Source organism: Styela clava, chromosome 3, assembly GCF_964204865.1.
Source record: "Styela clava chromosome 3, kaStyClav1.hap1.2, whole genome shotgun sequence".
In the NCBI taxonomy this organism is placed as follows: domain Eukaryota; kingdom Metazoa; phylum Chordata; class Ascidiacea; order Stolidobranchia; family Styelidae; genus Styela; species Styela clava.
Genome location: NC_135252.1, coordinates 13,028,008 through 13,078,598, shown reverse-complemented (window position 1 = coordinate 13,078,598; position 50,591 = coordinate 13,028,008). Strand labels below are relative to the sequence as shown.

Below are 50,591 nucleotides of genomic sequence, written 5' to 3'. Positions count from 1 at the left end.
TATTGGCGGAAATCTAGTGTGCCACCGAACGTCGGTTGAAAATCATTGGTCTATATCAGGGGTGGGCACACCGCGGCTCGCGAGCCGCATGCGGCTCGCCAGACTTTTTGTGCGGCTCTTCTCGCTAACATAAATTAATATCCAAATTTTAACTAAGAGAAAAACTTTAATGGAAACTCTTTTAATTTATTAAAAGCCGTAAAGAAGTTTTCGTCAATAATTAGGACAAATTATGTTTTAGTATGAAAATCGCTGTAGCGTTGAATTTAAGTCAGTCGAGTCAGCAAATCGTTCGTCACAATGGTCAATGTTTATTGATGCGTCGGCGGTATTGCAGCTTGATTGCGGTTAGTTAGTCTAATAAGTTACTGTGCGATGTGTCCAAAATTAAAAAAAACGAAAGTACGAAGATGAAAACCGAGTTGTCAGAGTTGCCTTTTTTATCTATTTATTGTTATTAACTTATTAGACTCTTGTGTGAATTTCTTTTCTGTTCATAGTATTTCGATAATATTAATAAATTCACAAATTCTGCGGCTCTTTCAAAGTTCTGACTTGCAGCATGCGGCTCTTATACTAAAAAATTGCGCCCACCCCTGGTCTATATATTATACAAATGTCGTATTTACTTTAAGTCAATCAATTTCCTTCACATGTAGACACACAAAGTTACCTCAGATATACCTATATCATCGTATATGAATAGTCATAAATATGCATCAATGATTAAATTTTTTTTTTGTCCAAATATATTTTAACACAATCAAAATTTAAACACTAATCACCACAACTAATACAAAAATCAAGAACGCCAGGCATTTCGTTAACTAAACTTCTTCATCTACGTCTTCGTCAGCAAAATCGTCTGATACTGGCAACACAACATCAATTTCACTCCCATCGTTACAAAAATCTCCTCGGCAGCAAAAATGACAAACCTTTTCCTGTAACGTTGTTGTTTGAAAGATTGAAACAGCGTTTTTACATGTTATTATTTGATAACGAAATAGTGTTTAAAGCGCATCATATAAAAGTAATTTAAAATAGACAGAAAATGTAAAAAACTATCGGAATTTGACGAGCACGTTTAAAAACATGGGAAGTTCTTATGTCTACTATTTTTCGGAGGAAGGGAAATAAATTGAGTAAAAAACTCCGGTCATGTGAGATTCCAATTATTCCAAAATATTAGATCTCAACTGTCTAAATTGATGATATGAAAAAGCCTCATATAGAAACAAAGATAGAGATTTGGCTCTTTTAATTACTAAGTTTGAATTTCTCACCTGTTTTTCTTCTGCTTCTTCCGAATAGCATTGTTGTGGGTTGCTTTTCTGATTATTTTCGCAAGCTTCTGCACTCTGGCATTGCCTATAGATTCTGTAAGAATCTGGACCTACTTCCAATTTGGTTTGACAAGTTGACTAAAAATGAGAATTTATAATTAATAATGTTTAATCAGAAATGGTTGATTTTAGAATAATCCAATTACTCCAAAAAGAATGTTATATTTTAAAAAGACTGTTTTTTTTTTAAAGATTACTCCCCTCTGAAGATATAGCGTTCTATTTAAATTACAACAACAGTCTATACCAGTAAGCATTTCAGTGGTGTCTTTTTACTTACGTGTGCGGCCGAGCAGTTTGTAGGTTTTTCGTTGGTTGTCAATGTTCCATTGAAGAAGGTGTCACCACTGTTACATCTGGGTGTTTGTTGAACTTCATCAACTTCTTCTGCATCCTCTGTTACAAAGTAAACGTTATAATGATTACATCGCGAATGACATGCTTTTTCAATATACATTAAATAGTTTGAACTAATTTTTTAGTCAAAAATGAATCTCTTCAGAATACTTTTTTTGCATTCATGAAGGGCAAACAAGATTTAATCTATACTCAAACACCTCTCATTAAATATTTTGTCCAACTAGTTCTAGTCACGAATAGAAGTTAGGAAAAAAGTAGACTCACCTTGTGCATATGCAAAAACAAATAATGCCACGAAAAAGATAACAACCTTCATTGCTCAGAGTACGTCAATTCTACTGATTAAAACTATGGAATTCTATTTGGTAATTTTAAACAAATGTATTAAGTTATACTTATTCAGGTATTATTTGAGCATGTACATCAACATAAAAATACGAAAACAATATTTTTCTTGTATAACTTGAAAGTATCGCAGTTTTTAGGACGCAAAAAAATGGCAAATAAACCAAGTCAATCAAATATTTAATGTATACGAAGCATCATGTATTCCACCTGGAAGTTATGAAGTTTATCTTCATTGTAATTTGTGAAAATAAAAGTTGCCAGTTACAACTTGAAAGTAAATCAAAAGTGAAATTGTTAGATAGAGATCCTAATGGAATTAAAAAAGGTCAAACATAACGTTTAATATAACGCGCTCCCTACTATAAGTTCTATTATTTCTCTATTTTTTTCAATCTCTTATAATACCTATATTTGTTTCCAGCCAATACATCGAGCCCCGGTGACAGGAAATTAAAATACTGCATTGGCGACCGAATTGACTTGTTTGCTGCCGTATCCTGTTCTCTTATATAACTGATCGGTAATTATTGTAACCTCGTAAAACACAACACTTGCGACCAATAAACGTGGCCCAATAATTGTTTTCCATTTCGCTTACTCATAAAACTTGTTTATTGAGATCTTAATCACTTGTATCTACACTTAATAATACCTCCCTACTTTCACTTAAAAGTAGTATTACCGGAAGTTTGGCATCGGAAAACAGGTAACGTAAGTAATTACGTAGATATTGCACACTTCTTCTTACTTGTTTGACAAGATCAAACAGAATTGCGACAATATCCGATGTTGTTTACAATCTATTACGACACACATATCCCGAGGACAAAAGGGAAATCGTTCAAAAACATAATAAGCGTTATTGCATTTTGAAGGATAATGAATTCGATTGTTTAAAATGTTATTTTAAATGCCCGAACCTGCGTTTTTGTGATCACTTGTGCCTATAGGCAGATGACCCTTCTTTATTCGTGAATTCGCGCACGATCACTCATACATGAATGCAGAATAAAATGACGATTGCCTTGGTCTCTTGGGATCACGAGCAATACCCTGCAATCTCTAAACTCGTTGATTTAGCTTATTCAAATTTTGGGTTGCCAATTCAGTTTACTGTTACCAAAGCTATATTTTGATTATTTATGTTAATTTGCATCGTGTCTCATTACATTGGTGATATACCTTTAAAAAGTTCTCGTTAAGTTATCAATGCTGTTGCCTGATGCCCTAAGCAACAACGCTATTTATAAGTTTACCCGAGATTATTTCAATAGATCTCCAAGAATTACATGAGATGTTTTTATCAATATCAGACGAGTGTGATTCGGTTGGGAAGTTGGCACGTTTTCTAATAATAGGAAGCAGTAAGTCACCGTTGTTGTGCAAAATATTCTGCAAAAATACAATTATTTTCAAAACATTGTGTTTGTGCCGATGTGTGCCAATCATAATTACGACAGTCGATAACTATGGAGTGCAAGTAGCAATTATTAAAACCATAGTCTCCAAAGTCTGATATTATTAAAAAAAATTGCATTTTTTGGTCTTACTTAGCTCGTAACTCAAGTGTTTGATTATATTACATGTTTTGATCACTATTTAATGAAAATGGCAACCAATAGTAGCTATGTGGGCGATTCTAATGATCAAAAGGTAACATTCTTCGACAACTTGTTTGGAGGCATGTGACTTGTTCGCTCGCCGGGCACCGCGAGACTGAAACGACAAGTCTTAATTAGGGGGATTCGACTATGAAACGAGATTTGATATCCTAAATTTCATAATTTCAATTTATTTTATTGGACACGTAGTGGATCTATGGATTGTTTTGTTGTTATTATTATTATTATGTTGTTGTTCTTTGACACAGAATTAGAATTTTCAGTGGTTTAAGATGAAATTTATCTCTAAAAGGCTATTACTTCTATTTAAATTTTGTATGAATTCTATGAAATCTGATATTTCATCCAAGATTCCGCTGTATACCTTTTTAATTTTAGTAACACGGTTTTTAATCCGCCAAGCGTGACGGCTGATTTTGCAGTGAATTCTTTTTACTGAAAACTTTTTGAAGATAAGGTAAACTACAGCAGTACTGCTTCGCTTGGTGTCAGTATATTTGTAGACTGTGGTATTGGTTTTTATATTACCGTAGTAAATTGGATCAGTTGGTATTTCAATTCACGTTTAAACGGAATCGTCACATACTCTGGAAAATCCGTGTACCGGTCTATTTGTCTCACAAACGAGGATTGTCTGGCTCAACAGGCACCGGTACTGTTAAGTTATCGTACCGCATATGATTATTGGGGAATCGATATATTTTTTCATTTCCCCCTGATAATGGAGAAGAATAGGTCATTGCCACAGGACATGGAAAAGCTATGACAGTTCCTATACAGTTATTTGTCCCGGTACCCCGATTCAGTTGCTGTTAAGTTAATTTAACGCATATAATTTTGGAATGTTTTTTACGGGAAATGTTTGACTGCGGTACCTGATCCGGTAATACATAAATGACTCAGATCACATAATATTTCAATTGATGTTTAAACATAATCAGAAAGAATAGATCATTGTCACAGGACCTAAAACGCTCGGTCCTTGTACCATCACGGTACCCCGATACAGGTACTGGTAAGTTACGGTACCGCATATGATTTTTGGGGAATTGTTCTACGTGTCCATATATTTGAGCATTGCTCTCTTGTTGGATACATCAGTGGACATAACGATCATTTTACATTTTATGCTGGCACTCTTGTTCTTGTTCTTTGATACGTTTTTAGAAAAGTCGCTTTTCTCTTTGATTAATGCACCAATTGCTCTGAAATTCAGTGGTTGAAGATAACATTTTTTCTTTAGAAGGCTATCACTTTTATTTATTTCAAAAGTGTTCATATATTTAAGCAAAGCTCTCTTGTTGGACACGTAGTGAACATAGCGATCGTTTTGTTGTTCTTGTTCTTAGTGTTCTTGTTCTTTGTATCGTTTTGAAGAAATCGCTATTCTCTTTGATCACTGGACCAATTGCTTTGAAATTTTCAGTGGTTAAAGATGGAATTTTTTTCCAGAAGGCTATTACTTCTATTTTTTGCTATGTTGTCATCAAAATTAGGGGACGCCACGTGTCCCTATATTTGAGCATAGCTCTCTTGTTAATATTATGTTGTTGTTCTTGTTCTTTGACATAGAATTTTATTGTTATGAAAAAGTCGCTTTTTTCTTTGATTACTAGACCCATTGCTTTGAAATTTTCAATGGTTAGAGATTGAATTTTTTTCTAGGAGGCTATTACTTTTATTCATTTCAAATATTTCTGTGAGCTTCATGGGATTCGTTTTTTTTTTTGTTCTATGACGTCACCAAAATTTGCCACATTGTAGCGGTTTCGCAAAGGCATATCAGCCGACCTGGCACACAGCGAACGTCGGTGGATTTGGTGGTTATAAATTGGGAAGTTTTTTCACGGGGAACGTTGGACTGATCTGGTAATACGGAAGTGACTTGGACCAGTTAATATTAGAATTCATGTTGAAACTGAATCACAAAGACTGGATCATCGTCACAGGATTTGAAAAGCAACGACAGTACCTGTAGTACCGTCACCGGTACCCTGTGTAGATTTGTACCCTCTGAGATTTGTCCGTGTGGTGTAGCCGAGTTGTTAGGCTTCCGATACGGCTACTGATAAGTTACCGCATATGAATTTTGAGGAATTGATGATAAAATATTTAGTTTTGCCCTACGTGTCCACATATTTGAACATAGCTCTCTTGTTCAATGTATAGACCAACTCGTAGTTCACTAACTTATATCTGTGGAAAAACTTCATACACCAATATGTACCAAAAAAAAAGAAATTTCATTTGAGAGTCCAATGACCTTTCACTCTATCCGAATTCATGAAGTTGTTCCCTCGATTTTCACAAAGTGATAAATGTCTTGTTTGATAGGATGTGAAAACTTTATTTCCCTTTCAACCACTGGACCAAAAAAGGAATGCATTTGCCATAATGCTGTCACATTCTATTTCTTTTTTGTTTAAAATTTTTCATAGATTTTCCGGGACCGTTTTTTCTTCTATGTTTTGGTGTTTTCTAACAATTGCTCAATCACGTGGGTTTTGGCAGATTGATATCGGCAAACTTCAGGTAAAAAAAGTTTGGTATTTTAAAGTAACGGTTACAAAGTTAAAATACAGAAAGTTGTGAAATTAGCTCTTGCTTAATTTGAATAGTGACTGTAATTTGAACCTTTACATTGATCAAACATGTGCAAAAATACCCAGCGCCAGGCTTCTCCGTGGGATGGGATAAACAGAAAAATATGACCCATGGACAAGCCTTCTAATTGCTCAAATTGAGTTGGATGTCAGTTTTGGACGAAGCAGTGCCCGCGGGCTAACATTGGAATAAGTTAATGTGTTAGAATAAGTGAAATACGTGCATTTCTGATAATCTGTTTGACAAATAAATAATATAAAAAATTGTTTCGGTATCTTTGAAAATCACACAATCGAACAGCCAAAACTATACTCAAATTTCAACCAAGTTTGTATTTGTATAAGCTGTTCTAAAGATGACGTGTTTTTTACCTTTTTTAAATATCTGAAAAAACTGAAAATAATATTTGTAAGACCGTTAATCGAATTACTATATATTTCGTTTTTTAATATAATCTTTAATTATTCTCGTGAAGCCTATTTGAAACAGACATTGTTAACAATGGGAATATTGAGAATTGTTGAGATACTAAATGGCAAGTACTTAAATGGCGAAACTAGCAAAATTGTAAAGCACCAGTCTATAAAAAAACTAGGCTAATGTACAAACTGAAAGGCTACAAAAAGAAGGGAATATTTACAGTCAGAATCTGAGGGTTCATTTGCAAGCAATTGATATATATAGTTGAGATGATGATAACTCACATTTTTTGAATAGCAAAGTAGCTGAATAAAAGTATTTTGTGGCTTAATAAAAAATAAAAGACACGGTTGCTCGCCTGAGTCATCTAACGTTAAGGCTGACACCATGTGGGACAAATTGTTACGATGGATACGAACACCCATAACAAGTGATTCACTTACTTGTGTCCTCCATTCAATAGTGTCTCTAAGTATGTCACTTTTTTTAGGTTTCGCCTGGAAGAGACTAAGAGAAAGAGAGACCTTTGTAGTATTTATAGTTCCGATCATAATATTTTTATTTAATGATCTTGGTATATATCTCATTTAATAAAAAGCATATTAATGTCCAAATGATAACTGTTTTAAACCTATTATAAAGTGTGAATTTCGGACTCGGATCTAAAATCTACGCATGCACGTATGTTCACTCGTCTTGTTAATCGTAAGAATTATAGATAAGCTGACAATTAATGACGTTGAAGACGATATGCATACACAAGACCATACTGGCATAAAAAAAAATCATTGAAATATCATAAACATGAACATAATTTTCTATGATCTCTATGCAGAAAAGTTCCCGACTTATTTGTGACTGCGGACCGGTTTTAAATTCTTTAATGTAATAGGAAGTACGTTTTGATAACATCGCCAAATTGATGCTTTACAAAACCACAACAAACCACTTCCCCTGTACTTATTTTCTTCTACTTTCGTATAATAGTTTTGTCTCGTGCATCTGATATATTACGTATTTTTACAATCTTTTCTTTGGTATTATAAATTGAATTTTCAATATACAATAGTAGTCTTGCTGCGCTCTAGCAGAAAATGTATTATTGTAACGTTTTGTGTGATCGAAGTCAATTTTTTTTTATCAAAGGATATTTCAACTATGACAGGTCAACCAAGTCACCTATTGCATGTCTGAAGAAATCCGACATCGGTCACACCGAACCAAAATACATTTCTGGCAGTTTTCTGCAAGAAGCTTGAATCATTTGAATATATATTTTCATTCTTGCTTCAGCATCATTCGAATACTTATTCACTATTTCAAAGGCACAAATGAAAATGTTCGCATAAACTCAACCAATACCATACGTTTACATAATTAGCGTTTCGGCACCTGTCAGGAATATAAATGGAAGTATATGATTTAATAGATGCCATGCTTGTTATACTCAAAACATCAAGTTGTAGAGCATCAAAAGCATAATTCTGATTTCGTCTTGCTATCGATTAGAAGATAAAAAAAACCACGGTCGAATCTGAAGCAACATCTCGGTTTTAGCCATCTAGCGTTTGGGCTGACACCACCTGGAGCTGAGTATTACAGGAGGTAAAAAAACATTCCGTGTAACACGTTAAAATTGAAACTGTTTTCATTTTAAATGCGTTTGATCAGTGACAAAATGGAAAAAGAATGTTATCTTTCTTGTTAGCATAATGCAGTCTGCTACACTCTACAATGCGACTATGCCAATCTCCGGTATCGCAATAAATAATTATATTTTTTAAATTGTGGCTACATAGATTAAGAATTTGTAAATGACAGTATTCTATTTTTGTGATTCTCCCGTGAGATAAAAAGCTGTATAGTTTGTAGATGTTGTTAATTTTTTTTTTCATCAACAAATGTATATATCTTACGAGGTATTAATAGGTTTCAATGGATTATAAAATGCAAATCTCTTAGTTGAATATAAAACTCATAAATAATAGTTTACTTTTTATGTTGTAGCAATGTCTGGCGCATAAAAGTTCCTGACTGACTTTTAATTCAATTTTTCGAATGTAATATTAGCGTCACAGATAATAAATACGTCCTGATAACATCTCCAAATTACTGCTTTGCAAAGCCACAACAAGTAATGTTTGCTGTATTTTCATAAAAAATTGTGCTATCGTGCTGGAAAATTTTTGAATTGTTCAGAATAGATATATATCTTCACTTTTGCGACAACGTCATTGCATTATGAAAGTATGAATCTACCGTCGCAGGATGATAGAAGCACAAGAAGTTCATCAGAAATCCCATATGTTTATATCAGTAGCGTTCCCATACCAATTGCGCATATAATTTGTCCCCGTGTAGGCTTTTGCGTACGGAGTAATATTTTAAATTATAACATAACAGCTGACTTATTTTTAGCTTTACTTACGTTCAGTTTTGCCGTATTGTTGATTTACCGGTTGCAGAGGACGACCTAGTTTTTGATATTATCTCCGTTGTGAAAACATACACACCCGCGGCAAAGATTTTAGCACGTTAGATTTTAATAAATTGTAATTGTTTTCACGGTAAAGATACGGTAATTTCATGTCAAATGGTATTGATTGATAACTCTTGATAACAAAGAGCCCTGTTGAACTTGGTGGTTAGCATTTAATTGTAGGATACTTTAAAGTTTAAACGAACTCAGTATTTCATTGATTTTGAATTCGACGGTTAGTTAAAACTACTCGTTCTGATTTGCTAGCCACTTCAAAAGTTATTTAATTCGCCTAACAATAGATAATAGCTACTGAATCATTATGCCCCAAGTAAACTCAACCAGGCAATTTAATGATACTTTCGGTATGACATAATATGCTCAGATAATTTCACTTAAATATGAGTTGAATTGCTTTGAAATATCGCTATTTGGAAAAAAAATATATAACAATAATAATTTCGTTATTTTACTAAATATCTGTAATGTGAAATCCTGCGACACCGCCAGCATAAATTCCCATAAATTACAAATATCACTCAAATTTCATTCTTGTTCAAGTTAATTCTTTAATGATTATTGAAAACGGTGCATACGCATCTTTAATCAAAAGATCAATCAAATGTATGAAGATGACGTTTTGATAAGTTGAATCATAAATACATATCAAAACATATCAAAACAGTAACATAAACGAATTTGGACTTCATGAAGCTTTTTCGAATAAAGGGCTTCTACGTCGTTCTTATGCCAAACGAAGATATGGGCACGAGAATCTTTTAATTTTCATTGCGAAATTTGATGGAAAGACTAAATATATCTAGACAACTGAAAAATTTGAACATTTTTTCAATTATTTCTGTATTTGCAGAATAAATTTGCGTCAGTCAATTTCTCTTTTTAGGCATTGAAAAATGATTTATAGAAATTCAAAAGCTATTAAATAACACCAAATACTCATTTGTGTTTTACCATGATCTAATATACTGCTTTAGCTTTTTATAAATGATATGAAAATGTCTTATACCATCCTATTATTTTGTAACATATAATTGGTTCAAAAATATTTATGTCAGCAAACACAGCAACAAGTCTTAAATATAGAGGACCATTCTTTCAAACGAGTCATCACTGAATCAACTCACGAGAAACCGGCCGTTTGAAACGTTCAATCATCTATGTACAATTACTGCATAAGTCGATTAATTATATTAATGACAATACGTGCACAAAACGGCGTCATTTGAAGGCATTAATAACCTCAGGTCATACTTATAAGCAGACTCAGTATTTTGCCACGAAATGAACGGTTACTTCACATTTATCTGTAGTGCTTGCACGGGTCCTAACTTGGTTTCAAATTACCTTGATTACCAAAATGTCAGGCAGAAAAACTTGATCATCGATTCAAGTTTCAATTTCAAATTCGAATCAATAAACCAAGGGTAGGACATAAACGTCTTAAACCTTCCGAGTATTGGCAGATAATATTGTTTCATTCTATATTATTCAATAATATTTTGGTTGGATGATTTTAATACCATGAATCTGTTCTTGACAAACTGGTTTTTGAGCAAGAATCTAATGGGCGTACGTGTATTTTTTATACAATACGTCCCGTTCTGCCCTTGGGGTAGAATCCAATTTTTATAAGACACGTTCGCGTTTTGTGATTGGCTACATTTTTTTTGAGGTTGGCAAATTTATATATATATTATTTAAGAAAAAATATATACTAACATTCTACTGATTTGAAACATTTGAGTCCATTTGTAAATGGTAAGCTTGAAGTTTAGTTGTACAAAATTATGTTTATACTTTATCCAGTTTAGAATAGATTAGGTTTTAGGTTACATTAAACATTGAAACGACTATGCTTTCATTCAAATTCTTTCTTGTTTCGTTAATTCTGGGCTTGGCGCTAGCTCAAGGTAAGATCATGTTTCAACGTTACAAAATTTTTTATCTTTATATAAGTCATTCGATAACACTGGTCATTTTAAAGCTGAAGCCTAAGATCTTATAGGCCTGCCTACTCGTTACTATACATCACTATGATGATATCTGTTCAAGGTTTCAAAGGGTATTTTTCCCGTTATCCTACAAAATCTTTACGATTACTCGATGTGATTTTGAACTCACGAAGAAAAATACAATATAATCAATATATTCAAGTTGTATGTGTAATATTTTTAGTTTTGTCGATCGTTTTATATAGTGAATCCCAATCAGCATGTTTCATTAAACATAGTTTTTTTTTCTAACGTGACTACATCTATCTTTGATACTATATCAAATGAGTTTGCATTGTTCATTTTCGATGAATAAAATCCTCAAACAATTGTTTTTATTTTCGTATGTCATTAGAACAATTCGTACTTGATTATTTTGAAATTTGGGCGGGGTTGAGGAAATACCTTTTTTGGCGTTGGGCTGAATATACCTTATATCAATTTTAATGCATATTCTATTTTAGAAACTGATGATTTTGAAGGAACTGCTGGCGGAGATGAAGTGAATGTTGACGCGGTAGAGGTAGTTGACGTAGGTGGAGAAGATACGATCACTGTAATCGACGATGGAACTGGGGAAGACGCCGCTGAAAGTGAAGAAGTTGCAGAAACGATTGAGCCGACTCCTGCTTATAGAAGATCATGTCACGTTGGATTCGGAAGTAACTTTACTGACATACAATCAAAAAACAAAACGTGCAACTTTCTAGAGGTTAGTGGTGAAATAAAAAAACATTTCTGTCTTATCTTTTGTTTTGTTATCAAGAATTTATCTTTCATTGCTTCTGTATATTTGTAGTGTTATGGTGGTACGCTTCATTTTGGTTAAAGTCGTCTTATCATCTATAGACTTAGTAAATATTTTTCTCGAGTTTTGTTTAGTACTTAATTATGTGGTTTGTTGCGAGTCAAGAATATTAGTCTGATTAATGTTTACCTTATCAACAGATTGCAGACTGCAATGTTTTCTATTTTAAAGCCTAATGCTAATTTTCAGAATTCATGCCAAGTCAAAGTAGAAATCAATTCAAATGGAATGCGGGTTTATGGAGAATGCAAAGAATTTCGGGCTTGCCAAAATAATGCCAAGTTCCACGATTGTTACAGTGCTACCATGACATCAGAGGAGGCTGAAAAAGCGGTAATTTCCATCAAATTTTTTTTTTCAGCATTTTTTTTTTTCTAAACGAAGTTAATAATGCACTTTTTTTCTACAGGAGCATGTCTGCCATTTTTGTTGCCGTCCAAGTTATTGCAATACCGCCAAATATGCTGAAAGATTGTTACGACGACAACAAAATAAACTCTTAAAATAGAATTCTCGATATAAATAGAAGCTTTAGATTTTATTTAACTAATACTCCTTTTGTGGTGATTTGTTGTAGAGAAAAAAACATTAAAAAAAAAGAATAAAAATAGATTTTGATACGCAATAATATGTTCAAAAATCTGAGCTGAAGTTTTTTTTGAAACTAGTGAAAAAATGAATTCGATCAGTTTGTTTTAGATTGTCGTAGGAATCCTCTTACAAAACTGGATTTGAGTAGTGAAGAGCATGACACAAATGGTTTCCTTATATAAATTTGCTCCAGGTTTACCACAATAGAACTAAAGTAAAACTGTTATTGAGCTAATCATATCATATATATTTGTATACACTGTTTGTTCACGTAAATTAGGTGGAATCCTATTTGAGATCTCTGTCAATGTGCTATCTGAAATCAGATGTTTTATCAAAAATACTGACTGTTTATCATTATTCCCTCACTTTACATTGGTCGTTTTCGATTAGTTTTGTATTGGTATCCAAACCAAACTTGGTAAATTAATAAAATGCGGTCATTAAAAAATATGTCAAGTTTTCCAATTTTGTTTTAATGTTTCGTATTGAATTTGGTCACCATAGGAGTAGTAACAATTTGGGGTATTGCAAAGCAAGTATACAACCTTTTTAAGGTGCATATGTTCGCAATAACAATTTTGCATTTACTTACTGACTTTATTTAAGATACGTTACTATGAAAACTGTATGGTGCATACCAGATTGATTAAAACTCACAGGTCTCATTGCCATAAACGTTTCTAAACTGTATCCAATATTTTGATATACTTCTTGCTTGCCATACCATTTTCATGTCACTCGGATTATTGTTTTTGTGGCTGAAGAATTAAAATTTTTATTATGTTTAGTTAGATATATTTAGTTAACGCACTAGGTTAAATAGATTTTTGAAAACAACCATGATGGCTCTCAAATATGTTCTTCTCATTTCTCTGGTTATTGGACTGACATTCGGTCAAGGTAAGAATGACATAAATATTTATCTTTCATAGTAATTAATAGAGTAGACCAAAACTACCGCAAACTATATGCAAAAGAATTTATATTCTAAAGTTTTAAGTAATCCCTAATACCATAGCACGTTATTTATTCATTAGCAATATTATTTACAATCATTTTAATATCACAATTCATTGTATGTTGAGAATAATAAGTCATAAAAAAAACTTTGCTCTTTGCATATTTCCGAAATACAAATATCCTTGATATTGAAATGATTGATTAATATTGGAGTAAAACAATGAAATAGTTTCAATTTGAACTGTTACAATATATTTTCAGACAGATATTCTGAGATAAAACATTGAATTAAGCAGTTTCTGAGACGCAACAAGAGATACTACTTATTTTTCAATAAAGTTTAATGAACAGACAATTGTTATATAATCAATTTTAGAAGACATTGTTGATCCCGTTGATCCCGTTGAACCTGTTGAACCTGTTGACCCCTTTGAAACCGTGGACTCCGGTGTCCCTGATGAGTCTTTTGAAGGTGTAGACGGAGTTGATCCATTTGATACCGTCGACCCCATTGACTTTGCTGAACCTGATGACACTGTTGAACCTGTTGACCCCGTCGACACAAGTGAAGCCGTAGAACCAACTCCAGTGCCGAGGAGGACTTGCTATGTTGGTTCTGGAGATACATTGGACGATCTTACAAGCGAGGTGAAAGAATGCAAGTACTTGCAGGTAAATTGTTTATAGTTTGGTAACCTAGCATGACAAGGAATATAAACAAATCAGAAAAATAGATTGCTGAGCTTTGTTGGGAGTTATATACACACGGCGACTCACAGTTAATGATTGATAGTAAATATAGAATCATTCCAATAACTTCACCGATTTAAAACAGGATGCGTTTCAAATTTTGAGTTGAAATAATATAAACATATTTTCATAATTTTTGTTTTAATTGTTTTTAAGAATTCGTGTCAGGTCAAGCTTGAAATAAAGCCAGATTCGTACAAAGTTTATGGAGAATGCAAAACTGCTAAAGCGTGTGAGGACAACACAAAGGGTTGCTATTCCCAAACTCTCACCAGAGCGCAGTCACAAGAAGTGGTAAGGAAAACTTTTCATCTTATTTGGTAATATTACTCCTTGGAGCTCCTCTATCTGACATTTAAAAGCGCGTCAGTAAAATGCATATAAATACAGGTAAAAAGATAAATCAAAATAGCAACATTTTCAATACTGTACTATTATTTCTTAATTTAATCTGTTAAATTTTATTTGTATTTATTTTTAGGACCATGTTTGCCACTTTTGCTGTTCAAACTCGAATTGCAACGACGCAGTATTTGCTCGAAGCGAATGGGATCGAAAGATCGATGAACTTTTATTTAGATAAACATCATGGGCAGTGAAGAATGCATTGACTTTGGTCACCAATAAACCAATAAAATTACCATCAAAAATAAGTGAAAAAATATATCACGTCAGCACCAGTGGATTCGATAACTCCAAATATAAATTGTTATTTCAAATTTTACTCTTTTGTGTGTCTTTGAAGCATTTTCTACCAATATTGCACAATTTTACAAGCGATTTGTTAACTAACGTTCGTCATCCAATAAAAGCTACCTGTCAAGACTTATGTTGGCTCTAAACCCGACTTCAATAAATATGAATTTCAAAGAACTAAACTTTATTTAACAACTGTATTTTGTAAGACAATAACAAAACGTTACATACAGATATCTGGAGAAATGCTAATTCTTTAGAAACAATGAAAATTAATAAATTCATTCAAATACTAATATTTTTGTTCGCAACATTCCTATCTAGAAATGGGGTGAGGTAAAATGAGATGTAGTATAAAGTCAGCGGTTAATTGAATAATAGAGGCACAAACAGATTTGAAAGCAAAAACAGGACACACTTCACATTCCCGGGGATCTGTCGTTCGTTCATATAGGACAACATGCGCTACATCAAATAAAACCTTGTTACACAAGATCGCACCTAGTGGATTGCATATTTTTTGTGTCCTATGCTTTGGTTGTCGATTTCGATCTAGTTTTGTACAAGAAGTAAATCCATGGATTGCTTGTTGTTGTTGTTTCTGTTGGGGTAGTTATTGTTGTTAGAAAATAATCAATTTTTTTTTTACCCAGTTTTGGGTTTCTTCAAATTTTTAGTACTTCAGTACAAGTCAATAGAATTCTATTACTTTCATTCGTTCAAGTCAATTTTTTTCATTTAATTTTTCCACCGGTCAATCCTGCGGGGCCAAATATTTTATCAAACATTTTGCTGTTTTATTTTACGTAAAGGAAACATTTTCCATTACCTATTCATCCCTCCGTATTGCTCGTTCACAGAACTTTTTCACAAACTTGTTGCTCTCGGGCCGAACGATTTTCCTGCCCCTATATTTGAGCATTGCTCTCTTGCTTTATTCTTACCAGAATGGCTATAAGAAATAAATTATAGGGCGTTTATCGTCGTACATGCGACCATGATCTTATAACCACTTGACTACTCGTTTCATTTGTGCTCTTCAATAAATACTTGAGAATGTCGATAGCACTTCAACATTCCCTTAAATTTTGGAAATTGCTATGTTTTATCTTTGATAATGAATGAGGCAGGGAAACCAGTGACTAAACTCGACTTGTTCTATGAACGTTTATATTTGCGTAGGACACAACATGTAATATGTTTTAGATGTTTGCCTCTATGCAGTTCAAACATTATTATCAAGCTGTTACAGGCAGTAACATGGCATATAGTCAATGCGATCGTTGTGTCTGAATCATCACAAAGTGCTCGATTACTAGTGATTTGAAATGATTTCTCAATCAAAAAGCAGAAATAATCCAGGAATTGAAGCTACCGGATTAATGTAGAATACCTGAAAGAATTTAGATGCGTGTTAAATACAAAAATAGACAAGGGTTACATAGATTGCTATTACTATACTACTAAATGAAAGGAGTACGCACATTGCATGCCGTTACAGTTTCGTCATGAGCATTGTGAAATAATTAGGCTCACCATACGTCCCGCTTTAGGCGGGACAGTCCCGCTTTTCAACGTCTTGTCCCGGTTCCCCGACAGGTCAGCCAATTGTCCCGCTTTGGCGTTCAACCAGTCAGCTTAAAACACGAACAATACCAATTAGAATGTCTTTGATACTGTTGTTGCTGCGTAGCGTACCGTTAGCCTTTTTACTGGGAGTGGGTGCGTGGTTTTGTTTGTTTCGTAGTTTTGTTAGCGGATAATTGCTACATTTTGTTACGTGTAAGCCCCGTACGCCAAAAGGGTGCTTAACAATAACGTAAATTTATTTCTATTTTTCAAACTGAAACCGATATTTAGACAGACAGCGTATGAACTTTCGATTACAATAGGGTCAATGAAGACGGTCGGGAGGATTTTGAATGTAGGCCCTCGATGTAAATTTTAAAGGTGCAAAAATCACAACTATGGTCTTTGGAGGCGTCCAGCTTTAAGATCACAAAAATATGGTAATCCTAGAAATAATGACAAAGTATACTGTAAATTTTTGATATTCTGTGCTTCGTAGTTTAATTTGCATTTATTTTTTATATTTTAAACGCTTTGTCAAATGTACCATAAAATGCTAGTGAATATCAGGATTTTTTATACGTGGTATGGAACATTATACAGACGTGTAATCCGATATCACAAAACAGTCATTACAAATGTTTCCGATAAAGCAGCGCGATGGGATATATTATTCATAACCACAGCTAAGCGGCTACTGGTAGTAGTGGGCATGGAAGTTTTATAAGCTAGTGAGAATATGCTACAATTATTTCTAGTAAACGACTCAGAAATAACAAAAATTTGTTTATTAGATCTTTATATGTTCAATCCAAATTAGGAATTTTCAATTAAATGTTTAACAGGCTTTTGCTGACAAAGTTTTCTTTTAATGGAAGCTGTAGGGAGTTTTTGTACATCTGCAGATAATAGTATGAGCATGATTGCGGCAGCACTGCTCTATGAAAGATTTTTCAATTTAGTATTGTAAAGAGTTATGTTCTGGGAGTTGTGATCCAAGAGTACGGGTGAAATAATTCAATTTTTCTCGCAACAGACGCGGTATACATATAGACAATGTTAGACATATTACTTCTATATTTTTCTTATGTAGCGATGATACCTGTTATCGACATAATATCATATATTATCACCTGCAAACTCATCTTAGGGAAAGTAAATCTAGATAACAAAAAAAGGTATGGTTGAGACAACTGTATTGGTCTCAGAACTCCTTCAGAAAAATTATTTTCAATGTTTTGAACACTATTACAACATACTGTCCGGAACACCGTCATACACAAGCAGTATGCGTTATTCTCTGTATTTATAGCTGGTATATATTTGGGAAGAGTGAGTCATGAGAAAATGAAATTTAGAGTGGTAACTAATCAGCGTTTTTTAACAAAGGAACTCGCTTCGTGGCATGGATTTTGTAAATATTAATAAAAGTTCTATTGTTGTGCCGTTCTCAATGCCTTTCTTGTAAAATTCGACTATGATTATGATGAAAATGGATTGAATGTATTGAATGAACAATTGAAATGTTCTGAAAATTTCATTTGAGTCATAAATGCTCAAAATCATAAAGCTGATGTTTTGCGCTACATAAAAATAGTACCTGGTGCAATTTTTAATTATTATGATGAGGATATTTTAACAAACTCACTTTTTACAAACCATATATATACAATCGGGAAAATTTGTTGATAAAAAAACATTTTCAGTGTCTACTAGACTATATTTAACATTAACTCAGAAATATCAGTAAATTAAATTATTTTTAGTGCATCATATCATCACCCGAGTTATGACTAGCTAGATTATATTACGTCACAGGACAATGCCTCTGCATGCTTCCTGTTTCAGTAATTTAAGCAAAATACTCATGGCAGTATAATATAATGAGGCATTATTTTTGAAACGTCATATAAAACTGTTCGTTGAAACCAGGGATCTCAGAGATATCTAAATAATGAATCTAAGCATCACAATTACATTTCTGCTTGCAGGTAAGCCAAAGTTAACTTGTTGGGATATATTTTTATTTCTTATATCATCATTTACCTAATTCCAGATACGGGTATGCACTGTTATATATACCGCTTGGTAATAAACAAGTTTATATGGAATCTTTGAAATGGTATATTTGAACGACTTTAATCTAACAGCTTCCCTAAGCAAGGTCTATTATGTTCTTTTGGTAGGTAATTAACTATAAAATAATACCTCGCATATCTTTCAATAGTGGGTGTTTGTTGATTTGCTTAGCAAAAGTGACGAAGGAATAGGAATTCTGTTTAGATTATTTGTTTATTGAACATACTGGTTGACCCAAATACTGACAGATTTTCGAATAATTGCTCCCATCTGTGATATGCGCAGGCCAGAACTGCGTTTAAATAGGTACGGCCTGGAGTATTCAAGGGACCATTTTCTTCTTTTACAAAGGGTTTTCATTTGTGAATTCTGCCAATGACTGCAAAGCGCCCAACCTGGTCCGAACAGACCTACAGGTGCGTAAATAGCAAATCATTAAGTATTTATGTAATTATCAATGTTTCAGAAAGCAGCATCGTGGATAATATGCAGTTTTACATTGCAAACTTTGGTATTCATGCATTTCTTAGGGCTATGTGTGACTTTCACTGTTTATGACGACTATCGTACCTTCAGCATTTCAGTGTCGTCAAGAGTATGATTTCATTGACAACTGTTCGCAAATTGACGATATTTTTAGGAATGGCTATTGCGACCGCCTTTGAAACGTCATTGAGTGGCGCTCACGCATATTACTGTGTTGATGTGTAATAATGAATCCTAATATCAAAAAGCTAAATGATTGTACATTTTTAAGAAATAGGTTTCGATACGGTAACAGATATGTAATAGTGGTAAGCGCAATGAACATCGAAGAGCACCCAAGTGTTTATATCAATTGCTTCCCTGCTATTGTATAAGCTCTGAACGGACTAGCTTAAATGTGGATAACATAGTTATAAGTTCATTGCGTGTATTATTCCGTATACAACACTTTATCAAAAAATGATTGCGAAACAATTATTCTCAAATATATAACATCACAATATGCTTGAGTTTGATCGTATTTTATGGTGAATAACTTATAAACTAGAGCGAAGTATAAATCTAGGCTAATAATTATATGATTCAAAATTGTTTATCAATTTGATCTGGCAATTTTTTTCCCTACTTCCTCTCGAATAGATTAATGTCTGCACGTTGTCAAAATTACCATGTCACGATTGGTAATGAGTATCATTTGAAACCGAAGAAAAAATTGTTTTGCTTGTTACAAGTTTTATAAGAGATTGGAGAATACGTATATATGTTCAAATTTACAAATAGGGTAAATGGTGAGGTTTTACATTTTCTCAAAGTCACAAACTCTGAAGACGCGGGATTTTGACGCGTCTTGTTCCCATTTATTTACATTAGGTCAACTTAGACTTCTTAGAGCAGCCATTCAGTCAGAATTATATAAATATGCATTCAAATTTCAAAATTAATGATTGCTAATGACTGAGCCATTTCAAGCGCATACTGAAATTCAGAAAGGAGGCGACATGAATAATCTTTCCATGCACTATCATTTTGTAACCAAAAACGCGATAACAACTCAATAATAAGAATTACTGAACGGTCTGAATCTTGAAGTAACCAACCATTAGGTTCTATTTTAGCAGTGGATTGTTGTATTGATATATACGCAGTTGCTGATTACAAATTCATTTTAATTGGATGATATTTTATATAATACAACATAATATCGTGATAAACCGGTGTGAAACCAAGTGAATAAATTCGTGTGATAGTTCAATATCCCGAATGTTTCGTTGAAGTCTTTAGTTATATAGTTTGGTGAGCATAAAGAATGGTAACTGGATAAGCGGGAGCTTTGTTAACAACGTCGAAACCATTTGCGGATCATAATTATCTGCTCATATGTCGAAATAAAAGGATAACAATTCAAAATTACAGCGTTTTTACTGAGGAATCATATTTTTCAAACGTTGTGTAATTTACCAAACTTACAACCAATTTTGGCGAGTTAAAATATAACGAAATGGTTACATTTATTTTAAATTTGGTAAATTTTCGTTGAAAGATAAAAAATAAAACCTCCAAGTTCACAAGTTAAATATTTTTTTATTATTCAGATACGAATTTTCTTTGGGTAATTTTTGGATATATTCTGTATTTTCAGGGAAATATATCATATTCATCGAATCTCAGATATGAAGAATGTACTTGGAAGTTGCCGACGGTTGATCAAAAAAATAATATTTTATTTATTTTCCTACAAGAAATATTTTTAACGTTTACCGAATCAGGAAGAACGGAATGTGCAGGGAATTTGATTCTGCCGGGTATGTAAGTGCATATAAGTCTGGCCAACAAATAAACTGCAATTTAATACTTTTTAAAATAAATAGATTTGCTTCTGTGCATCAGATATACCACAAAAACAGCTTCTGTTATATGACTCTCCATGGGTGATATATAATGCCTGAGACAAATTTTAAGATATTGAATATCGAAAAATTAGGATGCAAACGCAGTTTTAAACTTTATAAAATTTTCGAAATTCGCATATAAAATGTTATTTTTCGTGTGGTTTTAACATGTAGGTTTATGAATTATGATGTTTAAATAATATACAATAAGCATACAATTGTTTGTACTGTTGTTTTTGGTAACCGAGAAATCTCATTCCACAGTCCCTGTCTTGCATATTTGTAAAGTGTGACTATAGGGGAGTTTGTGACCCAACAGTGTTCTTGGTTCTTTACCTGCTGGCTTCCGGACATTGTACATGTCATCTCAATTATAACGGCATAGTAATTGTTGTGAGATTGGACATCATCAGTATTCACATTAATACTTTTTTCTTTATAGAACTTGGGCCGATTTGCAGAATGCCTCTTAGTCGTTGTATTTTGTATATTCCGGAAAATATCGATTGTGACGTAATCAAGGTTGACACATACATTAAGAAAAATCTGAATATTTCTCAATGTTCTAATAAATTGTGGTATGATGTGAACACCATCCCGGAAAAAATTCAAACGAAGGCAAATTACCCGGATTTTAAAAATTTCTCTCTCAGCTACAATATAATCGAATGCCCAAAGAAAGTTCAGGGTACGTAAGTAATATCATATTATTCAATAAACAGGATAGAAAGTAATTGAAACAATAAAATGAATTTAAAATATCCAAATTTATTTTCTTACTCAGACTTGAGTAGGCGATCATTTCATACTTCCTTATTTATTGAATGTTATAATTAACATAAAATTCGTTGAGATTAAACATTGTAAAATTGATGTATAAAGGCTTTATTCTTATGCTCTTAAAATTTTTAACTGGATAATGGACTATATTCTCCAACTTCATTGCTCTCTAGAGTTGTCCCAACTTAGAGTTTGCTTGTATGACGTTGACGAGCCGTACAAAATATGAAAAATAGTTGAGGCAGAAAGCTAAATACCTAGATAGATGTAAATGCTTTTTCCAAGAGAAAAATTCCGATTTTGATAACCTCCTAATTAATTATGTACGCAGCAATTTTGAATAAATTTGTGCAGTTGAATATTTATTTCTTATATTTTACTTATGATTATGCTCATATATCTCTTTTATACACTAGCGTTTAACGTTGCACCTGACAAAACAAGTTCATCGCAAACTGGAAATGAAAATTCTACGAAATCCAATGACAACAATTCAAAGTCATCATCTTCAACAACATTTATAATCGTCATAGTGATTCTTATAGTTCTGTTGATTTCCATCATTATTGTCACCATTAGCCGATCCAGGTTAGAAAATTTAGAATTGAAAGCAATTCACTATACATATATACATATTTAAATTGAATAGTTTAGGCTGCGATAAATTTGAAAATAAAATTTCGGTACGCGCACCAAGATGTCGCATAACCTGAACCCTACGCTGGTACACAACCTGAGTTCAGGTTGTGCGCCTATCTTGGTGCGCATACTTCAGGAGGTTCAAAATTTCAAATAAACACACTGACTTTACTGTGCGACAGGCGACAGGCTAGTGCTCAACAAGCGGGTACGTGTTTTTGTCAGCACCAGTGTACATACATTATAGCTTTGCTCTCTTATAGAAATTAGTAAAGATGTCACCTTCTAGTCTAGCCAGTGTAGTCAATAGTCTGTTGCCTTGATAAATATTTGACGAGTCATGACATGGCATGAATTATTGTTAAAATGGCATGAAATTTCAACCATATTAAATTTCCTATTCATATATCAGACTTTTTCAATATAAGATAAACTTGAGCGCACAATCTTAGACAGTTTTAAAAAAAGAAATTTTCAGTATTAGAAACAAAACAGTTTGGCTAACCAAATTTTGTAAACTGCGTTCTTTGTATTTATTTTCCTATCTAGGCTGAAACGATTGCGAAGGGACAAACCAAAAAGTCCACAGAAGCCTCCACCTACCACCGGTTACGTATTTCCATCCGAGATTCAACAAATCGGCTTGAACGATCAGACACCATCGCCGACTGATGACGAAATCCTATCAACGAATCACTATGAAGAAATAGCACAAACGCGGGTCGAGAGATCCGAATCAAGAGAATATATATCAAACGTAATATATTGATAAATTATGGAGAGCATTGCCCAAATATACAGACATAAAAGTCAAAACGAAATAGGCCAGTACGGGTATCTAATCTTTCACAGTACCCGTACCGAGTTCACCCCAACTTCTAGAGACCACGAGATCGCGAACGAATGCCACGGGGTGCGCAATTTTTTATTGAGATGACGCCATCACATGGAAACAACGAAACTGAAAGGGCCCACAAAATTTTCGAAATAAATAAAAGTAATAGCTTTCTAACGATCAAAGTCGTCTGTAGCTACCGAACATTTCAAAGAAAATGATCGGGTAGTTAAGGAGAATAGCGATTGTTTCATTACAACGAGAACGAGGAAAAGAATTCTAACAACAACAACAACAACAACAACATAATAACAAAACGATCCAAAGGCCCACTTTGTGCCCACTAACAACAAACCGAAAAAATGTTGTAAATTACGAAAGAGAGATACGAATGAAAGAAAGAGAGACACTGTAAAAAAGGGAAATTATCGACGTCGCATCAAGTGCTTACCTGATTTATTTGTCGAACACTATTACGTTGGCATAAAAATAACCTGCTTTGCGTCGAGGAACTTTTCTACGTGTATTTTTCTGAATATAAATCATCAACACTGTGGCAAACCATGTTTTGCAAGAATGAAAAATAATAATTTTTTTTTATACTCTTCGCTACTTATTCATACATCTTGTTTTGGTAAGAAAATCACAGACGAAAAATCGAAGTTATACAGTCATTCAAAATCAAGTACGTAAATGAATAAATTACCTAGGAAAATTTCATGAGTTGTGTGTTTGTTTTTCTCTCGATAATATGAAACTTGGTGCCTAGGGCATTCAACGTCATTGTTTAATAAAACGATACTTATATAACTGTTGAAATGAATACAGATGTTCGTACACGTGAGATAAATAAATTTTTGTACTGTAGATTTTCCAATAAAATTTGTGGTTGGGATATAAAGCTAGGGATTAGATTGTTTATAAAGCAGTCTAGAAATCCACACTTTAATAATTTCAAGATGATAACTATTCAACAGCTAGCTTGAAGTCTGTAAAAACAAATATATATATATATATATATCATTCATATTGATAGCTTATTGGCAATGACTTAACAGCGTAGATTCACACTGTAAACAGTAGAGTCGCCTCATATAATTAAATTAGCATTAAAAAACGAAAACGCAGGCCGAAAGCAATTTGTGTGACACATATATCCAAATTCTTTCGCCTTGGCAGGAAGTTTTGAGTTGTCTATTTAAAATAGTAAATAATTGAATTTTTTAGATGGTTTTTCCACCTAATTTGGTAATATAGTTCAATTTACACTTTTATACTCTATTCCGCTGTATATATGATATTTCTTTGAAACAATATATGTAACAATAAAGCCAGAATATTGTGGCAATATTCCCTCATTTGAGGAGTCAAAATGACTTCATTTAGTGTAATCACCATTGTTGTATTATTAATCCACTTCATTTTGGGATTGTGTGACATACCGTTGGATACATGCACTCTTTCTTGTGGAAATAAGGACTCGACAGTGCGAGATGCGCTGGTACATCAAATGGTTGGGCCTCCTGGTAAGAGAGGACCTGCTGGACCTCCTGGTCCACCCGGAAATGCACAAAGTACTTGCAACTGTCCAAAATTTCGAGAATTAGAAAATAGAATAGACGCGTTAGAAAAAGCTCTCGTAAACAAAGGTGAGTGTATTTAATAACATTCGCAGTGATAGTATAACAAGCTAATATTGGTTCTGATCTTAGATCGATCGGAAATTGATTTGAAATAAATTTTTAATAAGAGTTTGATCAAATCTGTAATGCATCATGCGAATTTCACCGGTGCAAGTAAATACGTATTAGGCATCAACATATATAACGTTCCGATTGGAATATAAATTAGGATCCAATGGAAGTGTTGAAAAAGTGATACTGCTAACATATATAATATTACTGCAGAACGTTCAAATTAATATTTTCGGGAAATATTCCATTTAATATTATGTCTAATGACACCAAGATTACACATCAGCCCTAACTTGAACTTCAAAACGGGATTTAGAAATGTTTTCACTTGTGTCAATTTTTATTCTAAAGAGTTTGGACGTGAAAGGCTAATAAAGGAAGGATGGACAAAAATTGGAGCACACTACTACAAGCTTTTCAAGACAAAATTACCGTACAAAGCTGCAAAAACAAAATGCGAATCAAATGGCGCAAGACTTGCTTCAACTGGATATCGCGACAGTAGCGTGAGAAGGTGAGCAATGAAAGTTACTACTTGCGGAATAAATATATATAGAATATATAGAAATATTCATATCTTTAGATAACTTTCAAAAGATGGTAATTATTGAGGAATCGAAATGGTACTTTGAAATAATGTAGCAAAGTAAGTACTCCTAATGAGAGTAAGATTTTATCAGCTCATTTTTTACTTATTTCATTCCTGCAGAGATTTGGTGGATCGACTGATAAAACCAAGTAATTATAACACATGGATCGGATTGGATGATTTGGAAAATGTTGGGAAATACATATGGTCAGATGGAGTTAGTTCTACTTCAGAGAATACGGAATGGGGACAGAATGAACCTAGCAGCAAAAATGAAAGATGTGCTCATTCTTATTCATTGAAAAATTGGTTGCTAAATGATGCATCCTGTAGTAGTGACTTCTACTTTCTTTGTGAAATATAAAAACTATAACCAGTTAAAATAAAAATCCAGCACTGCAATAATAGTGTGACGTAATTTAGTTTTTAGAGTTACGGTAGAAACCCCAAAAAACATAATAAAAATAGATTTATTTCCAATTATTTGAAAGTTGAAACATCATTAGACTTGACAGAATAATAATATTTAAACATTTTAACAAAATTACACAGCGAATTTATAGATTGCTTTGACATTGCGACGTGTATTATGATCTGTATATTAATTATCTCATCACATACTTTAGCAAAATTTCTAAAATCCCCACCGCTTAGAACAAGGCTTTGGATTTTATTCAAAATATGTTGAATTGCTATATAGATACATTGGGAATTTACAGGTTTGTGCTTATTGTTCGACATGCAGATATTTAGAGTGAAAGTTATTGACTTTCAATAAAGATTGTTCCCAAACAATTGTCCAGTTTAAATATTTCCTAACAATATGACGTATCAAGCAGATATAGCATACTCTTCTAGTACATTAAATGCAGCCATTTATTCTCGTTTTCTATTTTTCGAATTCCTGTATGGTTAAAGATGGAAATCAGTTTAACGAGATTCACAAAAAAAAAGATAAAAGAAGGTGTAAATCATGTTAATATTTATCTGCTAACATGGATACACCATGTTCTTATATTAGAAGGTAGCAAGTGACAATATTTTAATACTATGTCTGTCCACCACAAAGAATTAAAAAAGTTTTTGACATTGATGAATACCTCGAGTACTTTTATACTTTTGTTTTAATTGTTCCTCAACCAAGTTTTAACTGTTTAACATCAAGATATTTCCAGATAGTTCAAAGTTATTTACTTTCAAATTTCTACCGATATTGTAGGCTACATTGGAAAGATATATAGCAGTGGTTCCCAATCTATTATGGCTCGTGGCCCCTTTCCGGAGGCTTTTAGCACCCATGGCCCCCCGTTTATCACTACAGTAGTATTTAGATTTTAGAGTGTTACTTTGCTTGGTAGATTTCAAATCCCATCGTGTTCAAACAATTCATGCTCAACAAAGTAAAAACATCCTGTGAAATAACCTCGCCAAAGAATGAAACTTGGGAGAACGGAAAGTTTTCTTGTTAAATAAAAAGTAAACCAGTTTTATGCCTAGTATTGTAGCTCCCTCCAACTGCTCTGTGCCCTGCCCCGACCGTTGGGGGGCAATGAACCAACGGTTGGGAACCGCTGATCTATAGAATGAATGAATGCATCACAGTATCCTCTAAATTTCCTGAACAGAGTCTTATCTCGGTATCCCTTGCTTAGGCTATTGCTTGATAATAACATACGCGCGAAACCGTGAGCATGAATTAATATTAATAATGAAAACATTAGTAAATATATCAATTTTAGTTTTATTTTCATATCACAAATTCATTACATAAGCGAGTAATAATCAAAATTTTATTTTTTAACAATTTTACGATATTTATTAAAATAAGTATAAAAAATGTTCATTTAACATCGACCGTATAACTTTAGTTTGTTGTGTCCCGTTTAATATTTTATCAAGTTATCAAATTGAACAAATGTCAAAATTGATCATAACTATTAAAAACATTTTCTGTGGACGATAGAAGGACCAGCTTCATCATATTCTTGCTTTGAAATCCACATCTGTTGGAAAGTTGAGAGAGAAGCAAGGATCGATCCTCCGATCCAGACAGAATATTTTCTTTCTGGTGGAGCGATGATCTTGATTTTCATTGTACTTGGTGCAAGAGCAGTGATTTCTTTCTGCATACGATCAGCAATACCTGGATACATTGTGGTTCCACCAGAGAGCACATTGTTGGCGTACAAGTCCTTACGAATATCAATGTCGCACTTCATGATAGAATTGTAGGTAGTTTCGTGAATGCCGGCTGATTCCATTCCTCGAAAAGAAAAGCGGGGGTTAAAAAAGTTGAAAACATTTATAAGACTACAAAATACTTAAATTTACGATATTGAAAGAATATTTAAGACCTTTCATACTTGTTTACTCCCATCAAATTATTTCTCAATATTCAGCATAAAAATTTTTGTATGAAACTTACCGATAAAAGATGGCTGGAATAGAGTTTCCGGGCATCGGAATCTTTCGTTTCCAATAGTGATGACTTGTCCATCAGGAAGTTCGTAGCTTTTCTCCAATGATGTTGACGAAGCAGCTGTTGCCATTTCCTGTTCAAAGTCAAGTGCAACATAGCACAGTTTTTCTTTGATATCCCGAACTATTTCACGTTCAGCAGTAGTAACAAAGGAATATCCTCTTTCGGTGAGAATTTTCATCAAATAATCAGTAAGATCACGACCAGCCAAATCGAGACGAGCGATTGCGTGAGGAAGAGCATATCCTTCGTAGATGGGTACGTTGTGTGAGACACCATCACCAGCATCCATGACGATACCTATAAAATGAGAAATTGTTTTTCTAAAACTGTGTTTTATGAAAATATTCATTTAATATACCGTAAATTAGTACTGAACTTACCAGTGGTTCTTCCAGAAGCGTAGAGAGAAAGAACAGCTTGGATTGCAACGTACATTGCTGGTACATTGAATGTTTCAAACATAATTTGGGTCATCTTCTCACGATTAGCTTTAGGATTGAGTGGAGCCTCAGTAAGAAGAGTTGGGTGTTCTTCGGGTGCAACTCGAAGTTCGTTGTACATTGTGTGATGCCAGATCTTTTCCATGTCATCCCAATTAGTGATGATTCCGTGTTCAATTGGATATTTGAGAGTAAGAATACCTCTCTTGCTTTGTGCTTCATCTCCAACGTAACTGTCCTTCTGACCCATTCCTACCATCACACCTTGATGTCTTGGTCTTCCAACAATAGAAGGGAATACAGCTCTTGGAGCATCATCTCCTGCGAATCCAGACTTTACTAATCCTGATCCGTTGTCGCATACAATTGCGGTTTGATCTTCTTCACCATCAGACATGTTTATTGGTCCTGTGTTTCTTCACAAAGAACTGGAACTATTAACAGATACAAGCAACTATGATGATCTTTCCTAAGTACGTCTCTGTTTTATACAATGTTGGTGCGAAAATCTACACGAACTGCGTACAAGATGACAACTGTCATCACCTCTTCACCCAACGAACGCGTACACATCATCCAAATAAGGGAATGCAGGGAATGTGCTAAATGCATGCGTCGTAGTGTGGAAGTTGGCTATCTGCGTGAACTGCAAACTTGAAACAAAGTCGGTAATATAATAATTTATAATGATTGTTTTAACTTTACAATGTCAAGAATTCTTCCTCATATATATCTGTATGGGATAAAATGGACCTCTTGCTATCAAGTCGGAGTAGTCATACGATCTTAAGTATATATGAGTATTTATGATGGTAATATAATATTTTATAAGACTTTTTTCAACTTTACAATGCCAAAAATGCTTCCTCATAAAATGGATCATTTGCTATTATTTGTAATACGTTTATGAGTATTTTCAACAATGTGTGTCTTAGTATCTGTAAAGAAATTACGCATCAGCTCATCCAGTCTATGAAACAAGCAGCTGAGCGGTCAAAAGATCAATCTCCACGAAGAATTATGCATTATGTGTTTGTTCTTTGAATTATAGACCTTGTTTCGCAAAGTCGTTTTATATATATGAAACAACATTTTAGTTTTTAGTTTTATTTTAAAAGGCGTTTTAAGTTTCTTGCTAAGTCAAAGTTTTCGACTTGAAGTCAGTGATAAATATATAAATCTTTCCGCTTACAGTCCACTTTTGAGCATTTGCTACAAAACTTTTCACAAAATAGTTGATGCTTGAAGTCGTAATCGACAAAATCACATTGGATATTGTGATTACATGTAAACATGATAAACTTGGTTTTAAAACTATAGTTTCAGTCGCAGCATTGCGACTATATTATTATATTACTATTACTCTTTTTATCAGTAAGCCTGATGCGTGAAAACTTATTCTTCGGTAATGAAGACCAAGTTTCTAACCAGACAAATTATAGAACAAAGCAAATTTTTTTTGCAAGTACAACGTTCGAGTTCAAAGAAAAACAATACTCCAGAATAACGTTTTCCTACTGTGAAGGAATTACTTTCAAGGGAGAGATTTCATTGCTTTAGGGGAGTAAAATTCAAATTTCGTATTTTCGCGAAGTATTACTGTCCCATTTTTAACTATTTAGGGTTCTTGTAATACATATTGAAACACACAAAATAAACTACTCAATTTTTACAAAAGTCAGCGCGCCATTTGCATGTAACACCAGCTAACGATTAATTGTAGATTGAAGAACAACCAAGGCGTATCAAATTGATATTAACGTTTGTTCCAAACATACAGTAGATTTTTACGATTAAAATAAACAGTTGGTTGCGCATTGTTATACTATGTACCAATAGTAAATTATACAATAATAAATATTTCAATGTGACGAATATTGGATGTCAATTGACAATGTCTCCCAAAGGTAACTTCGTGGCGGATGAGTATTATCCCTTGCATTCCAGGATTTGTGTTATGAGCGATGCTAAGTAGGTTGATTGTAGCCATAGCTGTAGGCCAGGCATAAAAATATGTGTTTAAAGGTTAGATCATTAATGGTTTCACAGTGATGGATTGTGATGTAAGTGCCTTAGCCCAAACAAAACCACAGAAAAAAATCTTCACGTACTTATTCATAATGATACCTACCTATGTTAGTCATTATTTCTCTGTTGCAAATTAAAATCAAGCAGAAAAATAGACTGATTAACTCATAATTAGTAGCTTTCAGATGGGAAATTTTTTCTTGAGAGCGCAATGAAGGGTCTAAAAATAAGCTAGTAATAAGGAGTAATGTTCAGTTACGTTATTTCGTTTATATAAAGCTAGGGTAACTTTCCTCCAGGCGTGTAAGTTGTAAACACGGGCAATGGGACGTGGTGGTCATTTTACTTCAAGCTCCCATCAGGCATGGGCTCACTGTTGCTGTATTGCATAAATTTATCTGCATTGCTTCAATAGATTAAAACACGAAATTGAATTCACGGTTCACTTCGTTGAGTGCTCGGATAATCGCCGTGTATGTAAAGAAATGATGCAGAACCTAAAAATTAAGAAATTAGATTAGATTGCAAGCATAGCCTAGTCTTTGGCGGTAAAAAATTATGATGTAATATTCAGGGAGATATCGTTAAAAAAATTTACAATCGGTTTTATCTTTTATCTATCATCAATAAGTGTTAATACTTATCAGTCAGAAGTCTACAATTTAGCTCAAAATACGTGGCTTGTATTTTTGGATGAGACCAAATGAAATACGACGACGTTTTACAAGAAATAGGTTTTGGAAAATACCAAATAAGGGTTGCAATTTTATTGGTTCTGAGTTGTGTTCCAAACGGGTGGTATGCGATGATATCTGTGTTCATACTCGACATTCCCGAACATCTCTGCCACGTTGGAATTCACGATACTAACAAGGTATGGAGTGTTGATTGAAGACTGTTAAAATATGATTTCAGAAACATGGGTAACTATATACTGTATCATAAAATCAACATGTTCAATACCTGCAGTACCATCTGCAATATGTATATAATTAAATTACCAAGCGCTTGAAAGACGACACGATCTAAATCGCACAAAAGAATCATGTAGGTTGGGTCAATATTCCTTCATTCATGAGTCCGAATCGAGATTGAAATGTATTTGAACAAATAATAATTTAAAAATTATAACTTAACTTAATAATTTTTAGTAAAAAGATTTTGAAAAATTCAAGCACTGAATACAAATAATATGATATTTATAAAAAATAATAAACTGTATCGAATTTATCAAGACTGAAATATAAGAAGTATGTGGCCTTTCCTGGTAACAGGATACAAGCACAAATTGCGTGCATAAGCAGACAATCTTTTTATATTTTATACAATATTTTAATCCAATTAATTCCAGACAGCATCACCAAACCTCACCAACGCCACGTTCAACAACTGCATCCCATGGGAAGAAAATGACGCGGGTGAAACAATTCCAAGCAAATGCAAAAGATATACAAGGTCAGTAAATCAGAAATAAAAGTGATGAAAGAGAGAAACTTAATACAAATATACAATATACAAATACAAATACAAAACGTAATATATCTCGAATTCAAATGAAAACTGCAAAGATTAAAGACTTAAATACAGACGCCGATGCATTAACAAATGTCTCATTTTGTAGCTAGTTTAATGTTTATTTTATTTTTATGTAGTAATGAAACAGAAGATGGTCAAAACAGAACAATAATTGATTGTGACCATGGATGGAATTATTTAACTGAATTCAATGAAACAACGGCAGTGATGGAAGTATGATACCATGCAATATATAGTTAAACTATTAGGATATATTTATACGCATAAAATCCCTTTAAACATTTTAATATTGCGTCGTATATAGTGGCATCCAAGCTCTGTGTAAATATGCACTGCATATGTATGTGGTTTGACATTTAAAATAAAAAAAATAAAAAATAAAAGAAATACTGAAATATTATATAATAATCTGACATGGAAGATCACATACCCGACTTCTATTCGAAATACTACAATGAACATTGTACGTATATACACATATACGTACCTATAATAAGGTAATAATACCTAGCGTACAGTAATTATCCCACAGCGCGTTTTTTCTCACAGTGGAATCTCGTCTGCGGAAAGTCTTGGATAAAACCTGTCATCATATCTGGATACATGATTGGATCACTCATTGGAGGAACAATAGGAGGAACATTATCGGATAGGTGTGATCACTAATATAACACAGAATCTAAAATAAATCAGAATTTTATGACAATTCCTTATTTACAAAAGATTGTTCTTGATTCATTTCTAAATCACATTCCATTCTAAAAATTCCCAACTCCCAACCGTTTACATGTCCTTTAGAAACAGTTTTCTCTTTTAGGTGTTTTATTCATCTCTTGGTATTCCAGATACGGACGGAAAGTAACATTTCTTGTAGGACTTGCGTTACAATCACTCTTTATTGCCGTGCTCGGATTTTCTGACAATTTCATCATGATGACTATCTTATATTCCCTAGCAGGATTCGGATCAACACTCAATTACTTTGGCGCATTTATCATAAGTAAGTCATAAAAAGTACTATAATTTGCACATTCGTTTTCGATCGGGACACATGTTATTAAAAGAACAGGATAGAAATGCATTTTTTCAATATTTACAAAATTCTGCCTGTTTGAGTACAAATAACCGGCGTAAAAGAACGTTTAACATATACACATGGTATATATATGCTTGATTGAACGTATTAGTATATCAACTATCCTATGCCGACATTACAATTTTAATCTTCTATAACAAATTTATAGGATAACTACAAAACAATCAGTAACAGATATAAATGAGTAACTATTCCCGCGATATAGGCTGGAAAAACTTACTCATATTTAGTAACTTATTTAGTATACTCGTATACTGTAAGCCTGAAATTTTATCACAAATAGGATTCGTTTTATTTATCTATCTACTTCATGTCTATTTCTCTAAATTTGTTATAGGTGCCGAAATTGTTGATCGTTCTAAACGAGCTTTAATTGGAAACCTTGCAATTGGTGCGTACGCTGTTGGATACATGATGCTGCCTATATTCGCCTGGTTTATTGCAGACTGGAGATGGTTGTGCTATGTAGTTGGAGGATTAGGGATTTTATTTGTGCCGTATTATTGGTGAGGAAAGATGAATTTATCCAAATTTAATGTTCTGTCTGAACTCCAAGTTAAAAAAATATTCACATCATGTTCTACGCCTCCTAATCTTACAGGTTCATTCCAGAATCCCCTCGTTGGTTGATTGTGAATGGAAAACCAGAAGCCAACTCGCTAATATTGAAAATCGCTCAGATCAACGGAAAACAAATAAACGAGTTGGATCTAACTAAAGTAAAGTTTTTTATGTATAATTTATATGAATTTATAATAATAAATGTATTGATTAATATGGCAATTTATTTGGGGAGGGGGGGGGGGGGGTCTCCGTCAAACCGGTTAAAAAAATGAATCTTCTCTCATATATTATACATTTACGGAACCGTTTAACATTTTATAACGCGTGGAACACTAAAAATAAAATTAATTAGCCCTGCAGTTTTCTCGACAACATGTTTCTATCAAAATTATTTTACAATGTAAAATGTTAGATCAACGTATCTGCAAACGATGACGAAGCAACCAACGAAACTTTCAAGCCCACACTGTTAGATCTCGTGAGACACAGATCAATCAGAACTCGGACCTTTGCTTTATCATTTATTTGGTAAGTCTTTAGTAGTTGTAGAACAGAATTTTCCGTCGTAATATTTTCTTTCTGATTGTACAAGGTATTATCTGATGGATTTCAATAAAACAAACGTATGCCGAGAATAAAAGACCTGTGATGTTAAAAGCCTGCATTAATGATATACACATTATTTTACTTTGTTGGGGATCTGCACGTGTACCTAATTTTATTATCATATTATTATTTTACAGGCTGACTGTGGCATTAACATATTATTGCATCAGCTTGGGAACTTCAAATTTGGGAGGAAACAAATTCATCAACTGCTTTGTTGCAGCTGGAATTGAAATACCGTCTTACGTTCTGATATATTTTTCTATGGAAAAGTTTGGGAGACGAAGCACCCTCGCATTTTATTTAGTTCTCACAGGAATATCTTGTATAACGGCATCATTGCTTCTCAAAGGTAATCATTTCCTTACATGTATTACAGATTACATTTATATTTGCTTTCATGTATATCGTATCTGAGAAGTGTGCAATTCTGCAGTTACACATATATCAACTCTATTTGACTTCAAATGTATTTAGTGAGACATTTATTACGTACTTAATATTTTTGTGTTTGCTACACTAAATTTGTTTTCAAGAACTGCCATCTTGAAATATTCTTCGAAAGTTAGGAGCATCTGAAGTTATTCACTTCGCGGCGGTATGAATAGCACGATAATGAGTTGCGCACGTATGCATCGAGTTTGTTAAACAAAATGATGGAATAAAAAAAGGCGCTCCTATGAATTAAAATAAAACAATAAAATTTTGTGTGAAATACTGGGAAGGACTTATACTTTATTTGAAAACGAAAATAAAAGTAATAGCTTTTAAAATATATGTATTCTATTCTTGCTCAAAAGGGCGATTTTCTTCTCAACAAAACAGTTAACCCAACGATTTAGCAAAACGATTCATTTGGACACTTCCGGTCTGAATATCCATGAATAAAAACCAATATATATGATGAAATAATCTATAGTAGGAAATAAATATACGTTATATAATCGTTTAAAACTCTTTTGGCTTACAGAGTATTCCATATCGCTCAGATAACCCTGTTACAAGTCGTGCTGACGACTTCGTTGTCATTCATAAAAGTGAACATTAAAGAAATTAAAATAAAGGAAAGTTTGTTACATTGATCCAGATTGTCCCCATCGGCCATCGTAAAGAATGTATGTTTTTAGGATGAACAGGGTGTACTAAAAATACATGTTTATTGGAATCGTCAATTAGTAGGAATTTAAAGTAATATGACAAGTAGTAGTATGATGGAAAGTTGTGTGGTTATCATATTTTTAATACCGAAATTTATGAAATTATAAAATTAAGGCAAAATCATAATACTTTCTTTTTGTACAAATAAAAACGGTCAAATACATGATATCAATTTACTTTCTGCAGTTGACGAAATTCTGATGACTGTTTGTGCAATGTTTGGAAAACTTTGTATTTCGGGTGTATTTTCAGTCGTATATATTTATGCAGCTGAGTTATATCCAACTCAAATGAGAAATATGGGAATGGGGATTTGCTTTACCTTCGGACGAATTGGAACAATTTCAGCTCCTTACATGGTATTTGCAGGTTAGTTCAATATTAGATTGCTATAGGTTGTTGGGCCGTAGCCTTGTTTATTGATAAATTTCCTTTATGTATGAGTGAATAACAAAGTTATTGGTTTTTAAATACAGGAGAAAGTGCTAGACGAGATATTCCATTCATAATAATGGGATGCTTCACAGTCCTGGCAAGTGTCATCAGCTTAGTGTTACCAGAAACAAACAACGTTAAATTGCCAGAAAATATGGATGACGTCATCAAGCAAGATAGGTTAGTTATGGTTATTACGTGAAATGGAATCACAAAGAAAATTTAACTCCGTTTTACCAGAAGGCATTATATTTTGAAATAAGGCTAATACTATGCATTTATATATTTGATTAACAATATACTAACGGAATAATTTGACGTCGTGTTTTATTAACTGATTCTGTTATATGCAGGTACAAGATTAAAATGTGCCGCTAACGATGATACAACTGACACGAGATTGGGAAAATATCATTTTGTCGAAAGATAATAGGTGAAGAAAATTTGTGTATTGATTGCAGTAACAATCAAAATTGTTTCTGTTCGAGTTATATTGCTTCTTGACATATCTGCCAGATTAAATAAACATTAAGTTTGTGTGTCTTTGACGAGATGCACAAATTATGATTATGGACTGGCCCGATAATGAAGATTTTCTACTGATGTAACAAAATTCTTGTTCGTCACAGCATGCGCATTGAGAGATGATACATTTTCATATTATGCTTCATAAATTCAGAAACTCCCAAAACTAAGCCACTGGCTTAGTACACCGACTTAATAGAGCTAAGATTACCACATACACCGACTTAATAGAGCTAAGATTACCACATATATATCTCACTTCGTCAACGTCCGATTTTAAATACAAAATTGATATTTGCCTTCTTAAGATAGTAATAGTATGAACAAAGATTAAATTTTAAGGTTAAATTTGCAATCCGGACTTTTATAATAAACAGCACTTGTCCAAGTGTTAATTAAGTATGGACAAACGGTTGCAACTACATCATATATGTAGGCATCTCACTTCAATATTAGACAATAATAATGAATTGTAATATATTTTCAATATGGTATAAACTCATCCATATCAATAAAAATAACAGACCAATGCTTGAATATATGGACACTGAGGTCCAATGGCTGAAATACGATATATGACCATTCAAAAGTTTTTTATTCAAAATTGCAAACCAAGTCTCGCTGAATTGGCAATCCACATTAATATCGTTTGGTGAAAGACGTAATACCCCATGGTGCAATATTCGTCGAAATCGAAAAATTTGGGGTTAGTAATCAGGACATTTGTAAAAAAAAATATAGTTTCAGTGCTTTATGACGACATCAACAATCTTCAAATAATGAAAATTTTAATACGATTAGTTAAATATACTTTTAAGGATAAGAAAATTTTCCCAACAATAACATCACCCCAAAAGAAACAACATCAAAGTTTTAAGTGGGCGATCTTCTGTACATTTAGTGTCCACAAAGTTTCAATAGTATTCAGTTTTACGAGTTCACATCTACTCGATTACTTTCTTCAATATACTTGCCTCGCTTCGGAATTCGCTTCAACATTAGTAATGCAACTGCGACGAACACAACAGCAAGAAACTGTGAATATTGAGATAAAATGGTTACGAGGAAACATCGTAACATACATGATAAACAGTTTTGAAATATACTGAATTAACTTGAACTGTAATGAAAATACAAAATCACCATGCTACGTAAACGCTCATATTTAACATTTGATATTCGGAGAGACATATTCGTTCAAATGCTTTGCCTACTCACCCGTTCCGAAGCCATCAGAAGCGTGATATTTCTTGCCAAGTTTGATTTCTGGAACGATCGACAAGTACCGCGGTCTCCGCACTCTGTGCTTGAAACCAAACAAGCTGCTTCAACAGCTTCGCCAAACAGCAGTCTACCCAGTAATCTTCCGAGAAGTATTTGAGCAATTTTCTGCGTAAATATACATTCTGTTTGTATTATTTTAACCAGGGTGGTCCAAACTGCGGGCCGCTGCACAATTATAGCGTATACACTACTAAACCATTGGCAGATATTTGTATTTATGCACTTTTGATTTATTTTTAAACCATTCCAACTGAGAATCGTCGTTCTTTTTCTGATCCGGATGTTGGGATTGATGTTTGTTAAATTCACGGAATTTCATTGTTGTATTTATGAACGTCAAGACGGTGTCTATATGTCGTTCTGTGATCGGTACAAGGAGAATGAATTGTCTTGGGCAGACAAGACTAAGCCGATGAGATGAGCTCGCCGCAGGTAACTACTCATTCGAAGAGACGTTTTGTGCCTTTATTTTTAGTCAAAACACCCCTATATTTTCAAGTGTTGGAAATGTGACAGTAGTGACGAACCGCAGAGCTTAGAGCCGCGCGATCATTTCTTTTTTAATCAGGGTTCGAGGTCCCAACTTAGGCGGACTTTTTGACGGTAGTACTAGGCCTGCTCACGCTACAAGAAATCAATTCATCATACAATGAGTGTAGAAAAAAGTTGACCGAAGTAAAATGAGAGGAAACGTATTTCCTTACCCACAACAACGTTAAATCACAGTGTCTGGGTGTGTTTTCAAGTAATATCCGTCACGAAAGAATATAATTTTAAGCGACAATAAAACGAAACGCGAGAAAAGATACCGACAATACATCGACATTTCTCCGAAAGTAATTTCAAAATAACTAGGCTTTATATTTATATAGTTTCCTTGAAAACTGATCAGAACGATAAACTCTCATTCTTAAATATATTTAAAGTGAGTAAACTGCGAGTGAGTCAATTACGTATAGCGCGCGAAGACTGACCATTTGAATATTTTTTGCGCCATGAAACCATTTGCACTTAACATCAACTTTTCTGCGTTTTGTTGTCATTTGTCTAAATTATAATTAAAATATAGGATCATTAAACGAGTAATTGTGAATTATATACTTGTTACGTTATAGTATAATTATAAATATTATGTGCAGAATAATGTTGTTTCTGTGTCATGGCCAAAGCGTTAGCAGCAGTGGCAGTGGCGCAGCCCCGGCCCGAATTTCATATTCGCAATGACATGTTTTGTAATGACAATTAACATTAAATCTCATAATACCTGCGATGCTAACTATGCATATCACAGTTAGAAATGCGCAAAAAAAAATATTTTTCCGTCTAAGCACTTTGGAATGTTCGACTTTCGTTGCAAACTTCCCTCCGTTTTCCAGACATTTTTGAACTTAAAAAATGAACTTATTTTTACATTACAACCAACAATGGGACGTTCATCAACTAAACGTAAATGACATAGAAGTTTTATGCAATAAAGTACGGTCGTTCGCGGGCCGCAAAAAAATAGTTCGCGGGCCACAGTTTGCCGACTCCTGGCTTAGAATAAAGCTCACCTCAACACCGAGTGCCATCGTTCGTTGATTGAAGCTGACACATCTCAAGGTAGCTTGAACAATGGGAGTAATTGCAAGAAATCCGCTGAAATAACTAACGAACAGTATCAATGCCATTGTAATCATGTTTGGGCAAATTTCATGAGCACATTTTTCAGACGAAACTACGCTTGTAATATTTCCTCCAGAAAGGCATTGACAATCTGAGAAAAACTGCAAAGAATTGATAATTTTGCGATAAATTTTACGAATTCTAAAAGAATGAACTTTTATAAAAGAAGAAGATAATTTCATTAATTAGTTGGAAAAATTAAACACTCTGTTAATTACCGTTTCGTTCATTTGTGTTAAGCACCCTGCATAGCATGGGGAAAAATAAGTCACGCCTAGATCGTCGCAAACCGGATTAAATCTATCTGTACTGCACCCGCATTTTGTATTGCACTTTGATTCAATGGATTTGATATAATTACTTGCATTGCTGGTATCGACAGCTATTGTTGCTCCAGCAAAATCTGTAAAAAGTACATTTGAATGAACGAAAAAAGAAAACTCACAACTGTACGATATTGCAACAAAAACGCAAAATTGTCACCCACCCGTATACAGCGGGCGTTAAGGGGGGAGCAATAGGACCTTCTTGCGGTGGTTGGCTGCTATTCGGGAATCGAGATCCTAATGAATGCTCAAAATATACACGGCGCTAATCTAATTATCATCTTGTACTTAGCAACATTTAATAGCTTTAGGGCTAGTTATGGTCTAAAGATTCAAGAAATGGATATCATGAAAGACATCTGACAAATAAAAAATAATATGAAACCGCTGCGTAAACACTAACTCCAAATTTGGTCTTAGGAGGCATCTGCGGCTTTTCATTCAGGCTTTAAAATAGCTTTAAGCGAATAAATAAAAAGCTGTTTGTAATAGAGTATTATTTGTATATACCCACTTACATCACAACATAATTAAAAGAATTGCAAAACTAACAGGTAAATAGTTCGCTCCATTTCGTGTGATATGTAATAGCCTTAAGGCTATTAGGAATTAAAAATAATGTTAATATCCATGGGTATATTTTACATTTCATTATTTTTATTTACTTCAATATCTAGTCATTTTGAAGTCTTGAGGTGATTGATTCGCATTTCTAACGATTAAAAATACTAAGGTATACATACATTCATTTATAAAAATAGGGCTTAATACAAATTCGACCTAGCAGTTCTCTCAAGCGTTAATTATTTGGCTGAGATATTTTGCGCAGGAAATAATTACCTTTTTCAGGGCATTTCAGCATAAATCCAAACACAAACAAAAACGAAACAAAGCTAGTTCCCAACATAAACTTTAATATTCCTTCCAATTTTAAGTCAAATTTTGTTATTACTCCGCCACTTATCACATAACCCAACGTTGATGCAACTATAACCAGGGCCCCTAAATAAAAAAAGAAGTGAAGTACATTCATGTTTTTCGACTATTTTGTTAAATATCAAATATTAATAGCACTACATCAATTAAGAAGTATTTGCAAGAATAGCAAACCCAAATAATAAGCTGCTCTAGTTTCTTCCAATCCAAGCAATTCAACTCCCAGTTTAATTGAATAATTTGCAAAACCAAAGATTAGAGCTTTGTGCATGACACCAACCAACATCACCGAAACAAATACGCCATTTTTGAATAAATCCAAAAGTCTGCAGAAATAAGTAGGCCATTTTGTAAAACATCACCACACCAATCTATATATTAGAAAAGCGTAAAAGAAATTTGCATTAACTCATTGCACACTGGTATATGAAGTGAACTGTTTTAAATATTTTAAGGGCATTTGATTCATGTTAAAACCGAAAATGAATTCTTATTGCTTTGAGTTTGAGAGCACTATGATCAGAAAAATTAATTGATAGTGTACAAGCATTTTATACAAAATGTCATTTCAGTTAAAACGAGGTTTGACATAATTGCTAAAAATCAAATAGTGATAACTTTATCGGGTTCCTGGCAATTATGACAATGTGGAATTCAGTTCAGATATCCGTTTCAAATTATATCAACCAATTATATTGACCTCCATGTGCAAGGGGTTATATAAGCGAGTCTCTGTTTTAGCAAGATTGGTTATTTTAATGAATTAGCCGGTCGGAAACTCAAAACACCGAACATCTACAATAACCATAAGTGGATAAAATCAAAAATTACTCATATTTGCGGTATTTACATAAACTTGTTTCTGGCATTGTGATGTATGAGCATTACATCGGATTTTTGTTGCTTTACCGTGATGCGGTAAGCAAGAATTAGGCAATACTAAGTCGAATTATTTACTGTTTGCCTATATGCTTTTCCTCGCCTCTTCTTTCGCTGTCATCCTTTCTTTGCTCTCTTTCTTTCCTTAAACCATTCGTACTTGGTAATTTTTTGGGAAGGAACATCACTGGAACAGATGACAAAATGATTCCTATTCCTCCAACCAAGTATCCAATCCACCAAGCTCCAACCCACAAAGAGCTCGTGGTGTCAATCGATACACTGTAACAAGAACAAGAGATTTTGGTGTGGACCCCAGGACATATTGGAAATACTGGCAACGAAAAAGCAAATAAATTAGCCAAAGATGCAACAAGGTGAGAAAATAGTTTTCACATTAGTTATCAAACTTTCGAAAAAGTGAATTAGTGCGACATGGAATGGAATAATTTTATATCACACAAGAAAAGGCTCAACATTTCAAGTTATTCGTCCCATCAGGTAAAGATCACATTCCATACAAAATATCTCGAAGATATGAAACAATTTTAATCAGACTACAAACAGGCCACTGTCAATTAAAAAACTATCATCTGCGATTAGCTGCCGCGACAACGGACTTTGCGACCATTGCATGGAAAACGAGACCGCCGAACATTTTATAATATATTGTCCCCGCTTTGAAGTCTCAAGATCATTTTTATTTAATCATTGCAAAGAACTGAATATACCCCAGTAAATATTACCACTTTGCTAACAAATTCCAGATTATATTATTTGGCGTAGAATAGTTCTTAAAGCGGGAAGAAGCATTTGAACATAGAATGCGATAATGGTGCGCAAAACTACGCCAGTTAAACGGACAATTGTGTATGTATGTTTATTCGTCTCGTAATAGTGAGAAATGAATAAATTGCCAATCATTATTTAAGACGGGATGCATGCACAAGACCTACTGGACTAAAACACAAATGTGTGGCATGCACCCCTTTTGACAAATATAAAACAAAAAACGTTAGATTAAATATGTATAATATGGTCCCTTATATCATAGGTTCTCAAAGTGCTCCGTACGGAGCCCCAGGGCTCCGTGAGAGAAACCCAGGGGCTCCGCGAGCTATTCGATTACTTTTTAAAATACTGAATTGGCTAATTTTACTATTAGGATTACTGAAATGAAAGACTACTATTCTGAAATAACATAAAATACGCGAAAAACTGCCAACTATACATAAATTGCAGTCGTATTTTTGCGATCTTGGGATTTGTCAAGCTTGATTTTGTTCTTTCGCACTCACGAGCAAGATGTCGCCGTTTAAAAAACAAGAGGTCGGGGCAAAATACGAAAGATTGAAATTTATTTCATTGCATGCGGCTCCGTCGGTAGTTTCAGAATGGAAAAATAGGTACATCGCGCGCACAATTGACTGTGTTTCGGTTTCGCAGTTACTACGACGAATAACCAAAGAAAACCCAACATAACACCAAGTTTTTGATTCACAATGTCTATGAACGTGTTTTTAATCTGACGTGAGTCTGCTGAAACAAAACTTATAGTGTTATCTCCCATTTTAAGTTTTAGTTTTAATATTTCAGTATGCCGCTTTTCAATCAAGAAATTTGAGTGGCGGATTTACCTTTTATTATTTATTATTTTTAGCATTTCGTCTCCGGTGACTATAATATGGTAACATGTTTTTCACATTGAACTCATAATTCCCCACGAGAACAAAAAAGCAATACTCGTCGTCATTGTGGAACAATACATCATACATGTATATGTCGAGGAAAATTTTTGATTTAGGGAGAATAAACACCGCCATGCTGACGAAAACAATCGGCGATCGTAACAAAATGCAATCGAGTACGTTATTAGCGGCCTTTTAAGTCTTTCAAAAATATCTAAAGGTAAAAGATCCGACCCCTAATTTATTAATATGTTTGTCAAGTATCAAGTTTACAGCTTTAGTATATATATTTCATCTTTTACATTTAGATTCATTTATGACTTGTATTAACCCTATTAAAAGAGGTTAAGCATTTAAAATAAGTACAGTACTTTTGACTTACTCAGGAATATTATTCGGAAAGTAACAATTTTAACATTTATTTTGGGGCTCCGTGAATAATAGTCAACTTTTTCAAGGGCTCCGCAACACAAAAAGTTTGAGAACCCCTGCCTTATATAACCAGTTGTGCACGGTGGGGCGATGGGTTGATTGGTGTTGTGAGGGTGGTAAGAGTGGATATGCAAAACTTTTTTTACAGTGGAGTTTATAAGACAAGAAAATATATATAAATAGAGACAACACAACTAGGCTTGCACGTAATTGACAAAAATCAATTCCGTAATTACGGCAAAATCAATTACGTAATGACCCCGTAATTGCGATATTTTTCCACGCATTTAAACCTATCATAACAACCAATTGAATCCACTTCTTTTCCGAATGGGACATTGAAGTTGGGTTTTCATATTCTTGGCAGTACTACACGCCGGCGGCAGATGTTAAATACAAATATCAAGGAGTGAATTCAAACTAATTTCATTCTGATTTTTATCTTTTGTGTTAGCTTTGGTTTTCCTTTATCACCTTCGCAAATTAACTGTCCCATTTTTATGCGATCAATTCTATCATTACCGACACTGGTATACGGATATTTATGGAAACGATAGTTTTTTAAAATCGACTCTCGTACTGAATAAAAATTACGGGTTTCTAATTTATTAACCAACGACGAGCTTATTCTCTCGTTTGATTAACCTTGCGATTTCCTCGCGACGAAGACTTGTTTTTCCGACATTACTGCCTTGTTAGCATTTTATAATAATAATTATTGATGTCGACTTATTGACGATATTCCGATTACCATGCTTCATTTTACATTTAATCATTTCGCGGACTGAATGTTTATAACATTATTTGCGATAAATTTAAATCAAATATTATTTATTTGCGTATAATTTAAATACCGAACTTATACAAAGTTATATCGCAAAGCAATGCATTTTGTGACATTTATTTTACACTCACGACATTTATTTGCTAACTCAAGTCGGCGATCCTATCGGCCAAGATTGACACAAGTTTGGTCGAGTGTCGGTGGTATTCAAGTCGACGATAAATCAAAATAAGTTGCCGCATTTGGTAAGACAGTTAATCATATATGGCCGAAATATTGCGAGGAATTGTGAAAAACATCATGAGCAAGGCCAAGTCCGGACTGATATATAACGATAAAACCGTTAACAGATCATCAAGATTTTGTAATAGAAAATGGATCTCGCACGGAATATACACACTGGCTCATATTTGATTATATATGATAGCAGTTAAATTTTTAGCGGTCCGCGAGGAATCCGTCGTTTTGCTGTTTCTCTGCCGTCTCAATCGCTTTACCGATGCCGAGAAGACGAAGTTGCGCTGGTTCATTACGCAATCTCTCTTTTGTCGTCATATTTCTATTTGATAAACGCGACATTAATTATCACGGCGAGGTATTGGCGCGAGTGATCAATCGCTCTTTTCGCTTATTTGGTTCCAATTCGTCGCGAAAGCTCTTCGTTAAATTTCACAAGATCGTCGTGTTGAAAGGTTATGGATATTTTCCTGTTTATTCCTCAAGTCTGAAACAAAACAGCTAAAAACAGTATGATATTCCATGTTCATATATTAAGTGTTGATATTAACAATAAAGAATGGTTAAGCATTGCTAATCCACACTTGGTGGGGAATTCCCACTATTTAAACGCGTGAATATAAATTAGAATAAAATAGAAACGGAACATATATACCATAAGTAACGGAAAACTGGAACAAGTAAATAATAAATAAAAGTATAATGGATACAAATGTTTGATAGACCATGTTTGGTAGATTGATCTCCTGCGTTCATTAGTCATTTCACCCGAAGAAGTTGAAACCGAGCTGTTAGCGTCCATCGGTCTTAACACAATTCTTCCCCCTATCTACGGTTATTATGTACATTGGCCATGGCACTGCTAGATAAGATGCGAGAGAAGTTGTAACCAGGTGTGTTGGCGTCGATCGGTCTCAACGCAATGCTATCCCTTATCTACGGTTAAGTTGCGGGAGAAGTTGAAACCAGGTGTGTTGGCGTCAAACGGCCCTACTCAGTTCTTCCCCCTTAACTAGGTTAATAATTAACATTGGCCATGCCAGATAAGTTGATAATAGGTTAGTAAATGGCAACGCGTCATGCCTTCCCTCACCTACGTAACAAGAGAGAGAAAAACGGCTGCGAATACCGAAACCCTAACTTCTTCTACTTGTTGAGCTTTCATTTTTCGCAATCGACGAAATTGACTACTTTGAAGAAAGCTCGTTTCAATGCAATTATTACGACTTTACGTAATTCGTAACTTCCCTTCCGTAACTCCAAATAATTACGTAATTCCGTAAATCCGTAAATTACGTGCAAGCCTAAACACAACACCAAGGTACATAACAGGTACATAACAGTTCAGGTACATAATGATGAAATCAAAATTTAGGCGTAACTACAGCACATTTGAGTGGTGAGACCATATAATTTAAATGGGCGAAGTATAAAAGGTGAATGTCGGTTCTCGTGTGTATATGGTATGCGTCACTCAAAGGTGATCGTAGAGTCTTTGATAGAACATGGCTATTTCAGCAAAAATGTGAACCATGCCGATTTTGGTGGAATACTTCATTTCGCGTGTCATAATTAAGGTTTGCTTGTTTTATTTTTTAAATTAATGCCGAATGTAGTAAGAATTTAGGAAAAAATAAATTCAATGAAAAGCATTTCAATAAAACCTATCATGATTGCTTTTTTGCCAGAAGGAAAGAAATGTATAAAGAACTATTCAATTAAAGCTAATACATTATAAAGAAAAGCATTGTCTCCATGTCATGGAATTAAATAATAATAATAATGTTAAACATATTCACATGCCCAATCTAGACTATAAGTAACGAAACGAGGATAAAACATCTCGTCGTCGTTGTATATAATCTCCTCTATACAAGTACATTAACAAATGGACGAATGGAGATTGTAAAATTGAATGAAGCAGGACTCTTGAATCAGTTTTATTCCCAAATATAATTTAAAAAAAAACAAGGTGAGATAAATCAATATCGATTCGAAAAAATATGACAGTTCGAGAAATTATGCCCAAGATTTTTAGTTATGGAAAATACCTCTGATAAGGTTGATTGTACAGTTCTAAAGTCACACCGCCAAGTAAATATCCTATGGACGTACCAACTGCTGATGAACTGTAGAAAATCCCTGAAACGTGAAGCGCCAATAAATACTTGCATTTAACAGAAAAGAATGAAAATGTGTTAGTCAATTATAATTAGTTTCGAAACCAAACCAATGAAATTATTGAATTATTTGAAAGCTCATTCATTGCTTACCGTTATACATCGATGAATATCTTTGCTTAACGTTTTCATCCAGGTATGTTATACCGATAGAAGGAAGGAATTCCGAACCAATACCACAACAAAATGTTCCCAACATGAATATAAATCTTAATAAAACGAACTGTTAAACTATAATAGTGAGAGGCCTTACGACTATATTAGGGCTCTTTAACACAAGTCAAGAGTAAAAAGTAATATATCTTCTGTGATATATCTTTTCATATCAAGTGACAATTAAGCACTCAAATATATATATTTGGATGTTATCGTCAATGAAAACATATATTTGTTAACCTGTAGTTTCGGATAGGTGAAGCACTGCAGTTCATTTCAGTGACATTTCCACAGTAATTGGTGACTCCATAGCCATAGGTGTAACGTGGTGAGGTAAAATGAGGTATAACGAAAATAATGCATCCCAGACCACTAATAAGAATTCCTCTCCCAATCCACTGCGTTTTAAAAAGTTTTTCTCCGTAGAATATAGCTGCGATAAGCGCAATACATGCACCGAGATCTATCATCCCACCGATGACTCCTGATTCCATTGTTCGAAGATGAAATCTGTGAACAATTCGTTTTTAATAATTTTTATCGTATGCAAACAATGACTATTTTATAAATCAGAACTTGTGAAATTACATAATATAATATTTGATGTGTACAAATTTTTGCTTCGATTACTGCACAAATATGCTTAGTTTTGCTGTTTTCCAAATGACATAAGCGCTATATTTGACTTTGCGAATGCCCGCAGGTAAATTGACATTTGTGTTATATTTAGCCATGTTATATTTATAATCTGAACACTCTGCTCATCTTGGCTCAAGAAAAAATGTGGAATGAAATTTACTAAAAAAAAACATTTTAATATTGTTTTTATTCTTAATAGTATTATTTGCAGAAAACTTGAATTAATCTTTAGCAAATAAATGAACATTCTACATTCCGTGGTTAATTTGAAAAATAGATCAGTGGAATCTGTCTTATATATACAGTAGTTTTTGTGATATCATGTAAGACTGTAAGTCATCTATATCTACTCACTGTTTCTCAATGGTCGTTATTGTTACGTTGAAAACTCCAAGTAACACTCCATCTGAGAAGAGGTATGCAAGCGACAAGAATGCTAGTGCCCATCGTGGAGAAGCAAATCGTTGTAAGCCAGTAAATATGTATCTTAATAAAATTAGAAACGGAATTAAGTAAGGCAAGATGACTTCACAGAAAAAAAATTTCGAATGATAACCTGTAAAATGATAGTTTAAATAAAATCAAACAAACTTCCAGAGAATCCCAATATATGCATTTCTTTAAATTTATCAAAAAAAAGTAATATACTATCAAAACAAATCAGTGCATACACATACAAAAAAATAAAATTGGGTGCCGCTGCTCGATAAGCAGTATTGATTTTCCGCGTTTCCCTTCACCCTGAAATGGAATTTCTTCATATAAAACTTATTGTAATTTGTATAGTGTGAGTGCTTTTTCAGCATGGTGAAAAAATAAACTACCGACTACTTATTTGGATCATTAAAACACGATGTTCTGCTCCGAAATAAATTGCTGAGATTAGGAAACCTTTCTATTATTATTATTAACTTTTATTATTATATATATCATGTTCAAAGTTTGGAAATACAAATTAACTTCAATGTGAATTCAATTTCCCACCATACCTTTTTGTACCAGATGAAATTTGTATGCCGCATGTCGTTCCGTCGATCGAAATATTTTCTTTCATTTTAGCATATCTATTAGTAGTACTGGCAGTTTCTCCGAGATCTTCTTGTATTGAGGCGTCTTGTCTTGAATCCATACTTGCGCTACTCGCAGATTTATTATTTTTTGTATGCAATTTTAAAGAAAAACTGGCATACTGCAACTTTATTTGCACTAGCGTTAGCTTGATTTTTAATTTTCTTCGATCAACGTTCACTATACGACAATTATATAAAAAAACAACCGATCAATTATTTATTTCGGTTCTCTGGCATAAGTCAAAACAACACAAAAAGTAAGCAGACAAACAATAGGAACAGATACCTGAGAGGCGAGCGTAACTCATAACAAAGTTAAAAACATACAACTACAAATACATGCCTACTCGCCAAAAAAAAGTGCAAGCACACAAAAGAGTGAACGCGATTCAAAATCGGGCAAAGTTCTTTCAAAGCTCATTAAAATGAGGAAACATGTAACGATAAAATATAAAAAACAGTGAGAATTGTTTACAATCGGGAACATATTACATCATTTGACGCAGTTTCAGAAACAGTTATATATATACGTAAAGCACAAGCCCAACAAAAACACTAACTTCAAAATAGCAATTTCAGACGTCGAAACAGTGGATTCGAAAGTCGGCGAAGTTATTTATAATTGACGCTGATGTAGAACGCGCAAACACACACAGTTGTAAACAAATAAAATTTCATAAACCAGAAAAATCCTTCGGGCGCCTTTACATATCACAATAAAATTCACGAAGAAGCCAATACCAAAAGAGTCTGAAAGGGAAGAACCGAGCACATATAGTAGACGACTGGTGGGGCAATTTGTCACCTTTTTGTTGATTCCGCGTTCATACTAATCTTGTTATCCTGGAAGAACAAGAAATTAAGCTCGTTGTTATAATTCCAACATAAAAATTGAGTTTCACGTAGGCTACAGTGGTACACGTGGTCTATGTGATTTGATTTTCACTTCAAAATTTTTTGTAATAAACTTTTTTCAAAATTATTTTTAGCGGTTCTTCGACCTTGTCGTGCTAATATCTTGCCACGCCAAAGCTGGAAGTTCTTTGGGGTACCGGTACTGTAAACGGTAAGGTCCTCTTTTCTTTGGTTTTCGTGTTCATATATTCGAGCATCGCTCCCTTGTTATTATTAATATGCTGTTGTTGTTCTTGTCGGTATTTTTCTTGTTGTTGTTATGAAACAATCTCTTCTCTATTTATTTACTGGACCAACTGCTTTGACAGAGATTAGAGATTGCTGTAGTCTCTAGAAGGCTATTATATATATATATATTTATTCAAAAACTTTCTGTGAGCTCTGTGGGGTTGATTTTTTCATCTGACGTTTTGTGTGATGATGTCGACAAAATTAAATATATATAAATTAATTGTAGAGGTCCGCGGCGCAAAAGGATCTCGTGCTAAGGAAACGTCGCGGGATCTCGGAAGTCGGATTTTGTATGGGGAAAGGTAGACTACGGCACCGGATCTAATGTTACAGTAGTGACTCGGATCATTTTGTATTTCAAATCACGTTGGAAGCATGAATCATCGTAAAATGACCTGGAAAATCTGCGATAGTCCGGGGTACCGTTACCGGATGATAATAAGTTACCGTACCGGTAGCTTTTCCACAGTTTCAGCCCCGTTCAGGATATCGTACAATTTTCGGGGAATTGTTGATAAAATATTTCGTTTTGGCTTTCGTGCCCATATATTTGAGCATTGCTATCTTGTATTCACAGTAAACTGTTTCACGTAATAAACGCGTATGACATGAAACACTCGTGTACCTGAATCTGACTGTATCAAACCTGTTGTCAAAGTTGTTTGTAACTGTTAGCCACAGTCGCGTTAAATACTGAAGTTACGGCAGAATGCTACTGAAACATTGAAAGACTGACGCGT

The 50,591-nt window shown here is 33.8% G+C and overlaps 8 protein-coding genes across 8 annotated transcripts; 5 read left to right on the top strand and 3 right to left on the bottom strand.

Annotated features, from left to right (window-relative positions):
• Positions 1-713: 713 nt before the first annotated feature.
• LOC120342558 (uncharacterized) lies at positions 714-2,130 on the bottom strand. The gene is made up of 4 exons (XM_039411438.2): positions 1,971-2,130; positions 1,627-1,742; positions 1,287-1,424; positions 714-944 (listed from the first exon to the last, which is right to left on the bottom strand). Exons 1-4 carry the CDS (start codon positions 2,020-2,022, stop codon positions 828-830), a joined length of 423 nt encoding a protein of 140 aa, XP_039267372.2. The 5' UTR covers positions 2,023-2,130; the 3' UTR covers positions 714-827.
• An 8,834-nt stretch (positions 2,131-10,964) lies between these two features.
• Positions 10,965-13,381, top strand: LOC120342548 (uncharacterized). The gene is made up of 4 exons (XM_039411427.2): positions 10,965-11,110; positions 11,656-11,903; positions 12,189-12,332; positions 12,409-13,381. The coding sequence occupies exons 1-4, from the start codon at positions 11,053-11,055 to the stop codon at positions 12,505-12,507; spliced, it is 549 nt and encodes a 182-aa protein (XP_039267361.2). The 5' UTR covers positions 10,965-11,052; the 3' UTR covers positions 12,508-13,381.
• On the top strand, positions 13,352-15,295 carry LOC144411624 (uncharacterized). Its single transcript, XM_078110609.1, has 4 exons — positions 13,352-13,493; positions 13,930-14,225; positions 14,460-14,597; positions 14,785-15,295. The coding sequence occupies exons 1-4, from the start codon at positions 13,433-13,435 to the stop codon at positions 14,884-14,886; spliced, it is 597 nt and encodes a 198-aa protein (XP_077966735.1). The 5' UTR covers positions 13,352-13,432; the 3' UTR covers positions 14,887-15,295.
• Positions 15,296-17,294: 1,999 nt separating this feature from the next.
• LOC120342532 (uncharacterized) lies at positions 17,295-24,177 on the top strand. The gene is made up of 6 exons (XM_039411403.2): positions 17,295-18,559; positions 18,999-19,063; positions 20,773-20,935; positions 21,465-21,710; positions 22,219-22,390; positions 22,991-24,177. The coding sequence occupies exons 1-6, from the start codon at positions 18,523-18,525 to the stop codon at positions 23,208-23,210; spliced, it is 903 nt and encodes a 300-aa protein (XP_039267337.2). The 5' UTR covers positions 17,295-18,522; the 3' UTR covers positions 23,211-24,177.
• A 135-nt stretch (positions 24,178-24,312) lies between these two features.
• LOC120342538 (C-type lectin mannose-binding isoform-like) lies at positions 24,313-26,071 on the top strand. The gene is made up of 3 exons (XM_039411415.2): positions 24,313-24,925; positions 25,322-25,484; positions 25,680-26,071. Exons 1-3 carry the CDS (start codon positions 24,649-24,651, stop codon positions 25,921-25,923), a joined length of 684 nt encoding a protein of 227 aa, XP_039267349.2. The 5' UTR covers positions 24,313-24,648; the 3' UTR covers positions 25,924-26,071.
• Positions 26,072-27,280: 1,209 nt separating this feature from the next.
• Positions 27,281-28,927, bottom strand: LOC120342525 (actin, muscle). Its single transcript, XM_039411394.2, has 3 exons — positions 28,422-28,927; positions 27,985-28,338; positions 27,281-27,822 (listed from the first exon to the last, which is right to left on the bottom strand). Exons 1-3 carry the CDS (start codon positions 28,876-28,878, stop codon positions 27,497-27,499), a joined length of 1,137 nt encoding a protein of 378 aa, XP_039267328.1. The 5' UTR covers positions 28,879-28,927; the 3' UTR covers positions 27,281-27,496.
• A 1,970-nt stretch (positions 28,928-30,897) lies between these two features.
• Positions 30,898-36,593, top strand: LOC120342519 (solute carrier family 22 member 21-like). The gene is made up of 12 exons (XM_039411387.2): positions 30,898-31,383; positions 31,861-31,964; positions 32,162-32,258; positions 32,595-32,698; positions 32,891-33,045; positions 33,479-33,647; positions 33,743-33,860; positions 34,118-34,233; positions 34,449-34,663; positions 35,656-35,838; positions 35,946-36,084; positions 36,258-36,593. Exons 1-12 carry the CDS (start codon positions 31,213-31,215, stop codon positions 36,280-36,282), a joined length of 1,596 nt encoding a protein of 531 aa, XP_039267321.2. The 5' UTR covers positions 30,898-31,212; the 3' UTR covers positions 36,283-36,593.
• A 159-nt stretch (positions 36,594-36,752) lies between these two features.
• On the bottom strand, positions 36,753-48,707 carry LOC120342512 (solute carrier organic anion transporter family member 4A1-like). Its single transcript, XM_039411376.2, has 12 exons — positions 48,625-48,707; positions 47,990-48,121; positions 47,237-47,506; positions 46,934-47,049; positions 46,712-46,802; positions 41,598-41,801; positions 40,815-40,966; positions 40,545-40,706; positions 39,597-39,781; positions 39,267-39,479; positions 37,648-37,818; positions 36,753-37,464 (listed from the first exon to the last, which is right to left on the bottom strand). Exons 1-12 carry the CDS (start codon positions 48,687-48,689, stop codon positions 37,360-37,362), a joined length of 1,866 nt encoding a protein of 621 aa, XP_039267310.2. The 5' UTR covers positions 48,690-48,707; the 3' UTR covers positions 36,753-37,359.
• Between the last annotated feature and the right edge of the window lie 1,884 nt (positions 48,708-50,591).

What these genes read in the sequence shown, in the direction of transcription:
- LOC120342558 (XM_039411438.2), bottom strand. Translation starts at nt 2,022, where the DNA reads ATGAAGGTTGTTATCTTTTTCGTGGCATTATTTGTTTTTGCATATGCA. An exon ending in CAAACTGCTCGGCCGCACAC is followed by an intron (nt 1,425 to 1,626) that starts GTAAGTAAAAAG and finishes TCTCATTTTTAG; the next exon opens with TCAACTTGTCAAACCAAATT. An exon ending in AAGAAGCAGAAGAAAAACAG is followed by an intron (nt 945 to 1,286) that starts GTGAGAAATTCA and finishes ACAACGTTACAG; the next exon opens with GAAAAGGTTTGTCATTTTTG.
- LOC120342548 (XM_039411427.2), top strand. Translation starts at nt 11,053, where the DNA reads ATGCTTTCATTCAAATTCTTTCTTGTTTCGTTAATTCTGGGCTTGGCG. An exon ending in GGGCTTGGCGCTAGCTCAAG is followed by an intron (nt 11,111 to 11,655) that starts GTAAGATCATGT and finishes ATTCTATTTTAG; the next exon opens with AAACTGATGATTTTGAAGGA. An exon ending in AAACGTGCAACTTTCTAGAG is followed by an intron (nt 11,904 to 12,188) that starts GTTAGTGGTGAA and finishes GCTAATTTTCAG; the next exon opens with AATTCATGCCAAGTCAAAGT.
- LOC144411624 (XM_078110609.1), top strand. Translation starts at nt 13,433, where the DNA reads ATGATGGCTCTCAAATATGTTCTTCTCATTTCTCTGGTTATTGGACTG. An exon ending in AAGAATGCAAGTACTTGCAG is followed by an intron (nt 14,226 to 14,459) that starts GTAAATTGTTTA and finishes ATTGTTTTTAAG; the next exon opens with AATTCGTGTCAGGTCAAGCT. An exon ending in GAGCGCAGTCACAAGAAGTG is followed by an intron (nt 14,598 to 14,784) that starts GTAAGGAAAACT and finishes ATTTATTTTTAG; the next exon opens with GACCATGTTTGCCACTTTTG.
- LOC120342532 (XM_039411403.2), top strand. Translation starts at nt 18,523, where the DNA reads ATGAATCTAAGCATCACAATTACATTTCTGCTTGCAG. An exon ending in TGGTCCGAACAGACCTACAG is followed by an intron (nt 19,064 to 20,772) that starts GTGCGTAAATAG and finishes CTGTATTTTCAG; the next exon opens with GGAAATATATCATATTCATC. An exon ending in GTCACCATTAGCCGATCCAG is followed by an intron (nt 22,391 to 22,990) that starts GTTAGAAAATTT and finishes TTTCCTATCTAG; the next exon opens with GCTGAAACGATTGCGAAGGG.
- LOC120342538 (XM_039411415.2), top strand. Translation starts at nt 24,649, where the DNA reads ATGACTTCATTTAGTGTAATCACCATTGTTGTATTATTAATCCACTTC. An exon ending in AAAAGCTCTCGTAAACAAAG is followed by an intron (nt 24,926 to 25,321) that starts GTGAGTGTATTT and finishes TTTATTCTAAAG; the next exon opens with AGTTTGGACGTGAAAGGCTA. An exon ending in CGCGACAGTAGCGTGAGAAG is followed by an intron (nt 25,485 to 25,679) that starts GTGAGCAATGAA and finishes TCATTCCTGCAG; the next exon opens with AGATTTGGTGGATCGACTGA.
- LOC120342525 (XM_039411394.2), bottom strand. Translation starts at nt 28,878, where the DNA reads ATGTCTGATGGTGAAGAAGATCAAACCGCAATTGTATGCGACAACGGA. An exon ending in CGCTTCTGGAAGAACCACTG is followed by an intron (nt 28,339 to 28,421) that starts GTAAGTTCAGTA and finishes CTCATTTTATAG; the next exon opens with GTATCGTCATGGATGCTGGT. An exon ending in ATTCCAGCCATCTTTTATCG is followed by an intron (nt 27,823 to 27,984) that starts GTAAGTTTCATA and finishes TTTCTTTTCGAG; the next exon opens with GAATGGAATCAGCCGGCATT.
- LOC120342519 (XM_039411387.2), top strand. Translation starts at nt 31,213, where the DNA reads ATGAAATACGACGACGTTTTACAAGAAATAGGTTTTGGAAAATACCAA. An exon ending in GGAGGAACATTATCGGATAG is followed by an intron (nt 32,699 to 32,890) that starts GTGTGATCACTA and finishes TTGGTATTCCAG; the next exon opens with ATACGGACGGAAAGTAACAT. An exon ending in GACGTCATCAAGCAAGATAG is followed by an intron (nt 36,085 to 36,257) that starts GTTAGTTATGGT and finishes TGTTATATGCAG; the next exon opens with GTACAAGATTAAAATGTGCC.
- LOC120342512 (XM_039411376.2), bottom strand. Translation starts at nt 48,689, where the DNA reads ATGAAAGAAAATATTTCGATCGACGGAACGACATGCGGCATACAAATT. An exon ending in CGATGGCACTCGGTGTTGAG is followed by an intron (nt 37,819 to 39,266) that starts GTGAGCTTTATT and finishes ATATTTACGCAG; the next exon opens with AAAATTGCTCAAATACTTCT. An exon ending in TTCTGATGGCTTCGGAACGG is followed by an intron (nt 37,465 to 37,647) that starts GTGAGTAGGCAA and finishes CAATATTCACAG; the next exon opens with TTTCTTGCTGTTGTGTTCGT.